General features: G+C 40.7%; 2 protein-coding genes across 2 annotated transcripts in view; one reads left to right on the forward strand and one right to left on the reverse strand.

Moving 5' to 3' along the window:
* Nucleotides 1-22,127, reverse strand: part of LOC309568348 (alpha-tectorin-like) — a gene marked incomplete at its 5' end in the record, with an annotated part of 24,690 nt that extends 2,563 nt beyond the window's left edge. The window contains 6 exons of the mRNA XM_082274011.1: nt 1,755-1,892; nt 3,445-3,726; nt 4,669-4,799; nt 5,262-5,303; nt 8,250-8,320; nt 21,922-22,127. Of these exons, the coding sequence (XP_082130137.1) occupies nt 1,755-1,892; nt 3,445-3,726; nt 4,669-4,799; nt 5,262-5,303; nt 8,250-8,320; nt 21,922-22,127 (870 nt within the window). The remainder of the gene's footprint in view (nt 1-1,754; nt 1,893-3,444; nt 3,727-4,668; nt 4,800-5,261; nt 5,304-8,249; nt 8,321-21,921) is intronic.
* Nucleotides 22,128-29,766: 7,639 nt separating this feature from the next.
* On the forward strand, nt 29,767-54,244 carry LOC309568349 (uncharacterized protein). The gene is made up of 10 exons (XM_082274012.1): nt 29,767-29,841; nt 31,524-31,680; nt 33,444-33,697; nt 34,301-34,440; nt 38,644-38,825; nt 42,829-42,920; nt 44,884-45,040; nt 49,765-50,018; nt 51,420-51,559; nt 53,852-54,244. The coding sequence occupies exons 1-10, from the start codon at nt 29,802-29,804 to the stop codon at nt 54,014-54,016; spliced, it is 1,581 nt and encodes a 526-aa protein (XP_082130138.1). The 5' UTR covers nt 29,767-29,801; the 3' UTR covers nt 54,017-54,244.
* The last annotated feature ends 4,603 nt before the right edge of the window (nt 54,245-58,847 follow it).

The raw sequence follows: 58,847 nt of genomic DNA on the forward strand, positions 1-58,847 counted from the left end.
TCTATAACAGGGTGCAGCAATGACACAGAATTCATAGGCTCTTGTGGTATGAGAGAACAGCAGAAGCTGTTTATTTTCAGACTCTCTCTCTGATTGAGCCTTCGTAGCCCCCTCTGGAATATAGATGGCAATGAGAGAAAGGAGTCACTGCACCAAATCGTTTTGTTTTTATGATTTAGCTTCTTCTTGTGTGTAAATTTTAGCTTTAGCTATTGAGCTCTGTAGTCAACTTTCAACAAAGATGCTGGTTGTAGGTTGGGAAAAATCTGAAGGTTCCCATCAGGAGCAAAGGGATAGGAGTCACTGCTTTGAACCATTCACCGTTTGGCTTATGTATAAATTGTAGCTTGAGCTATTTAGCTCTGTGAGAAACAGATTTTTTTTTTCAATAGAGATCCTGTTAGTATTAGTCTGAAAAATATCTGTAGGTCCCCATCTGAAACAGAGGGGGAGGAGTCATTGCTCTAAATCTGTTGTAGCACTGCCCCCTTGAGGGCTGCTGGATTTCTCACCTTTTCGGGTCCCTCTGAGTTACCGGTAGCAACTGCATACAGAATCCTAACACTTAACTCTCCAGCTCAGTCAATAAACAGTCTAGGGGTTGTTGTTTTTACTTTATATGGGGATGGGAGAAGGAAACAGTGGGATATTCCAAAACTTAAACTATTCACAATGTTGAGGACTTCTAGGATGTGGCTAGGCTGAAATTTCACCTTGCCACTAGATGAATCTGAGGTAAAGTTCCTGAATAGACAGCTTGCTTAGCACTTATCTTCAGCGTACTCGCCTAGCACCCCCTTTCTATCCACCAGCTGACACCCATCCTCTGACTACTCTACTCTGGGGTGGCCCCCTTTCTGGTCAGGCCCTTAGACACGATCCCCTGTACTTACGATACTGTTTTTCCAGGTTCTCCAGTATCTCAACCCCTCTAGTCAGCTCTCCTGGACCTCTAGGTTCAGCTCCTTCCTTCTGGCTTACCAGGCCGACTGCCTGTGACCATACACCAACTGCTGCAGAGGAGGAGGAGGCAGCCGCCACCCTCCTTCCGGGACTCTGCTCCCCAGCCAAAGACCCCCAAGCACATGTGCTCCTGGCCTTTAAACCACACCCCACAATGCACCGAGACTATCAGTCTGTGCCAATCACTGGGGCTGTATCAAAGCCTACATACTCATTTGCCAGGTTTCCTCCACTGTCCAATGTGCCTCCCCATTGGACCAGTGGGGACACTCCCCAGACCAGATAAATCATACACTGAGCACATTAAGCAGACCTAACTCACAGATCCTGTTCCCTGTTAAGCAGTAAGCAATATAGAATTTACCAGCTGTTCCTCTGATAGGCAGAAAGAGCCAAAACTATACTCACTCTCTAGCACCTACCTAGGAGGTTGCTATACTGTTTTGCTTTAATGCAAATTGTAGCATGAGCTATTGAGCTCTGTAAGCAACAGATATTTTTTTGAAAAGAGATGTTAGTATTAGGCCCAGGAAACATCTAAAGAGTTCTACCTGCTGGATGGAAATAAGAATACAACATTTTCAAAGGCTATATTTCATATTTACCTTTCGAAAAAAAAAAAACATATATATTAGCCAGAACAATGACAAAGAAAGAAAGACTAGGCAAACAAATATGCTTTCCTTTTGTAATAAAATTCTGACCATACTTGCAGAGTTTCATTTTCATAATAATTGTAAATACAGTATTATTTTTAATTTGTACCAATATAGTAACTGATTAGGTGGTACCTGAGCTGGAGTGCCACCCAAACCGGTGTTGGGGTCTCCTTCACTGGCAGTTCCAGTTGTCCACTGGATCTTCTTGTAATTCAGAATGACGAAATACTGGTATCCATCACTGGTAAGGACAGCCTGGAATGTGTTTCTCTGGATGACAAGAACAACAAAATATATTGTATAAATTATATAATTCTATTCTACAATAGAGCCTTTCAACCTTCTTACCACAGAGGATCCCTAAAAACAACTCAGGAATCCCCTGCTAAAATGATGATATCTACAACTCATGGTCAGTTAGAATAACTGGTAAAATATAGATAAAATAAAAAAAATAAAGAATTATATATACCTAATATATGACACCTAGTATGGAGCAAAACTATTCTCAGTAATAAACAAATTCAAATATTTATAATGAAAAGACTGTCCAAAAGAAAGTAGCAACTTTGAAGCTCCGATGAAGGTAGCTAATCCAACGCAATTGTTCAACTCAAAGTTCTTCTATATTACTATCAGTCATTTTCACATCAACTGACCTTGGTTTTATGATGTCTAGTAGAGTTTACCATTAACCTTCTGCCATTTTTATGCAATAAGCTTATGAACAAATCCTGTTAGCATGTTGACCAGTGGGACCCTTGGTGGTACTTACACTCCACACCTGTTCGGCTACTACAGCACACCTACTCAGGCAAACTCATTATGGATATAGTTTTTTTGGGGTGGCCATTTGCGCCAAAACCTATCTCAGCCCATTTTACCTTCAGAGATTAAAAGCCACATGCAAGGGGCGAAGGACAATGAGGAGCTTGGCATGCCCTGTTGGACAAGTCCCCAGTAATCCCACAAGCATGGATGCAATTTACTGGGACCCACCTAATGGGAGTGTTTCAAGATTCAACAGAAGGCCCCAGTGTTTGTTTGTATACGGCCTTGTGACGGTGTTCACTGTCACTGGAATTTAAGGACAGATGGGTGATAGTTTGGATTACTTCATATTTGTCAGCAAGGTCTCCATGTAGAAATATTGAGATTTGTTCCCATTTGCCATGAGGTCTCTGACCAGGAAGTACAACTCCTAGTATGGTCATTCCAGGAAGTTCAATGAGGAGACTGACTGTCTAACAATTTTGCTTTTGTCTGGGGTGGCTTTCCATTCACCTATTGTCAGGTGTGCTAATGAACTCACCTGTTGTCTGCTAAGGGATGTATTGACACTCAGAGTAATGTGTATTGGGGGCTCGTTATGGAACCATTGTTCTGTGTCTGGCTATTGTGTACATTGATTGTCCCCTGGGGGCTTCTGTCTCATTACACATAACAGTCCTTCTAATCAAGCTACCTGACCAATCCCTGCTGACTCATTTTCAAGTCCTCATTTGCATGGCTAAGGAGGACCTGAAGGAGAACGGCATGTACTGTGCAATTGACCAATGGGAAAGCGGTTGTTGGGGGCAGGATGTTCCAAATTCTGTATAAAAGTGTGCTGTGTGCTTCCAATAAATTGTCTTCCTGTTTGAACCTACATACAGCTTGCCTGGTGTTTGTTCTAATGGATACCGAATGGCACATAGCTGTAGTTCAGAGCTATAGTTTTTGTATACTATCTATTTACTATAGTACCCAGTGAAGGCATTTTGTTTGTGTGCAGTTGTAGCCAGTGTAGATAAAATTACAAACACCTGAAGGTAACACTTACCTTTTTAATAGCTGCCCCATAAAAGACCACATTGTGCCAAGTGGCGATGTAGGCCCATTTTGCAACATAATGAAGGTGTGGGAGATGTTTGGCCATATCGGATGTGATCCTTTGCAGAGTGGCTTCATCTTTGGTCTCTCTGTAGTACACGAGTCCTCCCAACTCATTATCTACATCCCCCCAGAATGGTGTGATAAAGACCTGCCCATCTGTCAAGGGGAACGCATCGGGTGTGTATTGTGACACTGCAGTGTTGAAGGAGATCACACCATTGTTGCACACCTGTAAAGAAAAAGCTTATCAATCAAATGTGTCCAGTAGGGAGGGACCTGCATGGCACTGTAGGATGGAGATTACGTGGTATGTCAGAATTCCAGACTACGCCCGTTTGCTGAGTGTGCCCACCTGGAGGGACTGCCAGGTAACCTCAAAGAAAACCTGTCCACAGCTTAAAGTAGAGGAAGGTGCCACAAAGCTGAACTCTGGGCCAAATATACAGATGAAATACATATAAAGATGCTGTTCTACCTGAAAATGGAGTTGCATTTCTGTCCATGCAGCCCTGAAATTTACCAGCACATGGCACAACCAGGCCAATCAGCTTCCCCTGATACAGTTAATTTGGAACTCAAGTTAGAAATACTCACCTATTCTCCAATGGCGTGAGATCCCTCACTGCCATCTTCTCTCTGATCTCTTCCGGGTGCCGGTTTACAGCCGGTGCAGGCTGACGTCACTCATTCATCCCTGCACTCTGGCACTGTGCCATAAATGTAGATGGAGCTGCGCATGTGCAGCTCCATGTACATTCTAAGGAAGATTGCAAGCAGGCAGGTAAATGTAATTGAATGCATTTTATTACATTTAGCTCTGCTTTAAAGAACACAGTGGTGACATTGACTGGACAATGAAGGAGCAGCAGCAGAGTGGTGGGGCAATCTTTCTGCTCACTGTCAATTTTCTGCTTCTAATCATATTTCCATACAGGACACCCAATTTGCTCCCAATCCTGCCCCCCCCCCCCCCACGTCCCTCCCAGTCTGTTGGTTCACAGGGGATTGTAAGAGGCTAATGCCAATTCTAACACTTCTACTAGTTGCATTAAAAAAAAAATACATTTAATGGTTTATGAATGGATATAGAACTGCATGTATGTGTATCTTTTATATCTGCCTGGAAATTATTTTTATGAGAGAGTTTCACTTTAATTAAAGCCATACTTACATACAGACATTTGTAAGATTTCCCAAAGAATTTAAACTCTTCATCAAGATGTTCTTGTTCAGAGCAGCCATCATCGCCTATTGGGGTTACCTTATCACCCTGCTCTTCCCCAAATGAATAAAGAATATCATCTGGAAAAAAAATTCTTAATATGGCATCAAAAACAGCCATAAAGCTGAACACAAAAAAGCATTTGAATCATGGCTATGTTGCCTATAAGAATAATTATAAATTATTTTATTATTATAATAAGAATAATTGAAAATGAGAGTTTTAATTTCCTCAAAATTTCAGAAAAAAAGTTGAAATTTTGACCAAAAATTTGGCTACTCAACTGCATTGTAGTCAATAGAGAAATAAATGAAAATATATATATATATATATATATATATATATATATATATATATATAAATAACATAATAAAATTAGATAAATAATAATTTTCCAAGTACCTCAATTTTTAAATAAATTACAATTTACAAAAATAACTAAATAATATACATATTAATATATACTGTATATATATATATATATATATATATATATATATGTATGTATATTTATATTTATATATAAATTGCTCTTTGCCTACCATCATTTTCGTATGCAATCTGCTGGTCCTGTTCAGAAGATTCTACCCAAAAAAAAAAATCAGTTTAGCATGACAGTAACTGGGTGGCCACTCAAATTTCATCTGATACACTCTAAAGAACATGCCACATACTGTGAAATGGTTGGGAGATTTTAAAAATACTGATTAAATATTATCCACAAAATAAAAAAAAAAATGGTCGGAGGACACTTTTCTCAGCATTTCTCTACATATAATGGGTGTATACATTTTACAGCCTTCCTTTATTTACCTACTTACCTTTTACTCATGGTTTAATTAATTTCTTGCTATCAAGGCCCTCTCAGTAGAAACCTTCTTGATACCTAAGACCACTGCTCTCTGTTGACTTGGTTTATATAGATTAAAAAGCTGTCTATCGTATGTTTATGTATTATTATAAAAGGTCCCCCACCCCCATCATCATATTTCCAAAGATCAAGTCAGGTGTTAATTTTTTTTTTTTTTTTTTTTACACACCAAGAGCATTGGCATTAGGAATCCATGTTCCTTCAACATAGGTTGGCTTGAGGATGTCTTAATAGATTAGCATCATAGTTGAAGGCTCGGAGATATCTCTACTCTTCCTGTTTTGTCTGACAACTGTTCTCTGGACAGGAAGCAATGGGAAATCTCTTTCATGGTGACTAAATCTGTCTATTGTATGTTTTTTCATATTTATAAATGGTGCCCCATCATAATCTTTCTGTAGATCAAGTCAACTGTGCATTTTTTTCACACCAAGAATATTGGCCTTAGGAATCCATGTTCCTTCAATATAGGTTGACCCAAGGATATCTGCATAGATTGAGGCGATCTCTATACTCTTCCTGTTCTGTCTGACACTTGTTACCTGGACACAAGGCAAGGGGAAATCCCTTTCATGGTGACTAAAGCTGTCTATTGTATGTTTTTTCATAATTATAAAAGGTCCCCCTGCCCCATCATATTCCTTTGGGAGATCAAGTCATGTGTTTTTTTTTTTTTTCACACAGCAAGAGCATTGGCCTTAGAAATCCATGTTCCTTCAATATAGATTGACCCAAGGATGTCTGCATAGATTAGCATCATAGTTGAGGAGATCTCTATACTTGTCAGGGAAATGGCCATAGGAGAAATAACATTTCCAGTAATAGCAATGGACGCTTCTGGCTCAATCGACACAGCCCTCTGCTGGCCCGTCGAGAAAATGGCCGTAGGAGAACTGGCAACATTGCCAGTAATAGCAATGGTCATTCCTGCCTCAATTGACACTGCCCTCTGCTGGCCTATAAAAGGTGGCCATAGGATCAGACTCATTGCTGGATTATGTCTCAGCTTCCTGTGTTCCTGTGCTTCCTGTTTCCTGTTTGGACTTCCTGTTGTGACCTCGGCTTGTTCCTGATTCCATTTGATCTCCTGCTCCTGGTTTGACCCTTGGCTTCTTCCACTGACCGTGCTTCTGTTACCTACCGTGTATGACCCAGCTTGCTTCAAGACCTCGGCTATTCTGGTTGTCTCCTGTGCATTACCTCGGCTTGTACCATGGTTCCCGCTGCCTGCTCCAGTCCCAGACCTCGGCCAGTTTTTGTCTCCGCTACCAGAGACTATTCCTTGGCACAAAGCAGCCCATTTGCTCCAGAGCCCTTGAAGACTCCTACCCTGCTGTGGTTCCATCCTGTTCACCCTCGGATTGCTTCTGGTTCTACCTACCTGCCTGCAGCTGGTAACCCGTGCCACTTGGGGCGCTACACCCTCTGTACCATCTCCATGGGTGTGCCGCACTGAGCCGCAAGGGGAGCCCTCTCAGTACCTCGGCCTCGGATCAGGTAACCCTGACAATACTCTTCCCGTTCTGTCTGACACCTGTCACCTGGACAAGAGGCAATGGGAAATTCCTTTAATGGTGAATAATGTTGTCTATTGTATGTTTTTTCATCATTATAAAGGGTCCCCCACCCCCATCAAAATCCTTTGGGAGATCGAGTCATGTGTGCAATTTTTTTTCACACAGCAATAGCATTGGCCTTCGGAATCCATGTTCCCTCAATATAGGTTGGCCCAAGGATGTCTGAATAGATTAGCATCATAGTTGAGGAGATCTCTATACTCTTCCTGTTCTGTCTGACACCTGTCACCTGGACAAGAGGCAATGGGAAATTCATAAAAATGTCATATTTTTAAAAGGTGCCCACTCCTAATCCTTCTGTAGATCAAGTCAAGCGTGCCTTTTTTTTCACAAAGCAAGAGTGTTGGCCTTAGGAATCCATGTTCCTTCAACATGGGTTGGCCCAAGGATGTAAATAAATTAGAATCATAGTTGAGAAGATCTTGCTACTTTTCCTGTTCTGTCTGACAACAGGAAGCAAGGGGAAATCTCCTTCATGGGGTCTAGTACCCCATGGGGTCCAGTCCTCAGTACCCATCCTATCTGACACTTTTCAAATAGACAGGAATTGATGGGAAGTTTCCCAAATGAGGACACATATTTGACAGAGATTCTCATTCTATCCAAACTAAAAAAAAAAAAAAAGAGTTTGTCTTGAGTTAGTCTTTAATCAAAGTACATATCCAGGAATGTTATTAAGCAGAAATCATAGTGGCCTAGTGGTGTACTTCTGCCTTGCTTCACTGGGCCCTTGGTTTGAATCCCGGGCAGGGCACTATCTGCATAGGAATTGCATACGTTTCTTCAGGACATTTTGGTTTCCTTCTCCATGCCAAAGACTTGCTGATAGGTAAATTGGCCCTACTATATGAGATAGGGACCTTAGATTGTAAATTCTTTGGTTGCATTAACTAATGGGATTGTCTAGTCTGTAAAGCACCGTAAAAATGTCTATAATAAATAAATACATCTGCTCTCTAGCCGAAAAGTAAACCAACAAACGTATAAAGGTAGATAAGCAAATAAAGAATAAAAGCAGATCTCAAAAAAGAATATACTGTATGTACATATTCTATATAGCGTATAAAACTATTTTTACCTACCGTATGAATTCTGTTGTTGCTGTTGGGCTGAAACTACAGGAAAAGTGGAAGAGATGTGTTTAGTAATTGGGCTAACACAACATATGCTGTAAAAAGTTTTAAAGCAGTTGAGCCTGAGCCTAATCTTGACCCAGTGATGCGCCCAAGAGAAGCAGCTCTCTTCTGTCTCTCGCTCCTCACTGGACATGGAGGCAGCAGTGGGAGATATTGGCTCCGGTTGCTGTAAATCACAGTCTGTGAGGAGAGAGCGGGGATGGTGCCAAGCTAAGTTGTGTGTGTTAATGTAGGAATAAAGCTTGCATGAGTGTCCCCATATGGCACTTGTTATAGGGGCACTTGAAAGCGGAAGAGCCAGGAGCGCCAGCAGGGGACACCAGAAGAGAAGGATTAGGGCAGCTCTGTGCAAAACTGTTGCACAGAGTAGTTAAGGATGACATGTTTGTTATTTTAAACCATAAATTACTTTACAATCACTTTAAAAGCTTGAGAAAAAAACAATAGGTGGATGGTGAGGGACCTCCAAGGTAAGTCTAACTCTACGGGATAGATTGGAGTTGGATGATAGGTAGGGGCAGACTGGCAACTTTTGGCCCAGGGGGCTAGTACAAACCAGAGGCCCATGGAACAATGACTCAGTCCCCCTCCCGCTCTTCTTCTTCCCATCCTCCTCCTAATCCCCATTCCAAGCTGAAGCCCTGATCAAAATACTCTGCACTTAGCGGCTGAATCCGGGTTCCCGACCTGGCCAGCAGGGGCCGGTTGGGGGGAGCTGGGACAGCTTGGTCGGGGCTGGCTGGGGCAGAAGAGTCACCATTGGGGCATGGAACTGGCCTCTGCTCAGACACAGTTTACACCATCCATGCTGGAAACGGGGGGGAGTCCTACGGTCTGTCCTTGTCTTCATCCCGCACTCAGTAGGTCAGTTGCAGAGACTTTTTACTTCTCTTCAACAGGAATCCTTTAGGCATATCTGTGGCAGAAGCAGTGCAGCCTTTTTACGGCATCAGAGAGGCCCAGGGGGCAATTGCCCCCCCTGACCCCCCGGCCCAGTCCCGCCTGATGATAGGAGTGCATTAACACTGGACGGGCAGCTTGTATAAAAGGACATAGATTGGATCTAAAGCAGACCTTCTGAACCATTTTACTTTCTCTACCTTTTTTTTCAAGTCTCAGGGAACCATTACTAAAACCAATTCATCACTGATGGTCAGTAGCAAGAATACAACCCTCGCAGTGGTGTTGAGAATGCTACCCTTAAAGACCTTTTGGTGTCATGCTGCCGGCTTTGCCAAGTGGCATTGCTTTTGGATTTAAGCAGGCACCATCAGATGGGAGGTCACGCAGCCACAGCTCAAAGAACCCCTAGCAATCTTTGGAGGAACTCTAGGGATTCACGGAACTCTGGGTGAGAATGGCAGGGCTACAGAATGCTTCAGATTAAACTAATTGACAAGTAGGATTGCCATACTCAAATGTTGAAATCCAAACATTTATGTTTATCCCATTAAAATAAACCCATAAAAGTGCAACCAATGTGAAGCTAAAAAGTGTAGCCAATGCGTTGCATGGGTTCAAGGATGTCCACTTCCTTGGGGCTTGAAATATTAGTAAAAGCCAAGAGTTGAATCTGCTGAGCAGTGTGCTGGATAGCAATTACTTACTTACTGTTTACCCCCCCCCATACCCCACAGAGGAATTAGCTTGGGTCTGTCGAATTTTTGAATTCTACCAATATTTGAACCCTTGATGAAGGGGGGGTATCCTTCAGCTCCTGAAATAAACTGGATACATAAATGTGACTCTGTCACGGAAGTATAGTATCCCGCAGGATTCCATTTACCCTCCACACCCTCCTCCTCCCTTCTCTTCCCCCCTTCTTTTCTCTCTTCTTTCCTCCTCTTTTTTATTAGCCATTTTTTTTCTTTTTTTGGTTTTAGGATTACCCTAGCCCAGTGGCGGCTGGTGCTCCATGGCCATGGACCACACCATCTCGCACACCATAATCCCCCCCCCCCGGTCACCGGCTCACTCACCCTGGGCTGACATGTGGAGAGTGTGCTCTGTGGGTCGGGCTTCCCCTGCGTCTCCTCCCTCCTCCTCCTCATTGGCCAATAGCATGGCTTCTCCTTTTGGCCAATCGGGAAATGGGTCTCAGGACCAGGAGGACAATCCGTGTGACAATATTAATTTGCTATTGTCACACAACTGGGTGGGCTCAGGGAGCAGTGCTCTGCGCCCCGAGCCCACCCTTTTTTGAAGCCTATTAGAGCCTCTGGCTCTAATCATGTGCTTCAAAAAAAAAAGAAAAAAAACCCCTATTGGAATCCATGCGTCCGGCGCCCTGCATGTAGATTAGGGGGTCGGACGCATGGATAGGGGGGGCGGCACCCCTGCGCCCCCAATGGACGGGCCGCCACTGCCCTAGCCCCTCTCTCTTACTGGCTTGTACGGAAAACCCGACTCACCCTCTTCCTCCGGGTTTCGGGAGTCATGTCTGTTGTGAAAATTCTGCGTAGTTAATATTTTTATTTTTTTTGCACGTGTTCATGCTCTGGTTGTATTGGTTATACACCGACTGTTTCTGTTGTACCGCCCATCTGTCTTTGTACTGCCTTTATAACAATAAGCCTATCAGCCCATTTCCTTCATCTCTTTCTATTTTATATTCTCTTTGACACAATTGTCTTTTGATGATTTGCATCTTTGTTTCTTTGAAAATATGAATAAACTTTTTTTAAAAAATAAATTAATTGGATACACTTATGATGGATGTTTTTGAAATATTTTAATGGAACAAACATATATTTTTGGACTCCTGCTTGATCTTTTAGTATTAAATTGATGGAGGTTCTGTCTCTAATTCAAACATTATATGTATATATATATATATATATCACCTACCATCAAATGCATCAGTAACATGTCGGTTCGGGAAGAAGGGTACTACAGAAGAAGACAAAGAAAGCTTTTAAGTTTGATAGCATTTGGGTGGCGCACCATATACTGTACATTTTCTGCAAGCCCTGAAAAAAATGTCTTTTGATCCTGCCAGAAATCCAGTGTCCTTGTACATTCCTGATATCTTGATCAATGCTATTATCTTCCTCTGTGAACTACAAAATACCTCTTCTCTCTGTAATGTAGGGGCACTTGGAAGCGGGAAAGAGCCAGGAGCGCCAGCAGGGGGTGGGTATTTTGACATTCAATTGGGGAGAACAGCCTAGGGCAGTGATGGCGAACCTCGGCACCCCAGATGTTTTGGAACTACATTTCCCATGATGTTCAACTATACTGCAGAGTGCATGAGCATCATGGGAAACATAGTTCCAAAACATCTGGGGTGCCGAGGTTCACCATCACTGGCCTAGGGTGACAAATTTGTTTTTCTATAGCTACAGTGTAGTGAACATTGTCACCCTAGGATAGAAAGTTTGCTACTGGCAGGATCACCAGGTGATAATAACGGAAAGAAAGCCTTTAGGAATCCTTGTTAATGTTTTATGCAATGTTCTATTTTCTTGTTGGAACCTTTTGTATTGTTTTCCATAAAAATAATAAAAACAAATTGAAAAAAAAAAAGAAAAAAGAAAGCCTTTAGGCTCGGTTCACATTTATGCGATGCGGGAAGGCTGCGAATTCGCAGCCTGTTCCCGCATCGCACACGCACCCCCGGCAGTTCACACTGCCATATGTGATATGCTGGGGGTGTCAATGTAATCTTAACGACACCCCCAGTTTGATCGCATATCGCAGTGCGATCGTGCAGTTCGCACAGGATCGGATCGCACAAGTGTGAACCGCTGTGCGATCCGATCCTGATGCGGCTGCCAAAAAGGGTCCCTGTGCGTGTTTGGTGCGGCTGCGGTGCGAATTTAGCCATACAAACTGTATGGCTAAACTCGCACCGCTCAGCCGATCGCATGTAATGTCGGAGCAGTGCGCTCCGACATTACATGCGAACCCCGCACGCGCACAAGTGTGAACCGGGGCTTAAAAAATAAAACAAATGAAGTCATTACATCGAAGGACTGGTTAGCTGCAATATATTACATTTCTGTTTATGGGTTTAGATACACTTTTTAAAAATATGGAAAATTACTTTATAGCAATGATAGTAAATATATTATTAACAATAATTAAAAAAAAATGTATTATTAATCATAATAGTAATAATATTAAGTCAGTAGTAGCTAACAGTTATACTGTAGTTGCCAGGCAATATATTTTTGATGTGGATAGAGATAAATATAAATTTATAGACATATATCTTTGTTTGGAGTTGTCCCTATAGCTTTAAATGATAATAGTAATAATAATAATAATAATAATAATAATAATAATAACAACAATAATATTAATACATCAGTAGTAGCTGAAAGACATAAAATACCTGCCAGGCTATAGTTATTTGATGTTGAAAAATAAATAAATAAATAAATAATAAGTAAATTAAAAAATAAATCTATCTATCTATCTATCTATCTATCTATCTATCTATCTATCTATCTATCTATCTATCTATCTATCTATCTATCTATCTATCTATCTATCTATCTATCTATCTATCTATCTATCTATCTATCTATCTATCTATCTATCTATCTATCTATCTATCTATCTATCTATCTATCTATCTATCTATCTATCTATCTATCTATCTATCTATCTATCTATCTATCTATCTATCTATCTACTTGGAGTTGCCCCCACAGCTTTAAATGATACTACTACTACTACTACTACTACTAATAATAATAATACAAAAATATTAATATTAATATTATAACATTGGCAATAATAATAATAATAATAATAATGATACATAAGTAGTAGCTGACAGACATACAATAATTGTCAGGCAATAATTTATTTGATGTTGATAAATATAAATATATATATTTATAGATAGATATCTTAGCTTGGAGTTGCCCCCACAGCTTTAATAAATAATACTACTACTACTACTAACAATGATAATAATAATATTACTCAAAAAAAAAACCAAATAATATTCATATTATAATAATAATAATAATAAAAATAATTATATTCATATTATAACATTAGCAATAATAATAATATAAATACATAAAGAGTAGCAGACATACAATAGTTGTCAGGCAATAATTATTTGATGTTGATAAATATAAATATAGATATCTATAGATAGATATCTTTGCTTGGAGTTGCCCCCACAGCTTTAAATGGTACTACTACTACTACTACTACTACTATTACTACTACTAATAATATTAATAATAACAATAAAGAATATATTATTATTATTATAATATTAGTAAGAAAAATAATACAAATAATAATAATACAAATAATAGTATTAATATTATAACATTAGCAATAATAATAAAAATATTATAAAAACATAAGAAGTAGCAGACATACAATAGTTGTCAGGCAAAAATTCTTTGATGTTGATATAAATATAGATATCTATAGATAGATATCTTTGCTTGGAGTTGCCCCCACAGCTTTAATTCATACTACTACAATTAATACTACTAATAATATTAATAATAACAATAAAAAAATAATATTATTATTATAATATTAGTAAGTAAAATAATAAAAATAATAATAATAATACAAATAATAGTATTAATATTATAACATTAGCAATAATAATACAAATATTATAAATACATAAGAAGTAACAGACATACAATAGTTGTCAGGCAAAAATTCTTTGATGTTGGTATAAATATAGATATCTATAGATAGATATCTTTGCTTGGAGTTGCCCCCACAGCTTTAATTCATACTACTACAATTAATACTACTAATAATATTAATAATAACAATAAAAAATATATTATTATTATTATAATATTAGTAAGAAAAATAATACAAATAATAATAATACAAATAATAGTATTAATATTATAACATTAGCAATAATAATAAAAATATTATAAAAACATAAGAAGTAGCAGACATACAATAGTTGTCAGGCAAAAATTCTTTGATGTTGGTATAAATATAGATATCTATAGATAGATATCTTTGCTTGGAGTTGCCCCCACAGCTTTAATTCATACTACTACAATTAATAATAATAATAATAATAATAATAATAATAATAATAATAATAACAATACAAAACAATATTAATATTATAATATTAGTAATGATAATATTGATAATAATATTAATATTATAACATTAACAATATTAATATTAATACATAAGTAGTAGCTGACAGTCATACAATAGTTGTAATTTTTAGAGATAGATATCTTTGCTCTTCGCTTGGAGTTGCCCCCACAGCTTTAATTCATACTACTACAATGAATAATAATAATAATAATGCAAAACAATATTAATATTATAATATTAGTAATAATAGTATTAATAATAATATTACTATTATAACATTAGCAATATTAATAATAATACATAAGTAGTAGCTGACAGTCATACAATAGTTGTCATTTTTAGAGCTAGGTAGAGATAGATATCTTATTATAATATTAGTAATAATAATATTAATAAGAATATTAATATTATAACATTAGCAATAATAATAATACATAAGTAGTCGCTGACAGTCATACAATAGTTATCATTTTTAGAGATAGATATCTTTGCTCTTTGCTTGGAGTTGCCCCCAACAGCTTCTGCAGAAAGATTGCTCAACAGGCTTGCCAAAAAATAATATGTCATATTATTTATTAGAATTTTTATACTCTTATTTGTTACCTGAAAAAGTAGATCCATGGCCAATTATGGCGAACGAAACTGAAAAAAAAAAAACGGGAATTTTTCTTGGGTCTCCCAGCCTTTTACATTTTGTGACATGTAGGAAACTGTACAGAACTTACCAGCTAGCAGCAAAGGAATGGTCTTCATGTTGTCAGCTCACGGGAACTCTGAGAAACAATCGAATTTGGTTATTTCTCATGTTGTGTGACTCATGGAAGGTTGTATGAATACATGGTACATGGATGGTGGTTTTTTTGGCATTGTATTACCATCATATTGTACAATGTCATAGATAAAACATCGGAGTATTATGCAGTTAAGTGTTGAAATACTGGACTGAGTTGTATTGAAATTCTCATATACATTGTAGCAATCTCCAATTTTTGTATGGAGAACGGTTGCATCAATGTACGATGGGGTGCTATGCAGTAAGAAAATCCAGGAAAAACGCAATAAAATGTATTGAAATTGCAATACGAGTTACGTTGAAATTTAGTGCAATGCATTAAATTGCGATAAAAAAACACAACATGCGTTTTTCAAAAACTCGTACGGCGTGCTTACATTCACCAGTGTGAAGGGGAACTGGGAGTGGTTCAGTTGTAGAATGAAAGAACTCAATAATAGGACTGGCCTATGATTAAAGTGTTTGTTACCCCCAGGGCCGGCCCTACTACGGGTCCCGCTGGGTCCATTGGACCCAGGCAGAACTCCGAGAGGGGCAGCAAATTGACGCCCAAGATTTTTCTTCCAGCAGCCTTGTGTGTCATCAGTTTGCAGCGCATTACAGGCGCCATTTCCCCATCTCATACTGCCGCCTGTAGTGCAAACTGATGAGTATGAGGAGGGGGAGCATCTCCAGCAATGACGTTTGACAACAGCGCACTCCATCTCATACAGGACAGGCTGGACCTTCTAGGGTGGTGGCCGCGGCAGACACAGGAGTGACAGGAGGACCGAGGACAGACAGCGATTGTTTGGTGGACCTGTCTGGTGGTGAGTTCTGGAAGAAGATAACAGTATACTGTATATAATATTTCCTAAATGTTATATTTATATAAAATAATGGATGTGGGGGCCTTTTGGTGGGCAAGATTTTTTTTTTTGAGGGGGTGGGCAGCATTTCATTCTTGGACCCAGGCAGCACAAAGTCTTAGGCCAGCCTTGGTTAGCCCAGCATTTCATATTTCTGATATATGGCTGCTGTACCATGTACAGTACTTGTATAAGAAAGTCCCTTTGTATTGCTTCCTTTGTGTGAAATCCCTGATGTTCCTGCCAGTCCCTCTGCTTTCCTATTAAAAAGTGACCACACTGGGCCTGAGAACACAACGTAGTCAGTTTTCTAGTTCAGTCTGCTCTCCTCCAATGATCAGACTTGTCCTGACCCTCATCAGGGCTTTAAAAGTGTAGGGCTTACAATCTGGAAGTCCAGGGGATTGTTGTAATTTAGATTGTAGGTGTGCACACTGCAACACGGTGTCGTTCAGCTACTGGTTTGAACCCTGATTTCAGCCTCCGAAACGCGTTGCCCACTACACCCAATTAATAAACATCTTTTTGAATGGTGTGTCACTTCAGTTCCCAAATCAAAGTTTTACCTACACAACTCAGGGTGAAGCGTTGACCCCCTCGGTGTGCAAAAGTGGCCTACCTACCAATTGGATGCTTCACAAGGATCATGTTAAGATAACGATGAGAACAATATGAACACAAAACTATAACCTACTCCTAGCTCTAGGTTCCCACACCATCTACCTAATTCCCAGAGAGGAAAGAGATTCCCTTAAAATGTAACTTGTTATCTAGCAATGGAATCTTTGACTTACCTCTGTGTAGTCTGATGCTCCACAGTCATACCTCAGCATGGAGGAGCGGAGTCTTATATACTCTTCATAAAAGGGGCGGGGCCTCTCATGTTTAAACAGATCTTAAATATCATTAAAGATTTATTCTTGTGCTAAGTGCTGGGAAAAATGCTGATGCACACGGCTTATAAAAATATTTATGTACGGCTTTTGTATTAAAATGCTTTATTTGGCCTTGGACACCTAAAGGTGCACCTTTATTAAACATTTAGTCATTATATTTTTGTAGCCACGGTGGCACCACTTATACCTCTGTAACTGATCTGACTTAATCTTCATTTAAAATTGAACTCCAGCCAGATTAAAAAAAAAAAAAAAAAAAAAAAACAGACCAACTTCGGACTTCCCCCTGGACCACATTAATGCCCCCTCTGCCCACCGAGAGGCAACCCTGCATGCGTTTTTTGATTAACTTTGTTTTACATATGCCTGACACGCTGGCCCACAGGGCAGTATTTCAACATAATGACCCCAAACACACCTGAGACAACCACTGCCTTGTTAAAGAAGCTGAGGGTAAAGGTGATGGACTGGCCAAGCATTTCTCCAGACCTAAACCCTATTGAGCATCTGTGGGGCATCCTCAAACAGAAGGTGAAGGAGCGCAAGGTCTCTAACATCCACCAGCTCTGTGATGTCATCATGGAGGAGTAGAAGAGGACTTCAGTGGCAATCTGTGAAGCTCTGGTGAACTCCATGCCCAAGAGGGTTAAGGCAGTGCTAGAAAATAATGGTGGCCACACAAAATATTGACACTTTGGGCCCAATTTGGACATTTTCACTTAGGGGTGTACTCACTTTTGTTGCCAGCAGTTTAGACTCAGCCCCGGAAGATTTTACCCCCTTCCCGACCAGGCACTATTTTGCGATTCGGCACTGCGTGACTTTAACTGACAATTGCGCGGTCGTGCGACGCTGTACCCAAATTAAATTGACGTCCTTTTTTTCCCTCAAGCAGAGCTTTCATTTAGTGGTTTTTGATCACCTGTGCGATTTTTACTTTGCGCTATAAACAAAAAAAGAGCAACAATTTTGAAAAAATAACAATATTTTTCACATTTTTTTATATGAAATCCCCCCCCCCCCCAAAAAAAATGTAAAAATCAAAATTTTTTAACATTTTGTTTTCTGCTACCTATGTTTGGTAAAAAAAATCACAATAAGCGTATTTTGATTGGTTTGCGCAAAAGTTATTGCGTTTACTAACTAAGGGAAAGATTTTTGGCATTTTTGTTGTTTTTTTTTTTAACGAGTAATGACAGCGATCTGCGATTTTTTTTGCGGGACTGCGACATTGCGGGGACAGATCGGACCCTTAACTGACAGTTTGGACACTTTTGGGGGTACAAGTGACATTACTACAGTAATCAGTGCTATACATATGCACTGTTACTGTAAAAATGACACTGGCAGGGAAGGGGTTAACTTTAATAGTGATCAAGGGGTTAAGTGTGTCCCTAGGGGCGTGCTTCTAACTGTAAAGGGGTGTGGCTAGTGATGTAACCACAGAGACATACGATCCTACATAGCAGGATCATATGATCTCTGCTGTTACACCAGGGAGAATGACAGGCGGCTTTGTTTACATCAGTCACCTGCCTTTCTCACTCTCCACCGGGAGATTGCGAGTGGCCGGCGGACATCGGGTCCGCCGGTCACACACGCGGACATGTCAGGGAACGAGCGGGGGCGGGAGCGTGGCTCCGGCGGCGCGCGCTCGCCCCCTAGAGGCTCACAGGCTAGCGACGTAGTACTACGTCACTTTGCCTGTACGGGGCTGACCGCCGCAGTAAATGTACTTGCGGCGGTCGGCAAGTGGTTAATGTCTGTGTGTTGAGTTATTTTGAGGGGACATCAAATTTACACTGTTATACAAGCTGTACACTCACTACTTTACATTGTAGCAAAGTGTCATTTCTTCAGTGTTGTCACATGAAAAGATAGAATAAAATATTTACAAAAATGTGAGGGGTGTGACCACTTTTGTGAGATACTGTATATATATATATAAATATATATATATATATACACATATATACACTATATTACCAAAAGTATTGGGACACCTGCCTTTACACACACACATGAACTTTAATGGCATCCCAGTCTTAGTCCGTAGGGTTCAATATTGAGTTGGCCCACCCTTTGCAGCTATAACAGCTTCAACTCTTCTGGGAAGGCTGTTCACAAGGTTTAGGAGTGTCTATGGGAATATTTGACCGTTCTTCCAGAAGCACATTTGTGAGGTCAGGCACTGATGCGGCCTGGCTCTCAGTCTCAGCTCTAATTGATCCCTAAGGTCTTCTATCGGGTTGAGGTCAGGACTCTGTGCAGACCAGTCAAGTTCCTCCACCCCAAACACCATCCCTACAGTCAAGCACGGAGGTGGAAACTTGATGCTTTGGGGTTGTTTCTCTGCTAAAGGTACAGGCTGACATTGCCACATTGAGGGGACTATAGACGGGGCCATGTATGGTAACATTTTGGATGAGAACCCTCTTCTTTAAACCAGAAACCTAAAATGGGTCATGGACGGGTCTTCCGGCATGACAATAACCCAAAACATACTACCAAGGCAGGAAAGGAGTGACTCCAGAAGAAGCACATTAAGGTCATGGAGTGGCCTAGCCAGTCTCCAGACCTTAATCTTATAGAAAATTTATGGAGGGAGCTGAAACTTCGAATTGCCAAGAGACAGCCAAGAAACCTTTAGGATTTAGAGAAGATCTGTAAAGAAGAGTGGACCAAAATCCTTCCTGAGATGTGTGCAAACCTGGTCACCAACTACAAGAAACGTCTGACCTCTGTGCTTGCCAAAAAGGGTTTTTCCACCAAGTACTAAGTCATGTTTTGCTTGGGGATCAAATACTTATTTTACTCACTGAACTGCAACTTATAACATTTGTATCATGTGTTTTTTTTCTGGATTTTTGGTTGATATTCTGTCTCTATCATTTAAAATACATCTATGATTTTGCCTGTTCTCTTTTATATATACAATGTGTGCTTTTTGTTTTACCTCACATGATGCTATTCTTCTATGATCTACTTTTGTACTTGTGGTTATTGTACCATATATATATGTTCAATAAAAAGCAATCCTTGTTTTGAAAAAAAAAAAAAAAGATAAAAATTGTAGATCCTTCATTTCTCTGTGAGTGGGCAAACTTACAAAATCTGCAGGGGATAAAAATAATTATTTGCCCCACTGTATATATACATATATATATATATATATATATACTTTGTATATATATATATATATATATATATATATATATATATATGTATACATTGTATATATATATATATGTATATATTGGCTGGTGCTTCATGGGCCGGGGGGGCCACACACGGGTCACACCAGCCCACATACCATACCCCCCCGGACCACACTAGCCTGCACACCACACCCCCCCCCCCCGGTCACCGGCTCACTCACCCTGGGAAGGCAGCGGCTTCCCCCTCAGTCTCCCCCGTGGGTCGGGCTTCCCCTGCGTCTCCGCCCTCCTCCTTAGTCAATAGCATGGCTTCTCCTTTTGGCCAATCGGGAAACGGGTCTCAGGAGGAGAATCCGTGTGACAATAGTGAATATTCATTTGCTATTGTCATACAACTGGGTGGGCTCAGGGCGCAGTGCTCTGCGCCCCGAGCCCACCCTTTTTTTGAAGCCTATTAGAGTCTCTAGCTCTAATCAGGTGCTTAAAAAAAAGAAAAAACCCCATTGGAATCCATGCGTCCGGGGCTCTTTGTGTAGATTAGGGGGCCGGATGCATGAATGGGGGGGTGGTGCCCCTGTGCCCCCAATGAATGGGCCGCCACTGTATATATATATATATATATATATATATATATATATATATATATCTATCACATCTACATTTACATACCTTGTACTGAAGCAGATGCAGTTCCAGCTATATAACCACGAATAGATGATTACAGACATCACCTAGAGCTGTCCACTTCAATCCCATAATCATTATTTGGACAGCTAACATCTAAAATGACTGTTTGCCTACTTCTCGGTATAACAACAAAGCTTAATAAAATATTTGAGAACTGTGATGGGATTTGGTTGTTTGAATATCAATGTCTGCCTGACTGAATTTTTTTTTGTCTGCAGCAATTCAAGGAAGTGAATTTATTTTAAGAATATCTTCCCAGGGTTATACATTTAGGTCAGGTTCACATAAGTGCGGCTGCAGTTCACAGCAGGGGGTCCGGTGTTTCCCTGTTCACCGGTCCAGGTGCGATTCATGTCCGAATTCTTTTGCCTAAATTGGCACCTGAACCGGACTCAAAGACACACAGGACACTTCTGCTATTCGGACTGCGGCCACACTGGACCTGTGTATGCCGGCTCCATTGAGAGCTGGTCATGTGAGTTGGATGCGGGGAACCCGCACCCAGGTGACAACACTTACTTAGTATAACTATGAAGGGGTAGGGTAGTCACTTTAAGGCTGGACTACAGAATGCCTCCCCCTCTCACTAAACATTGTTAAATTGGGTATAAGGGTTCCAGTAGTCAGTGTAGCTATATAAGAGGCCTCTATAGCAGCAAATCTAGTGGCCAAATGTAGTATTTTCTGTTTAAATAAATAAAAAAAGTTTGGACAGCACAAGAAATTATCTTCTAGCATTTTTTTTTTTGCCTATTCACACTGGCATTGCATTTTCATTTGGTAAATTTATATCCTAATTGTATATGAATATACCCCTCAGTGCCATTGTTAGCGTTAGAGTCAATGTAGGTTTTAGTGTCGGTGTTAGTGTCATCAATTAGTGTTAGAGTATTTTAGGTTAGATTCAAAAATACATTTAGTTTTTGCCAGTTTTTAGGGTCATTGTTTGTGTTTTAGGTGCCGTGGGGCTACACATGTGCATACATGTGTGCATCGGCGTGCCTACGCGTACTCTTGATGGCGCCGAATGGGCTATTTAAACTGTACCAGTGCTCAGGATGAGTGCTGCTTTGTCTTTAGCCTCCTGTGTATCCTGAGACCTTGTGTTCCTGTATCCTGACTCCAGTTGCTGACCCGGCTTGTCCTGACTACTCCCTGATCTCTGCCTGTACTGACCTCAGTTTGTCCTTGACCACCGTTTCTGCCTGCTCCATTTGCTGCTGTTCCACTGATCTGCTCCTGACCTGGCTTGTATCCTGACCTGGCTTGTATCCTGACCTGGCTTGTATCCTGACATGGCTTGTATCCTGACCTGGTCTGTATCCTGACCTGGCTTGTATCCTGACCTGGCTTGTATCCTGACCTGGCTTGTATCCTGACATGGCTTGTATCCTGACCTGGTCTGTATCCTGACCTGGCTTGTATCCTGACCTGGCTTGTATCCTGACCTGGTCTGTATCCTGACCACACTCTTGCCTGCGCCTCTGTACCTGATCTGCCCTGCCAGTCTATGACCCGGCCTGTCTAACTCTGCTACTCTTCCTGTAGTCACCGGTACCTGCCTACCATCCTGCTGTGCCTGCTGATCTACAGTTTGCTACCAGTTTATTCCTGGCCTGCCCGCTGTCACTAGTACCAGTCTGCTACTCACCGGCTGTCCACCAGCCCTCCTGCTTTGCTGAAGATAACTGACAACCTGGCGTGGACACCTGCCAGCAAGACTTAGGGTTCTTTCACACGGTCTTTTCTCCCGGCAGACTCCATTTTGGTCAGTGGGGATCAATCCACTGATCTCCGCTGAGCAGGTGGATGACAGGTCTTTCTTTGCAGAGACAGACCCGTCAGATCCCTGCTCTCCTCTATGGGAGATCGGATGAAAATGGACTGCCTGTCTGTTTTCATCTGATCCTATCCTCCAGACAGATGGAAAATAGGGTTTCCGTCCGTCTGGATTTGGACAGATCGGATCGGATAGCAGCAGGTGTCAGTGGAGAGTTCCCTGCTGATATCCGCTTCTCCATAGGGGGGCATGGAGCATTCAATCAGGTCCACCTGAAAAACTGACAGGCTGACCGGATCGGAAAGCCTGTGTGAAAAGGGCCTAACAGGCATTCGTGCCACTCTGCACTCCTGTGCCTTCTGCCCACACTACCAGAGTCAGAGGTGTAAGAGAAGCCTTCCTCATCATTTTAGGCTCTTCTACTAGATACTAGCAATGGGCGAACGATTCAGCCCAAGCATGAGTTCCGTTCATGGAACACCCGAATTTACAGGGTGTTCGCCCCGACGAACACCCTGCAATGCACTGAGCGCTGCACAGTGCATTCTGCTCCTTGATTGGGCAAAGCTTAGCCCAAACAGGGCACAGTGTGAGCTGGTTGTGAAGGAGTGGGGCCGGGAAGCCAGCCGCAGCATCCTTAACAGCCGATGAGCCATCAGCTGTCAATGGGTTTCCTCGCTGACAGCTACGTAAATAAAAAAAAAAAAGTGTGGGTTAAAAAAGAAAGAAAAAAAAAAAAACGACGTGGGTTTACCTCCCCCTCGGTCCACACCAGGCCCTTCAGGTCTTATTTGGATTTCGAGGGGAACCCCACGCAAAAAATAAAGGCGTGGGGTCCCCCCTCAAAATCAATACCAGACTCTTATCTGGGCATGCAGCCTGCCAGGTCAGGAAAGGGGGGGGGGGCGGACAAGCAAGCAGCCCCCCTAAACCAGTTAAAGCTTGTAGGAGGAGTTTTCAACTCCTTCAACCATCCTATGAGGCTGCATGACCCCTGACCCTCTACCTGGACAGTGCTGATTGGCCCTGTGCTGATCACATGCACCCTCAAAAAAAAAAAAAAATACTAATCAAACTGAGCATGTGCAGAGTCCCCCCAAGGCTCTGTTCTATCAGGAGATGGATTGGGGACTGTGCAATAAAGGGTAAGGGTCAGAGAAAACAGAATCAAACTGCCTTTTTACACAATGCAGAGGATTACCCTTAGGTTCCACAGTGAGTATAACAAACATGCTTTACTGCATATACACACTGATTTAACTGTTGACACTTTATGTTTTTTTTTTTTACCTCTATCAATAAGGGTTTAATAATAATAATATTAATAATATTATTATTATATTATTATTATATTAGGGTAATAATATTTTACAGCAAAAAAATACAAAAATAGAAAAAGAGTTGGGACTTTACAAGTGCTAAAACCTCTTCTCAATCATACATTTATAAAAAATTTAATTTTATTGTACAATTCATTAAAAATGTGTCTAATATTGGTAATAGACATCCCTTGAAAATTCATCACAACTCATTATAATACCCAAAAACCCCCCCCAAGAATAGCGATTCATCCCCAAGGAAGTGTATAAATGACTCATATAAAAATAAAATTACACAGTATATCCACAAAACCATTAGTTGGTCATATAGGGGAGAAAAAAAAAAAAAAAAAACGCACGACCATTAATTATTATTCAATATTTTACAGCAAAAAATACAATATTTTCCGGGTTATATATATGTTATCCAGGGCTGGTTTCCCCTGAAGGGCGGCATGTCTTTAAACCAGTAAAACATAAAACAGAAAAGAAATAAAAATGTAACTACCCAAGGCCAGATCTGTAAGAAGCAAGATCAGCAATGGACAGCTCAGTAAATACTGCCGGTTATTTTTTATTTGAAGTCTGGTTCTCACTCTCTATCAGCAGTAAACTCGGATGCAGTAAAGGTGCCGCTTTTATTTATTTCCCTGCGCCGCGCACAATTTCCTCATTATGTTTTTTTATGAGCCAAGGCTATAGCGTTCGCTGCTCGCAGATAAATATAGGAAAGGATTCCACTACAAAAACTGGCCCTATCGTAAATAAGGACTTTTAAAAGATGGTAAAATACAATAAATAATTAAAAAAAAAAATAATATATATATATATATTTATTTATTTTTTTTCCTATTTAAAGTTGCAATTCAAGTTTCTTTTACCATTTCACACCAAAGTTACGAAACTCTAAAAATATTTACTGTCTCTTTAATGGTGCCTGTGTTGTGTACACAAGTATCATGACGTTGGCGTGAGTTCCCATTTATCTAAATAATGTACTTATCCTTTAATTCCATTGTGTTTGAGTTTCTTCTTTCCTCAGTGAGAACTTTGACAGATCATCATGTTACATTTAAAGTCACATGGATAGAGGAGAGCTTATGGAATCCGTTATAGACTTAGTAATGACTCAGATCTATTTCATGGTATAAATAAACATTCTTGTGTCTTTAGCTGAGTAAATAAAATCTATCCGACGCTCAAGTGGCTGGTGTGAATCAGAGCAATTGTATCCATGTCCTTTGCAGATTAGAGAGATAAAAATTCCATTTTCTTTTTTTTTTTTCTATCTCAGAGGCTGTTGAAGTTAAAGATGTAATACTTTTTTCTTTATAGTCCAAAAAACCCATCATAAAATTGCTATAATTGGTCCATTGAGGGACACAGGATTGTAAAATGTTCTATGATGAATGGGTTATTCCGCTGCCTAACACACTTGTCTTAGACTATTTTACAGTCCTGTATCCCTCAATGGGTTCCAATAAAAATAATTTATGTTGGGTACAAAAATTTTATTTTTTTCAATACATTTAGATTTGATTAAAAAATATGATGTATGCAAATATTAAAGAAGAAGTCTTGCTTCCATTTTTATTAATGTGTTTTGTCCCCCCCAGGGTGCAAAGTACATATAGGACTTTGTTCGATCTTCCTATGGGCTGTGTAAGGTGAGGTCAGGTGGGGCACCCCTCCTACCTTCATGAAGGTCAGACAGGAAAACCTTCCTCCTTCTTTGGAGGTTGGACAGGGCACCCCTTCCTCCTTCCATAGGGGCCAGACAAGGCACCCCTCCCCTCTAATCGGGGGTTGGACAAGGCACCTTTATTTCCTGCAAGAAGTTCGAACAGGCCACCCCTCCTCCCTCCTTGGAGGTCAGACAAGGTAACTCTCCTCCCTCCCTGAAGATCAGACAGGGCATCCTTCCTTCCTTCTTGGAGGTTGGAAAGGGCACCCCTTCCTCCTTCCATATGGGCCAGACAAGGCACTCCTCCTTCCTAATCGGAGGTTGGACTAGGCACCCTTCCTCCCTGCACGAAGTTCAGACAGGCCACCCCTCCTCCCTCCTAGGAGGTCAGACAAGGTAACTCTCCTCCCACCTTGAAGATCAGACAGGGCACCCTTCCTTTCTCCTTGGAGGTTGGACAGGGCACCCCTCCTCCCTCCTTGGAAGTCAGACAGGGTACCCCTCCTCCTTCCTTGGAGGTCAGACAAGGCACCCCTCCTCCCTCCTCGGAGATCAGACAGGGAAACTCTCCTCCCTCCCTGAAGGTCAGACAGGTCACCCTTGCTTTTTCCTCAGAGGCTGGACAGGGCACCCCTCCTCCCTCCTCAGAAGTCAGACAGGGCACCCCGCCTTCTCCTTGGAGGTCAGACAGTACATCCCTCCTCCCTGCACAAAGGTCAGTCAAGGCACTACTCCTCCCTACTTGGTGGGTGGACAGGGCACCCCTTTTCCCTGCAAACATTTCAGAAAGGGCACCCTCTTCTCTGCTTAAAGGTCAGACAAGGCAACCCTCTTTAGAAGGTGGACAGGGCACCCCTCCTCCCTACACGAAGGTCAGAAGGGGCACCCCTATTCCCTGCTGGAAGGTCAGACAGGGCACCCCTCTCCCTCACTTGAGGTCAGACATGGCACCACCTCCTGCCTCCACGAGGATCAGGAAAGCATCCCTCCTCCCTCCTTGGAGGTCAGACTGGGCAAACCCCCTCTCTGCATAAAGGTCAGACAGGGCACCCCTCTCCCTCCTTTAAGGTCAGACAAGGCAACCTTCCTCCCTCCACATAGGTCAGACAGGGCACCACTCCTTCCCTCTTGGACTTCAGACTGGACACCCCTCCTCCCTCTACAAAGGTCAGGCACGGCACTCCTTCTTTCTTCATGGAGATTAGACAGAGCCCCTTTTCTTACTCTATGGAGGTTGGGCAGACACTTCCTCTTTCCAAGGCCGACAATGCAGCTAGCAAGGAGATGGCTGCTTTGACAGATGGTAATTTTCTCCATCACCAAGCACTTGCCCACTTGCCTGGAACATTTTAGCTCACAAGCCCTCTCCCCCCCTGCAATCCTTATAAAATATCTCGGGAAAGTGCTTAGAGATGGAGAAAAGTGCCATCTGTCAAAGCAATTGCCCTCTGCTAGCTTCATTGTTGGATGGCCAGGGAGGGAGAAGAGGTGCCCTTTCTGATCATACAGCTAGCTATAGACAGTACCTGGGAATATGGGACAAATAACTACATGTAATTTGCCCCCTGGGGAACAGAACAGATACATTAAAATAAAAGTGAGACTTCTTCTTCAGGCAAACAAATAAAGTAGGTCATATTTGTCCATATAAATATAGCTATAAACCTTCAATGAAATACTGGAAAGGAATAGAGAAGGGAAGGGGATAGCAGGGTGGTGGTCTACTAGACCGGCTCAGAGGTGGTACAATCATGTAAATCCTGGTGCCTGTTGAGTTCTTGGCTGTGTCCACAAACATTTGACAATGTTTCTACCTGTTAATATTCACGGACCATCCAGGTGCCGACTCCTGTAGTGCATCTTCACTCCATAGTTACTGTACTTAGTTAGCTTGTCTTGATACTTTATTTCATTACCAATATTTTGGCTGCATAGATGTAGTCTCCCTCTTAAAAGGCCTAGGCCAGTGATGGTGAACCTTGGCACCACAGATGTTTTGGAACTACATTTCCCATTAAGCTCATGCACTCTGCAGTATAGTTGAACATCATGGGAAATGTAGTCACAAAACATCTGGGGGGCCAAGGTTCGTCATCACTGACCTAGGCTCTCTACCTGGATGGATGGGATGTTGACCCTTAGGCCTTTATCTACATAAACAAGGAGTTCTCTTCCTAGGGAGGGGCTTGGCACCCTTTGGTGGTCCCAAAGTCTAAAGTTCCAGAAAGTTTTGCAGCACCAGATGAAGTGGGATCTGGGCACCCAAAATTTGTGGAATTCCCCCTCATTGAGGTCTTCTTGAATGTCCATAATATCAAGTATCTAGAAATTATGTTTAGATTGGTTACGAGTGGGTGTCCTGTTTTTTGGAATTTTTTTTATTTTTATTTCATAGGGATGATGCTGCCCCCCCCCCCCCCCAGCAGCCAAAGCAGTATATATATTTACACTTGCACAAGAATACTCTATGCTTGTGAACAAGCCCGTTGGGGTAAAACACGTTTGGGGAGTGTGTTTTTTTTCAGGTGGAGACTACAGCCAAATTATTGTTAATGGAATAAAGTATCAATAGGAGCAAATTACAGAGTGGGACTGGTAAGAATCAGCAGCACGGATGGCCAGATCTGTCTGACTACACCTAGGAAACTTGGACCAGTCTGTGTATGCTTTAGGTAAGATTTATTTACAGTGAATCCAAAATCTATCCAAACACCAACCAACAGGAAATACAGCAAAATAAAAGTGAATCATAATCATAAAATCAAAATGGCGAACTAGCAACCTAAGTTAGAGGAAGCCAAATTAAGAAGCTAACTATATACAATATGTTCAAAAATTGGGGACACAAGTAAACAGGGTAATACCAGAGGTGCAAGGAGGAGTAGAAGGGAACAAGGACCGGGATCAGGAACAAGTGGGGTAGATACAGTATAAGGCAGCAGGGTGTAGGGTACAAGATGCAGGGCAAGAGGAAGATCATGGGCAGGATAAATGGCAAGACGTATCTGGCTAGCAAAGCAAAACACTGAAGCGAAGTGTAATAGTAGAGGAAGGACTAAATAACCTCCCATCAGCCAGCATCAGGTGGAGATTAATTACTGGATTCAGCTGCGAGACACCCGCTGGTGGACAGCAGAACTACAACCTCCCACTCTGGGAAGCACAGTGCCACCAGCAGGTGATGCAGGTTCTGACAGCTGCTCTCATCTTCTTATATTCTAACAATATTATATATGTTATGTTTAGCAAACCCTCTCTACCATACAGGACTCTTTCTCTTTCTGTATGTTGTTACTGCTGTACAAAATCATATTTGCAATAAGAAAGTTACAGTCTGAGTGATCATGAGGGGATAGGAGACTGATGACAGTCTGCTGAGATGATGTCATCAGCAGATTGATGACATCATCTCAGCCTAGGCAAAGTGACTGACAGCAGCTTAGCAAAGGATTTTTGAGGATAAAAGGTACAACTTTGTTGAAAATGTATACTATTGCTGTGTATTGTGTCATGGCAGGAATGTATTCATGAAGACTTGTAAAGTGAATGACAGGATTATGTTAATGACAGGATTATGTTAACTGCAATGTTGACGTATGTGAAGTGTTGTTTGCTTGATCAAATGTTTCCTGTTTGGAAGGACAAGTCTCAGGTTATGTAATGTGTGTGACTCTTTGGATGGGAGGTTAAGGGATTGAGTGTTTATTTCTTGGATCTCACGTACTTGAATACATTATATTGGCGACACTCTCTTCCATCCCACCTGTATATAGCTCAGCTGGGTTTTATGTACACTAAACCTTTTTCTTATGCCAACTCTTTATCCTGGGACCTTGAACGTGGTCACACTCGTGTTTACCAGACCCTGGGAAAGCAGCAGGTGGGAAAACCTGGCCGGCTGAGCCATTAATTCCCCAGGTGTGTGTTCAGGACTTAGTGACACAGCCGGAGGTGTTGTCTCTAGATTTGTGGCTTGCAGAAATTAAAGGGCAACTCCAGATAAAAATAGTATTTCAACAAGGTGTGTATACTGATGGCAGGCCACCAGCCAATTTCTTGTATTGCTCAGGGATTTTAGATTTCATATCTCCCCTCACATTTTACAATGTGGATTTGTCATAGGGACTAATGGGTTTTGGCACATTTGTTGTTCCCACTTCCAGTGCTTGCATCCAAACCTCACATTCTAGCATGTTAATAATTTATGGAGCAAGCTAAGCTTTTGTTAAGTAGCATGATCTGTACAGAATTGCTCTAAACATCTGGTGAGAAAATGCTTGTGCTTCTGCTGGCCGCACTGCTGGGGATGGCAGGTGAGAGAGAATTAAATGCCTGCCTGACCAATGAAGGGGCCCTCGATAGACAAACCAGGTTCCCAACTGGTATGACATGTGACTGTTAAGGAAGGGAGGAAGAATGGGAAGAAAGGAAGGAAGGAAGGAAGGAAGGAAGGAAGGAAGGAAGGAAGGAAGGAAGGAAGGAAGGAAGGAAGGAAGGAAGGGATAATGAGAAACAAAGGAGGAAGGAAAATGAGGAGGAAGGAAGAGGCAAAAAATGTAAGGAAGAGAAAGAAAAGGATGAATGAAATGGAAGAGAGTGGAAAGGACAAAGAAGCAAGAGAGAAAGTTGGGAAGGAAGCAAGAAAGGGAAGTGAGAAAAGAAATGAAGTAGGAAAAGGAAGGAAGGGAGGGAGGAAGGGGGGGGAGGGAGGGATAATGAGAAGCAAAGGAGGAAGAAAAGAAAATGAGGAGGAAGTAAGATGCAAAAAAATGGAAGGAAGAGAAAGGAAAGAAGGAATGAAATGGAAGGAAGTGGAAAGGAAAAAGAAGCAAGGGAGAAAGTTGGGAAGGAAGCAAGAAAGGGAAATGAGAAAAAAAATAAAGTAGGGGAAGGAAGAAAGGAAGGGAGGAAGGGAGGGAGGGAGGGAGGGAGGAAGGAAGGAAGGGATAATGAGAAGCAAAGGAGGAAGAAAGGAAAATGAGGAGGAAGGAAAGGCAAAAAAATGGAAGGAAGAGAAAGGAAAGGATGAATGAAATGGAAGGAAGTGGAAGGAAAAAGAAGCAAGGCTTAAAGCTGGGAAGGAAGCAAGTAAGGGAAATTAGAAAAGAAATGAAGTAGGGGAAGGAAGGAAGGAAGGAAGGAAGGAAGGAAGGAAGGAAGGAAGGAAGGAAGGAAGGAAGGAAGGAAGGAAGGAAGGAAGGAAGGAAGGAAGGAAGGAAGGAAGGAAAGAAAGAAAGGAAAGGAAAAGAAAGGAAATGAAAGAAAGGAAAGGAAAGTGAGAAGAAGTAGAGGACAAAAGAAAAACGAGGAGGAAGAAAGAAACATAAAATGGAAGGAAAATAAAGTGGAAGCTAAAAGAAGCAAGGGAGAAAGTTGAGAAAGGAAACAAAAAAGGGAATTGAGAAAAAAAATTAGGCAGGGGAAGGAAGGAACGAAGGAAGGAAGGAAGACAATGGAGAGAAGAAAGAAGGAGAGGATGAAAGAGAAAGAAAAGTTGGAAGGCAGAAAGGAAATACAAATAACAGGAGGAAGAAAGAGGGGGAGAAAAGGACTGAAATTAATGGATGGATGGAAAGAAGGAATGAATACAAGGGGTGAAAAAAGACAGGGACAAGAACAAAGAGGGCAAAAAAGAAAGGAAAGCAGGAAGGAAAGGGAAAGAGAAAAGGAGGAAGAAAGAAAGAAAGAAAGAGAGAAAGAAAGAAAGAAAGAAAGAAAGAAAGAAAGAAAGAAAGAAAGAAAGAAAGAAAGAGGGGAAGGACGGAAGAGGACTGTAATGGATGGACGGAAGGGAGGAAGGAAATTAAGGAAAATTAAAAGAAAGAAAATAAAAGGAAGAAAGGAGTGATTTGATTTTGTAGATGATTTTCCTTTTAAAGTCAGTATAGCATTATATTTTCATACAGCCCTCAAGTCCCTTTAGTTCTGGTAGACTCCTGGTTAGTTGTCCAGCATTGTTTTTGAGCCTTTTCTTTTTCTACTCTATTTCCTTCAGGTGAATCCTCCTCCATTGGACGGATCATAGGGGGAGAAGAATGTGTCCTGCACTCTCAGCCATGGCAGGCAGCTCTGTATTACTTTGACATGTTTATCTGTGGCGGGATCCTTATAAATGAGAATTGGGTACTGACGGCGGCTCACTGCAAAATGCCGTAAGTACTCAATGTTTTTCTCTTTGTATAAAATGTGAATTAGCACTCTGCTCAAATAGTTTTCTAGTTGTAAATAGAGTGAAGAAGCGTTAGAACCTCTTCCAGATTTTTCTTTTGCCTGAGTCTCTTTTAGAGAAGTTTCAAATCCCTGATCTTGTGCCACTTGGAAAGGGAAGTAAGGGCGGAATGATGCCTGACAACAATCAAAACACCTTTTGGGATCTCATAGGGGGGTTTCCTGATCCCAGGTATTGGTGCCTTCTAGGATAGAAAGAAAGATAAAATCTTCACAATGGGTGACACAGACAGCAGTAAAACCCTATAGAGGTTCTAACCCTCCCCCTTTCTGAAAAAAAAAGAATACAATTTCAGCACAGGTTCAATATTCTAAGTACACAAAATTGCTACCATTAAGCTGAGTCTTTGGGTGAAACACATCAGAGGAACTTGTCTTAGGTGGGACTTAATGTTTTTCTAGACCAGTCATCACTAAATGATGGACTACAGTCTGGACCTGGACGGAGTGACTGTCCTATACGGGCCACCAGTCAGCCAGTTCCTCCCTCCTCTGCAGTGATTCATTGCTATAACTACCAACTTCCTAACAACCAATGACATGATGTATGAGGGCATTCTGAAAGGGAAGGCTTGATAAAAGGGGACACTCTGATTGGGACATCTGATGTAAGGGTGCACTCTGATGGGAACACCTAATGTAAGGGGGCATCATTATTGGGGAACTCTGCTGGGAACACTTGATGAAAGGAGACACTCCAATGAGAACATATGATGTAAGGGGGTACCTAATGTAAGGGGACACTTTGATTGGGACATCTAAGGTAATGGGGCCTCTGGTGGGGACACCTAACGTAATAGAGCATCTTGATGAGGAAACCTGATATAAGGGGCATCACTAAGGGGACACCTAATGTAAGCCACATCACGATGGGGCACTTGATGTAAGGAGGCACTCTAATGGCGACATCTGATGTAAGGGGGAATTCCGATTGGGACACCTGATGTAAGGGGGCACTCTTACGGGGAAACCTGATTGAAAGGGGCACTCTCATGTGGAAGCCTGATGTAGAAAAAACATGAGATTTAGATCTCATTTGGAAGGAAATTTTACTGACCAGACCTCCAGTTCTAGTCTAGACTAATTAAGCTTTTTGCAATGCATTTCAACCAGCAATTGCCACCTGCATTTTTTTAGACCTGCAATGTGGGGCATGGGACGAGTTCTTGGAATTGGCACCCAGTCTACAGGGGAAGTTGCACCCATGAGTAAGGCAGGCCATAGATTTTGCAATTTTCTTTCCTGCAACCAAAGATTGCAGGTAAGAAAAGGAGCTGTCCCTGCCAGAAGAGCACAATGATTATTGCTAGCAGCTATAGCCACTGGCAATAATCACAAATTAGAAATCCGACGTGCTGGTTGTACCCAAATAATTCAATGGATCGACTGAATGGACAATAAATTGTTTCCTGCTGAAGGAGCCAAGATTAGAACCATCTATGGCCAGCTTAAGAACTTGGGAGCAGTGTATATTTGTTTGCTACAGAATTAGTATTTTTTAGAGATGGCAGATTGAGAAAGATAGTTAAAATGTGCAAGATTTAATTGAAAATATTGGACTTTCAGTAACAGGATTATCATACTAAGCTCCTTTTTTAATTCTGTTGAATGAAAACTTATACTTAGGTTAATACTTTCTAATTGATTTCAGACACAACTTGACCCACATATGACTTTGTCTTTTTAGGAGTATTGAGATATGTCTGGGGGATCATAATCGCTCATTGAATGAAGGAACTGAACAGTGGCGATTTGCTGCTAAGATTTGTAAACACACCAGCTATAACAACATCACCTACGACAATGATATTATGCTCCTGAAAATTAATTTACCAGTTGAGATTAATGACTATGTAAAACTTATCACCTTGCCCACTGAGCCAGTGGCAGACAACACCATTTGTATCATTTCAGGATGGGGATCCACCACTTCTCCAGGAGGTAATCTGTTTGATAGATTAAAAGATTACTTGATCTAAAAGTGAATTTTCTACCTGTTGGGTTTGGGCCTTCTTTTGTCCCTAGGGAGTAAAATGAGTTACCCTTTCCATGATTCTTGGCTTTTTCAACCAGCTGATTTTGGAGTTTGCATAAAGTGAGACTTTAAAATAAGTAGAATTGCTAGTGATATTGATAATATTGGGTATGTAATTGTAGATACAGAGGTCAGACATTTTCAAATCCATTTTCTATTTTTCCTTAAGGAGCTTTCGATCTTCATCATAAATTCTGGACAACCACCGTCCACTCCCTTGGGTTCAGGTTGAGTCATCGTAGCCTATTGTAAATTTATCTTGTATGTAGACAAGGCAGGACAGGGGAGTACAGTAACCCTAGGGCCCAACCGCCGAAGGGCCCAATTATTTAGAGTAAGATAATGAATGATAGTGTGAAAGTTCCATATTTAATTGGCCCAGATGAAGACCTTCACCAATTAGCAGTGGCCCTGTGACGTTTTCCTTTCAACATCGTCAAGAAAATGTCTAACGTTCTGTCGCTGTGTCTATAAATACTTTATAAACATATGAATTCTGTGTTTCTCAGCAACATATTCAGATGTCCTTAAGTGCCTGAACGTCACAACAGTGCCTGCAAGTGACTGCCAGGGATTTTACGAAGATGATCCAATAACGGACAACATGCTGTGTGCTGGAAACCTTGAAGGCGGGGAAGACTCTTGTCAGGTTTTTAAATTTAAAAAGAGCATGGCCCACCTCCTAAAGATACCAGCACAGCACACCAGGTGTATGGGTTACATACAATATATGGTATCCTAGCCGTAAGATGGCCATGAGTCTGCTGGTCCTCTGCCATGTTTTTTCCAGCTCATTACCTCTTTAGCCTTGGGTGGAGGCTAAATGGTGGCCACAAAAAGAGCTCACTTTAGAAAACATAAACCTGCCACATAATTGACTCTATGTTATCTGTACTTGGGAATATTGGGGTTTATGTGCAACTAACTCGCCAAGTTGCTACTGCAGCCATGTGCATTGCTAAAGGGGTTTACTAAATTAACTGAGGGAATGATTGTGATAGGAGGTCTACATGATTGAAGCTCTCAAGCTATGGAAGCATCAACAGCACCTCTGGTGTGCAGAGCTTGTCTCTTTCTAGGTTTGGCGCAACTGCTTTTTTAATTTATGAAAAAAAAATGTTCTGAACCCTGAAAATACAAATTGTCCAAATTAATTGAGTGAACTGCTGATTGGGCAGATTTTTACTACCTCTATTTGTGAATGTAAAGTGTTTTAATTATATTTTCCTCCTTTATTATTTTGAGGAATAAAAAATAGTTTACTTATACTTTAACCGCTCCTGGACCGCCCGCCGCAGATATACTGCGGCAGGCTCCCCCTCCTGTGCAAACCGACGTAGGGCTACGTTGGTCGCGCACCTGCAGCTAGGGGGCGAGCGTGCTCTCCCGCCCCCACTCGGCAGCGGGGACTCTGATGCACGGGGCAGGCGGCTCCGATTGCCGCCTGACGCCTGCGATCGCTCCCCGCTTAGAGAGAAGGACGGTCAGCTGTTGTAAACACAGCCGACCGTTGTTCTCTCTGGAATGAGTGCCTGTGATCCTTCTATATAGGATAACAGGTCTCTATGATCATTTCACAAGCCTCGCTCCCATACAGTTAGAATCACTCCCCTAGACTCACATTTAACCCCTTGATCACCCACTGTGTTAACCCCTTCCCTGCCAGTGTCATTATTACAGTAACAGTGCATATTTTTAGCACTGATTACTGTAGTAATGTCACTGGTCCCCCCAAGAATGTCAGTTAGGGGTCCGATCTGTCCGCCGCAATGTCGCAGTCCCGCTAAAAATCACAGATCGCCGCCATTACTAGTAAAAAAAAAACAATAAAATCTTTCCTGTAGTTAGTAGACGCGATAACTTTTGCGCAAACCAAAATCAAAATACGCTTATTGCGATTTTTTTTTACCAAAAATATGTAGCAGAAAACAAATTGGCCTAAAATGTCAAAAAAATTTGATTTTTTTCATTTTTTTGGGGGGGAATGTTATATAGAAGAAAATGAAAAATGTTTTTTTTTCAGAATTGTCGCTCTTTTTTTGTTTATAGCGCAAAAACCAAAAATCGCACAGGTGACCGTGCAATTGTCCGTTAAAGTAACGCAGTGCCGAATCACAAAAAATGGCATAGGGGCAAATCCTTCCAGGTCCAGACGTGGTTAAAATGCTTTACAATTTTCAGCCAGCAGGAGAGATGATAGCCTAATTTTCTCACGCATTTTACCAGGCCATTCTTAGTTGCTATGCTGAAAACACGTTGTTTTCAGCGCTTAATATCACAAGATCACATCACAGACATGTCTGAATAACTCAAAGTGATTCATACTTTCTCCCTGCACATCTTTACCTGCCTTGTTAATGCAGGGCCATATAAAGATTCAATTAGAGAGAGACAATATGAAAGCAAACCATCTTTGCATGGAAACCCATAATCCTCTATGACATTGTCATGGGTGTTGTCATGGGTTCTAATTTTTTTTTTGGGGGGGGGGGGGGAATAAAGCATTTGTATAATTATAAAAATATGAAAACATCAGACTAAAAACAAATCTAAAAACAAAGATTCACCTAAAAAATGCAGGGATATTTAGAGATTCAATTAAGGAGAAACAGTCTGAAAGCAAACCACTTCTGCTTGGAAACCCATATTGCCTAATGACATTGTTATGGGTGCACCTACTATTTTGTTTCCTAAAATAAACATTTTATACAAATATAAAAAAAATGATTAAACATCAGTTTAAAAACAAATTTACACCTAAAATAACCCCTCAAAAAAAGTTTTAATTAATACACCATTGCTCCACTGTAATATTTTAAGTTATTAAGTTATTATTACCCGAGTCCGTCTTTGTCCAGCGATGCTGCAGGAGTGTCCAAGCTGCCTGGGACTCCCCTCCTCATTGGCTGAGACAGCAGCGCAGCACAATCGCCTCCCATCATATTTTTTTAGAGAGGGCAGATTGTTTCCTGCTGAAGCAGCTGAGATTTAGACCATCTATGAACAGCTGACGTACTTGGGAGCAGTGTATATTTGTTTGCTACAGAATCAGTATTTTTTTTAGAGATGGCAGATTGAGAAAGATAGTTAAAATGTACAAAATTTTATTGAAAATAATGGACTTTCCAGTAACAGGATTATCATACCAAGCTCTTTTTTAAATCTGTTGAGTAAAAACTTCTATTTAGGTTAATAATTTCTAATTGATTTCAGGCACAACTTGACCCACATATGACTTTGGTTTTTGAGGAGTATTCGGATATGTCTGGGGGATCATAATCGCACGTTCAATGAAGGAACCGAACAGTGGCGATATGTTAAGATGTGTAAGTGGGGCCGGGTCACGGCTCCATATCTGAACGGACACAGGGAGCTGTGACTCGGCTTGGGTGCCCCCATAGCAAGCTGCTTGCTGTGGGGGCACTCAACAGGAGGGAGGGGAAAGGAGAGCCGAAGTGGGACCCGAGAAGAGGAGGATCCATGCTGCTCTGTGCAAAACCAACTGCACAGAGCAGGTAAGAGCCGGTTCACATTAGCGTGACTTGTCCATTGACCGCTACAGGACCCGTTCTAATAGGAGCGACACTAAGTCGCTCCGACTTAGAAAAAGGGTCCTGTACTATTTTGGGGCGACCTCGGAGCGACTTGCATAGACTTCCATTATGTGAAGTCCCTGCAAGTCACTCCGAAGTCGTGGTGCAATGTAATGCTCAAGTCGCCCCTGAAGTAGTAAGGAGTCGTGTCGTGCTAATGTGAACCGGCTCTAAGTATAAAATGTTTGTTATTAAAAAAAACAAAAAAAAAACAAAAAAAAACGAGACTTTACAATCACTTTATTTTTGAACCCACCATGTGGAAACTGTGCAGCCACATAGTTGCACACAGAAAGCATTCAAACACCCTTGTATATATTGTGGAAAGCACATAAATGGAAACTTTTAAATTGTCAATCCACTTCAAAACCAATATTTATCTATGGCTGTAGTCTTGTATATTGAACCACTTTCTTACAATCTGCGAAACTCTCTCAGAAACTCCACACCCTCGGCTGCAATATTTAACATAATGCAACAAGTAGAGTGAAGCTCCCTCATATCTGTTGCAACAGGTGGGTCAAAAGAAGCTAATGGGTGTTTAAATTACCAACACTCACACAGCTAAAGCCCCGCACACACGCGTCGAAAATTGGCAGGGAATTTTCGGCCAGCGTCCGATCTGCCGATTTTCGGCTTGTTAGTATGATGCTTCCGACAACCGACTCCGACTTTACGGCCAAAAAAAATCTGGTGTGCAGAATATAAAATTTTTGTTGGCCGTCAACACAACGGCCGATTTTTCGTGCAGTCAGTACAGATTTCGACAGGGAAAAATCTGATGAGCAAGTCTGGGCATGCTCAGTGAAGAAAGAACACAAAAAAAGCAACCCAACACATGACATCACTTCTGAAGTAGAATTTTGTTGGGTGAGAAAATTCGTGTGCAGTCTAGGCACATTCCAACCAACAAAACACCACTCTGGACAAAAGACGGACGATCGGTCAAGCGATAATCGTTGCGTGTGTACGGGGCTTCAGATTATCATACCAATTTGAAGTGGGGTGGCTGCCTCACTCTCTTTAAAAAAATAAATAAAAAATAGCCAAGCTTGTGGGTTACAATAGAACAATAAAAACTTTCTTACAAGCTCAACTCCAGCCAAATCTGTCCATTTTGGAAAGAACAGGAAATGGTTAGAAATTCTGCATTTTTACTTCAAGGCCAGCGATTCCAGCTAAAGAGATTCCATATCATCTTAGGAGATCCTTTATTGCCTACATCTGCGTTGTTCCTCATGTATTTTGTTTCTTTGTAGGGTGACTCAGGAGGTCCACTGGTATGCAACTCATTCTTACAAGGAATCACATCTTGGGGAGAGCCGGTATGTGGACAGCCAAACAAGCCAGGAGTCTACACCAAAGTGTTTAATTACATTAATTGGATACATTATATAATCGAGAACGAGCCCTCGGAGATCTGCCTTGAAGCAGCTCACTTTTAGGAGGAATTTGCTGATAATAGATTGCAAAGTCTATTGGAAAAAAACCCTCAAAAAACATGTTATGTTCTCTATATGGTCCTTGTCTGGTGAACTACCAAATGTAAAACTGCTATGAGATATAATGGTATAAATAAAGAAAATAATTATAAAAAACTAGAAACTAGTGGGTGTGCTGCCACATTATTTGACCTTATATCACAGAGTGAAAACTGCATTATTCTCAAATGACATTAATGAACAAAGCAGAAACTCTCCTGTTTTTGTTTTTTTTCTCTTTTGGAATATGTTTTAAACTTAGAATTAAAATTTGTAAAAAAAAAAAAAAAACTCTCCTGTGAGACACACAAAGCACCAAGTATATTTTGTTATAGATGAAAATGAGATTAGAGGAATACTGAGTCACAATATTCCACCAATCATTTGCATATCGGACTCTTTTGCATATGGGACGCGTTTGCTGCCTAAACATTTTTATATTTTGTTATAGAGTTGCGCTAAGCCCAAAACAGAAAATGAGTGAATATAGAAAAATAATCAAAATTAGAAATTGAAAATGACAAAAGAAAGTCCAAATGTGATTAAACAATATCCTTCAAAAGTGAATACACCATCCGTCACCAGAAAGGGTACGTAAACCTTAGCAAATGCCTCTACCTTATAAATTGCTTGCTTACCAGCTTATGTTGGCCTCCTATTACGAAAGGTCAATCTCCCCTATTGCTCAAATCGAGCCAGGGCCTCCAATCTATCCAAGCGAACTTGAGATTAGGTAGGGAAACCCACCACTTGAAAGGAAAAAAATAAAGCTTGCCGTAGTATAAAGACCTTTAAACATTTACTAAAAATAAAAAAGATTGCACTTACAACACAGCACTTAAAATGCGCATGAAAGTAATAAGCCGGCCGGCTCCGTGTAGAAGCCCATCCTTCTGGGATTAGTGTAGCATGGTGACGTCGCTCCACCCAACGCATTTTGTCACACATGACGTCGTCCTGGGGCCCTGGGGCATTATTTGACCTGTACTTCCTCCTCAACATTATCAATGTCACTAACCAGATTAAACTTAAAGCTGATGTCCAAATCTAAATAAACATATATATATATATATATATATATAAACCAAAAAAGAGAGCAGCACTCACGGGTCTTGAAAGGTGAATGCACAATGACGGTTTTAATCAACGTTTCGATGAGGCACAGACTCGTCTTCCTCAGGAGCTTAAATTAAAACCATCATTGTGCATTCACCTTTCAAGACCTATGAGTGCCTCTCTCTTTTATGGTTTATATAGGATGAGGTCTCTGTTGTGCACCCGGGCCCATTTTTTATCCCTGATTTGTGTGCGGTGGCAGCCATTGGATATGCAAAGTGCTTCCTTAATGGCACCCATGCACCTCCTGTATTCACATTGCAGCAGGGTAGCTGCTTGGCGTTGAAGCTAGTGGAAATCAATGGAGTAGCAGTGCCTACTACAGTGATTTCCAGCTTCTACTGAGGACGGCACAGGTATACCAAGCGGGCCAATGTAACCATATAAAAGAAGTTTCTATTAGGGTTGTAGAGTAACTAGAAATGATGCCATAATATACCTGTAAGATATTGTGATGCTCATTATTATTGCTACTACAACTATTATTTTAATTTTTCCTACTACTACACCACCACTTGCTTGCTGTGACAGTCGAAGGGGTGGGGGGGACGTACAACTTACGCTAAGACCCTGAGATATGAGATGCTGAAAAAACTTGAGGAGCCACTGAGGACTTAGCTGTAAATGAAGGTTAAAGGTTCCCTGCATTGTCGCTCCTCCTCTTCCCTGACAATGTCTATCCACAGCACAGGTCTCTAGTAAATTACTGACTATGCAGACTCTTCAGCTAACTGTCCTTGATTTAGACATACCTTAGGCCAGTGATGGCAAACCTTGGCACCCCAGATGTTTTGGAACTACATTTCCTATGATGCTTAACTACACTGCAGAGTGCATGAGCATCACGGGAAATGTAGTTCTAAAACATCTGGGTTGCCAAGGTTCACCATCACTGCCTTAGGTCAATGACAGTAGGGATGATATTGGGGGCCTCAACATTGCTATGAGGGTCCATGATCAGTACTTATGCCCCTAGTCGGGCAACAAGGATTTTGGGAAGTCAGTGAGGGCAGCCTCTATACTATGTCAGTAGGGATGTCACGGGTAGTGTATTGTTGTGGAAAACACTATCCTTGAGTATGTTAACCTGAGAAAACAACAGGTGTACAGATGAATGGAACTATGCCACCTTCTTTCCAAAATCTGGCTATTAGCCTTCAAGATAAAAAAAACCAACAGGTGAAAGTAGAAATGTGTCCAGATTTTTACTACGGGAGATTTGAAAGTCACAAAGCTTACTGGCATACCATTTAACCACTTAAGCCCCGGAAGATTTTACCCCCATTCCGACCAGGGGTTTTTTTGCGATTCGGCACTGCGTGACTTTAACGGACAATTGCGCGGTCGTGCGACCCTGTACCCAAATGAAATTGACGTCCTTTTTTTTCCCACAAACAGAGCTTTCTTTAGGTGGTATTTGATCACCAATGCGATTTTTTTGATCATGCGCTATAAACAAAAAAAGAGCGACAATCTTGCAAAAATAACAATATTTTTCACATTTTTTTATTTGAAATTCCCCCCCCCCCCCCAAAAATGTAAAAATCAAAATTTTTTAACATTTTAGGCCAATTTGTTTTCTGCTACATATGTTTGGTAAAAAAAATCGCAAAAAGCGTATTTTGATTGGTTTGCGCAAAAGTTATTGCGTTTACTAACTAAGGGAAAGATTTTTGTCATTTTTAGTGTTTTTTTTTTAACGAGTAATGGCGGTGATCTGCAATTTTTTTGCGGTACTGCGACATTGTGGCGGACAGATCGGACCCATGACTGACATTTTTGACACTTTTGGGGTACCAGTGACATTACTACAGTAATCAGTGCTATACATATGCACTGTTACTGTAAAAATTACACTGGGATTGAAGGGGTTAACTTTATTGGAGAAGGAGGGGTTAAGTGTGTCCCTAGGGGCGTGTTTCTTACTGTGATTGGATGTGGCTTTGTGTGTAACAGCACAGATCAACGGTCCTACATAGCAGGACCAAGTGATCAATGCTTTTACACAGGGGAGAATGACAGGCGGCTTTGTTTACATTAGCCGCCGGCCTTTCTCCCTCTCCACCCGACGATCGCGAGTGACCGGCGCACATCGGGTCCGCCGGTCACACGCGCCGGCTTCTTGGGGTACGAGCGGGGACGGGAGCGCGCCTCCGGCGGCGCGCGCTCGCCCCCTATTCGCTCCCAGGCTAGTGACGTACCGGTACGTCACTTTGCCTGGGAGGGGCTGACCGCAGCCGTATATAGTCGGGCGGCAGTCGGCAAGTGGTTAAAGTTCATGTGCATGTAAAGGCAGGCGTCCCAATACATTTGACAATATAGTGTATATCTGATGACAGGTTCATTTTAGGAGACTGCACACCGATCAAGCTTGTTCATAAGCAGATATCCAATGATTACCTACTTTGAACACATTAGCAAATCTCTGGAAGTTTATATGGAATTTATTGTTTGATGAACTATTTATCTCAGCTGATGAAGCAAAGATAATAAAGTTTACTTTAGCACATTCCGTTACTACTTCAACAGTAACAATAAAGAATTGCCCAATAGATTTAGGGGAATGGAGGGTCACTTAGAAGGTATGGCTCCATTTGGTACATTACCTCAGTATATGCTTAGGAAAGATTCATAAACATAACAAGGAAATTTTAATTTTCTGTAGTGTATTTTTACGGGAGGTTAATCTTCGAGTCACAATGGGTTGTGACATACACTGATTACGTGTTGTTCTCTGTGTACTGTACAGTTACTGCGCACACAACTTATAAACGCCAACTTTCTTCATAATCGACAGTCTTCTGAAGCTCGGGTTGATCAGGTTAATAATTGACTCTTTAATCCAAGTCCTGGAAGAAGGACCTGGCTTTGGGAACTTTTGAATACTCCAAACTTCGGCATGTTCCTCCTGATTCTTGCAGCACTGCTGGTAACAGCAGGTAAGTGGATTTAATATGACTAGACATTAAAGAACGATTAAGGTTTGGATGGTCCGAAAAAATGAAAAAAGACGTGCCGTCAACTCATTTTTTTAAATTTAGGGTGCGGTTGTTTGTTATATTCTGCTGATTGCCAAGTTCTTCCTCTATAGCAAATTCTGCTCCCACACCTTCAGCCAGATGGATAAGGGGAACGTGTTTTGGATACATAGTAAAACATAGAAAGTCTAGAGCAGAACAATACATTTTAATGTAAAATATAACAAAGTCAATGAAAGATGACACATTGTTGAAGTTTTCTGTAGGATCGCTTTTCTGTAGTCCCATCAATTCTACTCAACTACAATGTTTCTAATTAGTTTATGAAACAGTTGCCAAATTCCTCCTTGAGTTTTCTTTTTAGTTTTTGGTTCAACTAGTCACATTATATTGTGGAGTCACATGTGGAGAAGTGTAAGGTTTTGCACTTGGGGACTAAAAGCATAAAAGCACAATACACTTTGGGGGGAATCAAAAATGGAGAAAGATCTGGGAGTCCTGGTAGAGGATAGACTAAGCAATAGCATGCAATGTCAAGCGGCAGCTGCCAAAGCAGGCAGAATATTAGCATGCATAAAGAAAGGGATTCCAGAGATAAAACTATAATCCTACCACTTTATAAAACTCAGGTCCGACCACATCTGGAGTATTCTGTCCAGTTCTGGTCGCGGGTCCTCAGGAGGGATGTGTTGGAGCTGGAGAAGGTCCAGAGAAGGGCAACTAAACTAATTAGGGGATTGGAGGACCTTAATTATGAAGATGGTCTGCAATCACTTGATTTATTCTCCCTGGAGAAGAGACGCCTGAGAGGGGACATGATAGCAATTTATAAACATCTCAATGGTGATCTCAGCATAGAAAAAAAGCTATTCAGTCGGAAGGATTGCATGAGGACTCGAGGGCATACAATGCGTCTGGAGGAGAAGCGTTTTAACCTCAGGCAACGCGGGGGGTTCTTTACTGTTAGGGCTACAAGATTGTGGAATTCTCTACCACAAGAGGTGGTTTCTGCGGGAAGTATGGTGGCTTTCAAAAGACTCTTAGACTTACATCTCAAGGATCAGAACATTCAGGGCTATGTGAGATGATTACGGCCACACACACCTACACAGGTTGAACTGGATGGACTATTGTCTTTATTCAACCTCACCTACTATGTAACTATGTATTTCCTGAAAATAGCTCAGAGTTTTCACATGTCTCTTCAGGGCAAACGTAACCTTATATGTAGCGTAGCAATGTGATAGGTTGTGTAACCCTAAAATGTCCATCCACAAATGGCGCCTCCACAAGGATTTTAGAAGCGTGACAGTCAGTGGGAGGAATGCTCCTTACTCTTGTAATTATCGGGAAGAATTACCCCCTTACAGAGAGCTAAAAGGAACAATGGTCTCATTTGAAACTTATCTGAGAGGCAGAAATTGCCTATTGCGCATGGAACTCCTAGCAACCTCAGGAGGAACCCTAAACAAAAACATAAAAAGGGTGCAAATGCCTAGAGAAGGGTTTCTCAACCAGGGTTCCATGGAACCCTAGGGATCCTCCTGAGGTTGCTAGGGATTCCTTGAGCAATAGGCAATTTCTGCCTCTCAAATGGTTTCAAATGAGACCATTGTTCCTTTTAGCTATCTGTTTTTTTTTTTTCAGAATTGTCACTCTATTTTTGTTTATAGCGCTAAAAAAAAAAACAAAAAAATCGCACAGGTGATCAAATACCACCAAAAGAAAGCTCTATTTGTGGGAAAGGACATCAATTTTATATGGGTACAGCATTGCACAATCGCGCAATTGTCCATTAAAGTAACGCAGTGCCAAATCGCAAAAAATGGCCTGGTCATTAGGGGGGAAATCTTCTGGTCCAGGAGTGGTTAAACATAATGAGCCTAATATTTCCAAGTGATTCTTGTTTTTTTTTTTTCTACAGTAAATAGTCATTTTTCTGTCAAGATCATTGGTGGATACGAATGCAAAGCCAACTCCGTTCCATGGCAAGCTACCCTTCAGTACTTTGATGACCACGCATGCGGTGGAGCCCTAATAGATAAGCAATGGGTCTTGACAGCAGCACATTGTAAACTGCCGTAAGTGTAAATGAAAATACTGTGTCAGTCAGGGCTTTTGTTCTCAGAGAATTGGTGCAGGAACTCCTCCTTTCCGAGTCACCCCTCTTCTCTGCCCCTACCCACCTCCGAGCACCATTCCTTGGTTCCACCCCCTATCCACCTCCAAATACTGCCCTTTTAAAACCAAGAATCATTTTGTGGTGCTAAGTAATTTGTATGGAATATGGTAATGATAACAAGAAAAGCAGTACAATATATCCCCTGCAGCCAGTAACAATAAAGCCCCCCGTGAACAACAATAGATCCCTTAACAACATTGGACCATCCCCAACAAAATGTACTATCTGTAAACAATAGATTCCCAGCAGCAACAACAGATCTCCCACAGCCAGCATCAATAGACTCTCCGTCAGACAGCAACAATAGATCCCCCTTTAACAGTAGATCTCCCCCAGCAACAACTGACCCCCCCCAACAATATAAGACTCACCCTTAACAACAGTAAGTCCCCCATCAGCAACAACAGACCTCTTCAGCAACAACAGACCCCCCTGCAAAAATAGATCCCCTCCAGCTGGAATACATCCCCCAGCAGTCAGCATCAATAGACCCTGTAGCACACCCCAGCACCCCTTGCCATTACATACAGTCAGTGCTGGAGGTGCCGGGACTGTGTTCTCCCCAAGTTCCCGCTGAAAAAAGCCCTGGTGTTTATTTGTTTTTTTTTCCCCCAAAAATGTTATTGAAGAATAATAATAAAACATAACAGCAGATGCAAATTTGCCGAAAGATACAACAGGGTGAAATCGTAATACAAAACGCTTATGAGTTGTACATAAGATTTACAAACAGGGTATTGTTACTCATCTGGAGATTAACCTTCCTAGCGGTATTCCCTAGCGTGACTCGGGGTTAGATTTTAGAGCCAAAAGCGGTAACCCCGAGCCACACTCGGGGTACCGCTAGGAAGATCGCTGGATCCTGGAAGAGGTTTTACTTACCTTTTCTCCGGGATCCAGCGAAGAATGCGGGCGGTATGCGGCGGCGGAGCTTCCTCCCGATCGTCTGCGAGCCCCGGCTTCCGTCTCCGGCGACGTGACGTCCGCCGGGGGATGTAACCGGCAGCAAATTCAAATGTAAAACACACCAAACACACTGATACCATTCAAAATAAAATAAAATCACATTACATTGCCCCCCAGTGCCCTTTCCTGCAGTTTTACTGTACTTTTTATGTAAATATATGTATATATATATATATATATATATATATATATATATATATATATATATATATATACATATATATATATATATATATATATATATACAGTCAGTATATATATATATATATATATATATATACAGTCAGTATATATATATATATATATATATATATATATATACATACATATATATATATATATACGTAATTCTTGTGAATGAGCAGCCCAAACCAACTGTATACATTATATATATATATATATATATATATATATACATATATATATATATATACGTATATATATATAATATATGTATACATAATATATGTATACATATATATATATATAATAAATGTATACAGTTGGTTTGGGCTGCTCATTCACAAGAATTACATGCAAAATAATGGTACCGCTTTCAGCACCTAAAATCCAAAAGAATCATACCACCAGGGAGGTTAACAATAATTTTTTTTTTTTCCAAAAATTTTATTGAAGAATAATAAGAAAACATAACAGCAGATGCAATGTTTATTTGACTTTCCAAGTGATAAACTGACATTCCAGGGAACAGAAGTTGAATCATCAGGAGAAACAAACATTTTCGACTGGTCTGATTGACCAGTCACCTGACTCTCATGTGTGTACATTGCCAGGTAACCTCATGAAACCTCCTCCTGAAGATTTTCTCATATCAAATGACCTTTATGCCCATATATATGGATAACTGTAAAGAATATGTAGCTCAGGCAAAAGATGTTGGATAAATTCTTTCAGTTAGTTGTTTTGCATTTTTCCTTATTTTTTGCTGTCTTTTTTTTTGGTGAAAAAAAGTAAAATAGTGGGGCTAACAATGAGCTTCCATAACCATTGGGAGGCATTTAAAGCTTGTATGTCCCCTTAAAAACACCAAAACCACCTTAATTTTGTCTTTTACATTGACTCCAACGCACTGTGGCAAAAAGGCACAATTTTTGTAAAATTTTCAGATTTTAGTTGAAATTTCAGAGACATTACAGTGCATACGGAAAGTATTCACAGCTCTTCACTTTTTCCACATTTATTCCAAACTGGATTAAATTCATTATTTTCCTTAAAATTCTACAAACGATGCCCCATAATGACAACGTGAAAGAAGTTTGTTGGAAATCTTTGCAAATGTATTCCAATGTACATAAGTATTCACAGCCTTTGCTCAATACTTTGTTGAAGCACCTTTGGCACCAATTACAGCCTCAAGTATGCTTGGGTATGATGCTACAAGCTTGGCACACCTATTTTTGGGCAGTTTCTCCCATTCCTCTTTGCAGGACCTCTCAAGCTCCATGAGGTTGAATGGGGAATGTCGGCACACAGCCATTTTTAGATCTCTTCAGAGATAATCAATCGGGTTCAAGTCTGGGCTCTGGCAGGGCCACTCAAAGACTTTCACAGAGTTATCCCATAGCCACTCCTTTGTTATCTTGGCTGTGTGCTTAGGATCGTTTTCCTGTTGGAAGATTAACTTTCGCCCCAGTCTGAGGTCCAGAGTACTCTGGAACAGGTTTTCATCAAGGATGTCTCTGTACATTACTGCATTCATCTTTCCCTGAATATTGACTGTTCTCCCTGTTCCTGCCACTGAAAAACATCCCCACAGCATGATGCTGCCACCACCATGCTTCACTGTAGGGATTGTATTGGCCAGGTAATGAGCAGTGCCTGGTTTCCTCCAGACATGAAGCTTACCATTCAGACCAATGAGTTCAATCTGTGTTTCATCAGACCAGAGAATTTTGTTTCTCATGGTCTGAGAGTCCTTCAGCTGCCTTTTGGCAAACTCCAGGTGGGCTGTCACGTGCCTTTAACTGAGGAATGGCTTCCATCTGGCCACTCTACCATAGAGGCCTGATTGGTGAAGTGCTGCAGAGATGTTTGTTCTTCTGGATGGTTCTCCTCTCCCCACAGAGAAATGCTGGAGCTCTGTCAGAGTGACTATCGGGTTCTTGGTCACCTCTCTTACTAAGGCCCCTCTCCCCCGATCGCTCAGTTTTGCCGGGCGGCCCACTCTAGGAAGAGTCCTGGTGGTTCTGAACTTCTTCCATTTATGGATGATGGAGGCCACTGTGCTCATTGGGACCTTCAATGCTGCAGAAACTTTTCCTCAGATCTGTGCCTCGATACAATCCTGTCTTGGGGGTCTACAGACAATTCCTTGGACTTCATGGCTTGGTTTGTGCTCTGACATGCACTGTTAACTGTGGGACTTATATAGACAGGTGTGTGCCTTTGTTATCTTGGCTGTGTTCTTAGGATTGTTATCCTGTTGGAAGATAAACCTTCGCCCCAGTCTGAGGTCCATAGCACTCTGGAACAGGTTTTCATCAAGGATAGTTATTCTTCTGAAAGGTCCTCCTCTCTCTCCACAGAGAAATGCTGGTTCTCTGTCAGAGTGACCATTGGGTTCTTGGTCACCTCCCTGTCTAAGGCCCTTCTCCCTGGTCGCTCAGTTTTGCTGTGCGACCCACTCTAGGAAGAGTCCTGGTGGTTCCAAACTTCTTTCATTTACGGATAATGGAGGCCACTGTGCTCATTGGGACCTTCAATGCTGCAGAAATTTTTCTGTACCCTTCCTCAGATCTGTGCCTCGATACAATCCTGTCTTGGAGGTCTACAGACAATTCCTTGGACTTCATGGCCTGGTTTGGGCTCTGACATGCACTGTTAACTGTGGGACCTTATATAGACAGGTGTGTGCCTTTCCTAATCCTGTCCAATAAACTAAGGTTATCTCCAATCAAGTTGTAGAAACATCACAAGGATGATCAGAGGAAACAGGATGCACCTGAGCTCAATTTTGAGTGTCATGGCAAAGGCTGTAAATACTCTTGTACATGCAACTTTCTTTTATTTTTTTTTAATTTTTAATACATTTCCAAAGATTTCAAACAAACTTCTTTCACGTTGTCATTATGGGGGGATTGTTTGTAGAATTTTGAGGAAAATAAATAATTTAATCCATTGGGGAATAGGGCTATAACAAAACAAAATGTGGAAAAAGTGAAGCGCTATGAATACTTTCTGGATGCACTGTAAGACTTTCAAGTTTGCTCATCCCTACACATGCCCTACACATAATTCAGTACATTCCTCCTCTCTTTGCAACTGTCATAGCAATTAGCTTTTTAGCAGTTCATATGGTATGGGAGTGTGGACCCATGGACAACAAAAGACTTTTGTTTGGCTGCATGAGCACAAATTGAAAATATTGTAATGAGCCTTCTAATTAGTGTCATCATCTTTGTGAAAGATAGACAGGTAGGTAGATAGATAGATAGATAGATAGATAGATAGATAGATAGATAGATAGATAGATAGATAGATAGATAGATAATAGATAGATAGATAGATAGATAGATAGATAGATAGATAGATAGATAGATAGATAGATAGATAGATAGATAGATAGATAGATAGATAGATACTTGAATTAACCACATTTGCTATGTATATTTACATTCTTTTCATTGTGTGATATAGAAGCATTCAGATTCAACTTGGGGATCATAACATAAAAAATTACGAAGGAACAGAACAGTTCTCCTATGCTGATAAGATATGTCCTCACCCAAAATTTGACCAAACAACATATGCTAATGACATCATGTTGCTGAAATTGCCGGAGCCAGTCACATTAAATGCTTATGTTCAGACTATTCCTATTGGCTGCACTGCCCTGCCTGATGGAACCAGCTGTCTCGCGTCTGGATGGGGGACCACCACCAGCCCAGCAGGTAATAAGCATAAGAGTATGAACTCCACATTTACTCATATACTGTATACAGTATATATTGTATATATCATATATTGTCATGCATTAAAGCTGGCACTCAACCTTTTCGAGACTCCAAGGGGAATTTACTAAAACTGGAGAGTGCAAAATCTCGTGCAGCTCTGTATCGAAACCAATCAGCTTCCAGGTTTTATTGTCAAAGTTTAATTGAACAAGCTGAAGTTAGAAGCTGATTGGCTACCATGCACAGCTGCACCAGATTCTGAGTGCTCCAGTTTGAGTAAATCCCACCCCCGAAGTATCAGTAGGTCATTGTTCTGCATTTCTGTAGGCCATTGCCTTGGGTCCCAAAGTCTTTGTATTATGTGACCCCACATTCAGTGTGCTAGTTTTCCAGAGTCTAAGGTTTCAGTTTATTAGTTGTCTAGGAACCCAAGTGTCATAGTCTCACCAAATTTCAGTGTATTGGTCATCTGGATCCAAATTTCAGTATGCACTTCTCATGAATCCCAAATGGCAGAGTATATAAGGGTTTTTAGGAACCCGGGGTGCCAGTGGATAAATGTTCTAGGATCAGAATCAGTCTTATTGGTTCTGAGATACAATAATGGCCATGCATCAATTTTCAATCACTATTAACCAGCTTTCAATCTCAAAAACATCCAAATGAAAAAGAAAGCCTACACCAACAGTTTAGATTATTCCACTGTGTAGACAGCAACTGTTGGTGGTAGGTTACATTCATCAACTTGGCCAACTTCATAGTCAAGGGCCAGTTAAAAGTGTACAAATTGCCTGAATATTGCTTTTCATATGTCCCATGCAAACATGTTATGGTTGTGAGACAACAAGTATCATTATGTTATTCCTCTGGCTCCCCAACGTTAGTGGATAATCCTTATCGGAACTCAGTAATCATTGTAAATCATTGTTTTGAGACTGGGATAGTCAGTGTTGGATTTTTCTGAGACCCTCAGCTTTCAGTGTGGTGTTAATCTGAGACCTCTGCTATGAGTGTATCATTGTTCCATTTTTCTAAGACTTGGAGAGTCCAAATGTCACTTTCTCTAGACTTCCAGTTTGTTATTGGTTGTATTTTTGGTTTTGTTACCTCGGTGACATGGTGCTATTTTTCTAAGTCTGTTAAAAGTGACCCCCTCAATAGTTGGTCGTTTTGGATTCTATTATATTTCTAGTCCTTATGGTCCATCTTCTGCATTACTCTGCTCTTCACCATGGCCACATCCCATTTCAGCTATTACCACTACCTATTTTTTGTGAATAAACAATGTGCACCTTGCCTTCAGATAATGACAAAATGTACTCTTATATTGGATATTAGGTATTATTCTTTATTAGTGTTAGATCCCATAGATGTTTGACAAATTTTCTATATGTGCAGAAAACTATCCCCCTGCTCTGCAATGTGTATGGGTGAAGACTGCTTCTGCCTCTGCTTGCCAGAGTGCATATCCAGACGATGTGATAACAAACAACATGCTGTGTGCTGGAGTCAAGGAAGGAGGCAAGGACACCTGTCAGGTAAGAGATACCATCACACTGAAATAAAAAATATAACAAAAGCCTTCCATGTATAGATAACACTAATGTCAACATTGGTTTTCTAAAAATATTATGACCCATCTTGCTTTAATGAATATGAAGCTCTATATCCATTGATGTTAATGTCATGGAGGTCAAAAAAGAATCATTTTTATTGCCATAGACAGAGTTTATAATATACAGTATATTACCCTTAAAGGACCACAACAAAATGGCATCCATCTGCACACTGCCTCAGCATGTAGTTAAGTCTTCTTAGTAAAAAATGGCTTCAGATTGGTCTCCTACCCATGAGAAAACCCCTCTAATATGTTTCACCCAGAGACCTCTACAATTAAACCCCTACATGGTAAAACATGTTAGAGGGGGGTTTTCCCTTGGGTAGAAGACCAGAACTGAAGTAATTAATTTTATTAAGAGGAATTCACAGTGTATGGATGGGGGCCTGTTTTGCTTTGGTCTATTGAAGGTTACTTTGCAATTATAAGCAAAGAAGCTCAGACCTCCACAGTGTAATAATTTGCTTTTACTAATCAAAAATGCTTTACATACAAAACTATTACAATTATAGGCGTACAATACAAGACTGACAGACATACCTATAACAAGCAAGATGCTTAGCAAATAAGCAGAAACTATGGTCTATGCACAATAAAAGTATGCTTAAAAATACTTAACTCAGGTTTCAGTGGGTTCACGATCTCAAGAGGCAACAAGGACCCAGGCTTCTATAGCAGTTTCTGGAGATCAGGCAAAAGCGTCTTCAGGTATAGTTCCTTCTAGCTGGTAAAGACCTTCCTTGGTGTTAAGTCATTATGGAATCCTCCTGTCAGCTTATGCCTGAAGACCTTTTATTAAGAACATTACCATCCCCAAATGGGTGTGGCCCTTTCCCAATCCTTGTGTTTCAATTAGAGAAACATTCTCAAATTCTACCTCAAGATGGCACTATTGTATCATACATGCCACAGGTTATACAGTATATGTCAGAAAAGCCAAGCTATTGTTTTCTATGGTTACAGAACAATAGACTGATCCAACTGTCAGCTGGAATGCAACAATGGTATCTAAGTTACCATTGCTTGAGGACAGCCTGTGTAATTGTTACCAAGGCATTTGCTTGAGAAATATCCTTTCAAATAAACTTGATGGCTGTTTCTAAGTCTTCTCAAGTCTGAGGAAACATTTATATATATATATATATATATATATATATATATATATATATATATATATATATCTAGAGTCATCAATGTATCTGATGAGCCAGTATTCAACCCGACCAGCGCCTGAAAACTTTGTAGCCAACTGGCTGGGATAAAAGATTGGGGCATTTGAGTGGTATCAATTCTATTTACTTTTTGGTCTACTAAATATGTTACCCATAATCTCACTGAACAAAAGCGTAACAATGGGCAAAATAAAGCAGTCTGCCACTAGCATTAAGACAGCGGGAAAGAAAAACAAAAACTTCTGCGTTAAAGGATAAGTCCACCCTAAAACTAAATTCCCTGCATCTTTAGACCTCTACTCTCTAACACTAACCTATCTAGCCCCTGTAAAGAAGAAATCAGTATACTTAACTTTTTTGAAGCTGATCCAACCCTATCCAATGCTGAGCTGTCACACACAGCCTCGCTGTGGAAGCGGGTGCAGAAGACACAGCCAACAACGGAAGCCCCATAGTACCTCTATGGGTGACGTCTCTCCCCATTAATTTCAGAGCCGTTGTCGGCTGTGTCCTCTGCAGAGCTTCCACCACTGGAGATCGGGTCGGATGGGCTTCAAAAAATTTAAGTATACTGATTTCTTCTTTACAGGGCTAAATTGGTTAAAGTTTGAACCTGGAGGTCTATAGATGCAGGAATTTTAGTTTTAGGGTGGACTTTAATACTACTGACAAACTGCAACCTCAGCATAGCCAAATTAGAAGCACTAATGAATAGATTGTTCTATGTATACTGTAGGAGGTGATTCTAGCAAAGGGGTGTTGCTTTAGATACCAAAGGCTGTGTTGCCTTGTGATGGACATTGAGCCCTGGCTGTCCTCCCAGACAGGGTAGTGTTATGTGACAGTCTTGTAAATCTCAGGACAGAACGAACATAAATACAAATGCTTTGACAGCTAAAACAACTCCCATATGTGTATATACTGTATATTTCCTGTGTGTCCTAGGCTTTTTACCTGAAGTTCAGCTTTAATATTTTTAGTTCTTGTGTTCCCAAATCAGAAGATTACTTTTAGTTAACTTTCGGTCTATGTTCCTGCAGGGTGACTCTGGTGGGCCCTTGGTGTGTAATTCTAAACTCTATGGTGTCACATCCTGGGGACACATTCCATGTGGAGAACCCAATCACCCGGGAATATACACTAAAGTCTGCAATTACCTAAATTGGATCCAAGAGACCATAGCTAAGGGTGACTGTCTTCCATAAACAATGTTTCTTCAATCGGTACAGTACTTTTTAATAAAATGGTGATCTTCTGTTTAAGCTCAACCTATGGGAAGACCACCCAGGATAAGTTGACATTGCATTAAAGTCACACTTTCTATACATGAATCACAAATAAAGAACAGAGCCTCCAATGGCTTTGTGACAACAACTTTTAGGCCCAACTCTCACCTTTGTTTTGGAAAACCCTTCATGAAATGGAAGGTCAATACACAATACACAAAATTAGAGAACTAAGGACTTTTATCTTACTGTTATGGTGCCAGTGCTGTTGACCATTGTAAGTTAGAAACCCAATGAACTTTTCTGTGTCAAAAAAAATTAAAGCAATAAAATCATAGAGCAAATATATCACGTTTTTGTCATTTTTTTGCAAATATGTTGTACCGGGCACACTTAATTTAAACTTATTGGTTGAGGGCTAATGCTAACTCATAATTTAGTTTGATATATTGATGACTGTATGAGAATTTCATTTTTTGTAGACTCTACTTTTTGTAGATTTAAATCACCTACCACATATTTATGTCTGTCAAGGACCCTTAGTGCCCATTCACATCCTGACAAGTCGCGGTCCATGCAGTGCTACGGGAAGACTCAAGTCGCTGACATTCATTATATGAAGTCTGCGCAAGTCGCGCCGAAGTCGCTGTGCACGCGACTTCACAGGTCGCCCCTGAAGTCGTGCCGCGGTAGTGTGAACCGGCACTTATGGTAAGATCTCTGTGTATGTTTCCAGGCTTGCACACCTACTGTGCACATTTTGAGGAGTTCCTATACTCCCTGTAGGGTTTTTAGGCCTTCGTCAATGGGCTTTGGTTGATGGATCAGTTTCGTATCAGTTTGCGATACTTCTGAGATCTTTCATTATTCATTGTCAGGTGCATTTACACGCGGTCCCCGGGTTACAAACATCCGACTTTCAAATGACTCCTACTTACAAACGAAGGGAGACAACAGGAAGTGAGAGGAAATCTACCCCTAGGAAGGGAAATTCACTGTGAAAAAGGTGTCTCCACTGAAGCTTTATCACCAATCCTTGTTTCCACAACAACCCAAAATTTTCAAAATCCAGTCGTCATAGGGACAGAAAGAGAGGTGAAATCATCTGAACAGGGGGACATACAACAAAAAAAAATAAAAAAAATGGTATAGGGTAGTTAACCCTTCCCTATGCTATCCAAAAAAATTATCCTTTTGGCTGGAGCTACACTTAAAAAAATGTATACCTGTTCTGACTTACAAACAAATTCAACTTAAAGCGGAGTTCCACCCAAAAGTGGAACTTCCACTCATTTGCTTCCCCCCCCCCTCCGGTGGCACATTTGGCACCTTTCAGGGGGGAGGCGGGAACGGGTACCTGTTTTTGACAGGTACCCTTCCCCACTTCCGGGAGACGGCACCTCGGAAGTTTGGCCCCCTCCTCCTTCCCCCACCGCCGATCCAATCTGAATGCGCATGCGCAGTAGGGACCAGCACGTGAAGCCGCAAGGCTTCACTGCTGGGCTCCCTTACCGGGCAATAGCAGCGGCACCACCCGACAGCTGATGGTAACATCGGCTGCGGTGCCGACATCGCTGGACTCCAGGACAGGTAAGTGTCCTAATATTAAAAGTCAGCAGCTACAGTATGTGTAGCTGCTGACTTTTAATTTTTGGAGTGGGGCGGAACTCTGCTTTAAGAACAAACCTATAGACCCTATCTTGTTTGTAACCCAGGGACCGCCTGTACCTGCAATTGATCACCTTTTGACGTGCTTCAAGTGGGTTTTGCATTTCCATAGACTTGTGTGGAAATGCAAAACCCATCTGATTCCCACACAGACAAAACATCCCGTCAACACAAGCCCATGATGTATTGTATATTATAGACAATTATATACAAAAGAAGTGCAAATAAACCAATCCAAAATTCAGAAATAAAATGTAAAGTAATATAAAAGTCCAAATTCTTGGTAAGAGGAACCACAAAGCCTAGACAGCAGCAAAACCTCCATGTGTGGAAACGGAGACCAAAAAAACACAAGGCATGTGTGACAATCACTCCACCATCGAGTTGCCTGCTCGCTCATGGTGTGGTCCAGGGGGGTATGGTGTGTGGGTTGGAGCTGGTGTGGTGGGGGTGGTATGGTGTGTGGGCTGGAGCTGGTGTGGTCTGGGGGGTATGGTGTGCAGGCTGGAGCTGGTGTGGTCCGGGGGGTATGGTGTGCAGGCTGGAGCTGGTGTGGTCTGAGGGGTATGGTGTGCAGGCTGTAGCTGGTGTGGTTCGGGGGTGGGGGGGAGTATGGTGTGTGGACTGGAGCTGGTGTGGACCGGGAAAGGGGGGGTATGGTGTGCGGGCTGGAGCTGGTGTGGTCCAGGGGGGGGGGTATAGTGTGCGGGCTGAAGCTGGTGTGGTCCATCTGCCGCCCCCCTAGCCCATGTAGCACCATCTGCCACTGGATGCAATATCTTTGCAATTGTGGAGGAAGCGTTAGCACAATCTGTATACAACACAGCATGGAAGAGCTAAGAATTCTTCCATTTCGTCTGCAGTGAAGTTCACAGATTGTGAGCAACAGAACCGCGGCAAGGTCCTTCCTGTGTCTGTTGAAAAATATGGGTGGAGCTCTTCTCTGCTCCGTGTCCCTTTTTTTCGGGACGTGCTTAAACATGGATTAAATACATTTTCTTTTTTTTTTTAACATTTTCTGAATGTAAAAACAATTTTATATAGTATACTTACTGTGGAGGCTAGGCATAACTTTTTATTTTTTTTCCAATATCCTTGTCGTAAAATCCACTATGGATGGACATCTTTTTACTTATCACACTTGATGTCACAAATAAATAATCTGCAGTAAAATGTTGTCAAACATAACAAAAATAATACAAAGTTCAAGAGATTAAAATGTACTAACCTAAGACAAATGTCTTATACTGTGTGCTGTTATTGTGGAACTTAGCTGTATCTGAGTACCGCAAACTGAAAACGCTATTTAATACATTTTTTTGTATTTAAAACAAACTCACCCATCTATCAATCAACCCATGCTCCATGCTCCATGCTTTATTTTGTTGATAAATCACTGTGAAAAAACACCTCCCTAGCAATTCTAGCTGCTGTTATCTTGAGTAAGGGCAGATTATTCATGCAGCTTTTACTTCCTGGAATCCATTTGCCCTTAGCTCAGGCAAGCAGACAGGAGGGTGTGTTTAGCTAAGAAAGTCCCTCCTCTCCTCCTCCAGATGAAAAAATATAAAAAATAAATGTCATCAGGACTCCTGGGATGTATGACATCATTTTGGCCTAGGCCAGAAACCAGGAAGCAACTGAAGAAATGTATAAAAATGTTTTAAAACAAGTAACTGTAATATAACTTCCTATCTATTTACTTATATATAAGAATTAAAATATTTAATGTTTTTTTTTTTTGGGGGGGGGGGTTGTGTGGGGTTATTATTGTTCTTATTGTTCTTTATTTGTATGTTTGTTATGAAAAATTCTAATAAAGATTATTGTTTAAAAAAAATTATATATATATATATATATATATATATATATATATATTTAATGTTAATTGAGAGAGTTGAATTACTCTTTAATGTTATATAATTAGCAAAAAAAATAAAAAAAAGATAGTTAATGTAATTATTCAAATGCACATTACTTTTACACATTAACACTAAATGTTTTCAACATTTTAGTGGTTAAAACATTCATTTTTTTGTATATTAGTGTTTTATCTTTTGTAATCTACTAGAAATACAAACTGAATAGCAGGAGTTTTGAGAAAACTAATAAACTTTTTTTTTTTTATGTTAAAGTGTTTGTGAATTTATTTATTTTTTTATTCCGAATTGTGAATTTATATTAACAATGTATCTTTAAAAAAAAAAAAAGATGTTAAAGAATATGCGGACATTTTCAAATCTGTTGTGTTGTGTATATGATGAGAGCAATTTTTTTCTATTTCTGAAATATTGGGAAAAAGGCTTCATTTTCATGTTATATAATATGCAAAAAAAAAAAAAAAAGATATTTAATGGAATTATTCAAATGCACAATTCTTTTACACATTAACACTAACATTTTCAACATTTTAGTGGTTAAAACATTCATTTTTTGTTTATTAGTGTTTTAAAATTGTATATTTATTTTGTAATCTACAAGAAATACAAACTGAATAGCAGGAGTTTTGAGAAAACTAATAAACTTTTTTTTTTTTATGTTAAAGTATTTGTGAATTTATATTAACAATGTATCTTTAAAAAAAAAAAAAAAAAAGTTAAAGAATATGCGGACATTTTTAAATCTGTTGTGTCGTGTATACGATGAGAGCATTTTTTTTCTATTTCTGAAATATTGTGGAAAGGCTTCATTTTCATGTTATATAATAGGCAAAAAAAAAAAAAAAAGATATTTAATGGAATTATTCAAATGCACATTACTTTTACACATAAACACTAAAGTTTTCAACATTTTAGAGGTTAAAATATTTATTTTTTGATTATTAGTGTTTTAAAATTGTATATTTCTTTTGTAATCTACTAGAAATACAAACTGAATAGCAGGAGTTTTGAGAAAACTTGTTAAAGTGTTTGTGAATTTATATTAACAATGTATCTTTAAAAAAAAAAAAAAAAAAGATGTTAAAGAATATGCAAGCATTTTCAAATCTGTTGTGTCGTGTTTATGATGAGAGCATTTTTTTTTCTATTTCTGAAATATTGTGAAAAAGGCTTCATTTTCATGTTATATAACGTAATAAGCAAAAAAAAAAAAAAAAAAAATATTTAATGGAATTATTTAAATGCACAATTCTTTTACACAT

This window comes from Pelophylax lessonae (assembly GCF_965119305.1).
Source record: "Pelophylax lessonae genome assembly, chromosome: 12".
Taxonomy (NCBI): Eukaryota; Metazoa; Chordata; class Amphibia; order Anura; family Ranidae; genus Pelophylax; species Pelophylax lessonae.

What these genes read in the sequence shown, in the direction of transcription:
- LOC309568349 (XM_082274012.1), top strand. Translation starts at nt 29,802, where the DNA reads ATGCTTGTGCTTCTGCTGGCCGCACTGCTGGGGATGGCAG. An exon ending in CGCACTGCTGGGGATGGCAG is followed by an intron (nt 29,842 to 31,523) that starts GTGAGAGAGAAT and finishes TATTTCCTTCAG; the next exon opens with GTGAATCCTCCTCCATTGGA. An exon ending in GCAGCACATTGTAAACTGCC is followed by an intron (nt 45,041 to 49,764) that starts GTAAGTGTAAAT and finishes TGTGTGATATAG; the next exon opens with AAGCATTCAGATTCAACTTG.